We start from the raw sequence: 72,089 nt of genomic DNA, 5'->3' as shown, positions 1-72,089 counted from the left end.
GTTAATGTCTAGGCACACAAGCACCTTCGCGTACGAAATCACCAGCGCCATTTGAATTGCGGGGCAATGTTAATTTGCTGTTCGAGCCTCAATCTCCAGATTAGCATCGGTCAGTATATGGGGGGAGGGCACGTCGTCTGGGCAGGGGTTTCCTTACACTCGTTCAGCTTCATTGCAGAGGAGCTCCGTGCTAGGCACAGAGTGCGATGGAAACATCAAAGCTTCTCAAAGAATTTCCTATCCAGTAAAGAAAACAACACCCCTTTTGCGCTGTGGCGCAGAACTGCATTACTTGTTCTCAGAAATCCCAGAGACAACCTTTTTCTGCCGTACTCATTTGTTGGGATGTTAACGGTAGAGACGCATTTTTTTTTTTTCGGAAATCCCAGCATTCCCCAACACTGTTAGATGAAGATGGCCTTTCAGGGGCTAGAGTCTGGACCAGGGGTGGGGAATTTGTTCTCTTAAGTTTGGATTCGGTCCAAGAGCCGTACTTGAGGACCTAGAGGGCCACATATGGCCTAGAGGCCGCAGGTTCCCCGCCCCTGGGCTAGACCATTAGCTTTTTCTTTCTTTCCTTTTTTAAACAAAGTCTGGGCTTTCATTTTTCCCGTGGTCCATAATGGCACTTCCTTCTCCAATCTTCCAATAGCAACTTCTATAGAAACTGCTCCCTGAGAGAAGTCCAATATTGAGATGTTTAATCAGAGGCATCAACCTCCGCTTTTACCCCGAGATGCCAGCCCATGTAAGGAAAGGTGGGCTATTTACTACTTGTGACCTTCGGAAAAGTAGGCCTCATCTCTCTGGCTTAGCTTCTTCCTTTCTAAAATGGAGATAATACTGGTCACTCTACCTTCCCCAGACGTTTGTTGTTAGGGGAGGGAGTTGATGCTCTAAATATGGTTCTCAGCGAGTTAGTCTGGATCCTAGATGTCAAGAGGACTCCCAAGTTGGAGGTTTTGAATGCAGCTGTCTTCCTGAAATGTCATGCCCTGTGGGAACGATACCTAAAGAGGAAATAACCCTTTATGTTTAAAAAAAAACCAAAAACCCCAAGGATTGTATTTTATCAATGAAATACCTCAATTTAATATGGCAAATTATTCATACCTCTCTCCTCACCAAGACAAGAAGCTTTAAAAAAAAAAAGGAATCAACTAACTGACAGTATGTCCTTTTGACAGTACGTCCTTCTTGGCTAATTGGAGAAAGTCAATAAGCATTTATTGTACCTACAGTGTGCCAGACACTGTGCTAAGCACTGAGAAACTTTAGATTTATTGTGACATACAAATTAGCCTCTTTTTGTTTACAAATTCTTCTCCCAGACCTTACATTACACAGACTTGTAATCCTAACAAAGTTATCTATGATATCATGTGTTACACTAACTCCGATTGTATTATGGCTAAGGAATATGTGACTGACTATATTGTTGCTGTTCAGTCATTCAGTCATGTCCAACTGTTTGTGATCCCAGGTACCACAGCATGCCAAGCCCTTCTGTCCTCCATTCTCTCTCCAAGTCTGTCCAAGTTCATGTTCATCGTTTCCATGATTCGGTCTATCTCATCCTCTGCCATCTCCTTTTCCTTTTGCCTTCTATTTTTTCCCAACCTCAGAGTCCTTTCCAATGAGACCTGTCTTCTCATTATGTGGCTATATATGACTATAATAGAGCTTTTACAATAGGATCACATTAAAATTAGGGTGGAGACTTTAACTATTCTGTTCTTTCCATTTCTCCATTTACAAAATGTTGAACCTACACAGATTCCAGTTTCAAATGTTCTTTAAGAATTAAAAAAAAAAAAACCCAAAGGAGTAAAGCATTAGGTTAGATGCCATCTAAAGGGCAGCTAGGTAGCACCGGCCCTGGAGTCAGGAGGACCTGAGTTCAAATCCGGCCTCAGACACTTGACACATTTACTAGCTGTGTGACCTTGGGCAAGTCACTTAACCCCAACTGCCCTGCCAAAAAACAAACAAAAAAAAAGATGCCATCTAAAGAGCTTTATCCATTGTTTGGTAGGAAATGGCACATTGCATCTGCTAAATGGTCTAGCTCTAGGAGGGCAGGGTCTTTTAATTTTGGTATCTCTCTCTCTCTCTCTCTCTCTCTCTCTCTCTCTCTCTCTCTCTCTCTCTCTCCCTCTCTCTCTCTCTCTCTCTCTCTCTCTCTCTCTCTCTCTCTCTCTCTCTCTGTCTCCCTCTCTGGACAGCACTTTGCCCACAAGGATTCTAGCACCTGTTTTGAGTTTTCACCTGACCCTTATGGAAAAATCCAGGATTTCCAGTTAGTAATTAGTGGATAACTTAGTAATTTTCTGCTCAGCAGTGTTTGGCACATAACAGGCACTAAGGAAATACTGCAAAGGGACTGACCAAAGAATATAGACCTTTGGAAATTTAGTATTCTTGTGGATAAATAACTTTTCTACCTCAATTTAGAAGAGTCCTCAATTACTATATTAAATTATTTTAAACAAACTAAAGCTGCAGTTATATTTTCAAAATATGTAGAGAAAAGTCTAAATGGAAAGTACATAAGGAAGCAGTATTGCTTACAGTCAATTCTCACACTGAATCATGGGCTTAATGAAGAGGTTTTGTGTACTTCAATCAGTTTGTTTCCAGCATATCTGCAATCCTTCTTTAAATGGCATCAAAAATCAAATTTATTCAGACAGCTGCATTACACAATGGCAGACAATATATTCTAATTTCAGACCCTATGTTAAATTCCAAATAATTCTGCTAGATAAGGAGACAAACCGTCCTGTTAGGAGTGAAGGCCTTATTATCCACAAGTGTAAAGAAAATTCAATTAATTTGTAAAATGCCATTTACATTTCCTATAATGCTCACAATCTAAGTTAATAAAAGTTTAAAAACTTTATTCAGGATTTTATGAAGGCCTCTACTCTGTGACCCCATTTGGGGTTTTCTTGGCAGAGATACTGGAGTGGTTTGCCATTTCCCTCTCCAGATCACTGTACAGGTGAGGAAACTGAGGCACACAGGGTTAAGAGACTTGCCAGGGTCACGTGATTAGTATCTCAGACCAGATTTAAACTCAGTGAGATGAATCTTCCAGACTCCAGGCCCAGTGCTCTATCCACTGCGCCACCTAGCGGCCTATTTTAAAGTTATTCAAATGAAAGATAACAAAGCAAGCTGGACTGAGAAATTGGTCAGGAAGATATTCTAGAATGTCATTATAACATTCACTGTCATAGAAGTGGATATACCAGGAGTCAGATCATAACTTTAAACAAAAGTCAGTGAACCTATTATGTGAGATGTGGCTATTTCCAACACCATGCAAAAGGAATATGACTATATGACAGTGTTTAGTTAGGATAATTAGGGTTGAGGCATTGACTACCCTGTTCATTTCTCCATTTACAAAATGTTGGGCCTGCACAGACTCCAGTTTCAAATGTTCTTTAAACCTTTTTTTTAAACCTTAAAGGAGTCAAGCACCAGGTTAAGACGCACTAAGACTAAGGAGTTTCAAGGAATGTGGGCAGATTTAGTTTCTGGTATAACTAAGGTAATGGTGCCTCCTAGTGACCAATTTGAAGAAACACAGTGAGGAAGAAACATGAAAAGACGGCCCCTCTACTGTCATTGATTCAGTAGAAGACTTCTGGTGTTCCAGATAGATGATTTAAGTGACTACACACCTTACATCATGGTTTGAGGGAAAAGTGTCTTTAAAAAGGGCAGCTAGGTAACACCAGAGTGCACAAAGAGCAGGGCCTGGAGTCAGGAAGATTCATCTCCATGAGTTCAAATTCAACTCTAGACACTTAGTAGCTATATGACCCTGGGCAAATCACTTAATCCTGGTTGTCTTAGTTTCCTCATTTGTAAAATGAGCTGGAGAAGGAAATGGCAAACTGATCCAGTATCTTTGCTGAAAAAAAAACTCAAGTGGGATCATGAAGTCAGGCACAACTGTCCTTAGAACAAGGATGGTCAGAAGGGAATATTAAGTGCTACTAAATTACTTAGAATAAACCAATATGACTTCGGGTATTCTCGGTAGATAACTGAAGTGACTATATGCCTTGTATCATGGCTCTGAGGGAGGATATCCTTTAAAAAAAGTATAGTCAGAATGGAGTATCAGTGCTACTAAAGAGACCTGATCTAGAACAAACCTGTATCCCAGAGTGGTGCAATGGACAAACCACTGGCTTTGGAGTGGGAGAACCTGAATATGAATCCTGAGACTCTGCCAATAACTAGCTGTGGAAAAAGTCCCGTCAGCTCTCTGTGGGCCTATTTCTCCTACTTTCAAATGTGGAGCTCAGACTAGATGACTTTATAACTCCAGATATGTGAGCCTATGACAATAAAACTTCAATGTGCAAAGGAGCGTGGTCTTTTCAAGTCTGAAAACTCACAAAAATACTTCCGGTACTCCAAAGAAGAGACACCACATTTTAAAATTTACTTGTAAAGTTTCTCCTCATGAGCTATAGAAAGAAACAATCACCTAAGTTTATTCATAATTTTTTTTCTTTTAACAGATAGGCAATATGATATAGTAGTTATTGCACTGCCATGAGAGCCGGGAAGAGCTGGATTCAAGTCCTGTCTCTGACATGCGCTGACTGTGTGACCCTGGGCAAGTCACTTAAAGAGTGCCCCAGATAATTCTCTCAGGCTAAGTTGCAGTGGTAGAGGGAGATCCCTACTTCAATGAAATTACAAGTCCAGTCTGTATCCTTGCTTCTCTCCCCTCTAATTTGTTCTTGGGTTTTGTTTTGTTTTTGCCAATTGGCATTTATTTTCTTTCCCTCCCACCTCAATACCCACTGGCCGAAGACAAGGAAAAGAAAAAACTCATAACAAATACATGAAGTACTTTTGTGCAAGTAAACAAATTCCCATATTGGCCATCTGTCCCTAAGCTTTTGACCAATGATTATGAGTAATTATCTTTTGTCAACATCTGATTTCTATCTTTCCTTTTAGGAAAAGGAAGACAGAGTACACTATGCAGAACCATTCACAAATGAGCTATGTTAGAAAGGAAGCTTAGGGATCTCTGTGTAGTCCTACCTCATTTTCAAGAAGAAACAAATCCGAAGATGGGAAATGACTTGCCCAAGTTCACACAGCTAGAGAGTTAGGATTGGAACTTGCAGCTAATTAGGATAGTGTAAAGAACCCTAGGCAAAGTCAGGTTCTAATATCGATCCTGCTGGTTCAATTTAACAATTGCAATAGATGTTTGTCTACGGACTTTTCTAATTCGAATATTCACAATCTTAGATGTAACTTTGGGGGTTATCTAGTCCAGTTCTTATCAAAATAGGCATTCATCTAGACCAGAGGTTCCCAAACTTATTTGGCCTACTGCCCCCTTTAAAAAAATTACTCAACACGCCCCTGAAAATCTACCTTCTTTAACCCTTTAATGGTTTTTTTTAAATGTGCATCATTTCAAAAAAATATATTTAAATGACACATCTTAAATTTAATAATTTATTGTAAATTTGTGGAGGGTTTTTCTGCATTGAAATTTTGATGATGCAATATTGCATCATGTAACCATATAGTACCATATTGTAAACAAGTCATTACAAGCACATATTGCAGGTGATGCATGCTGGACCTCCTGACAATTTGTGACACACGCACTTGACCTGTCAGCAGACTTAACCACTGATTGGTTATAACTTGCATTTTGTGTGTTTATTTGGAAAATAATGTAATCACAATTTTAACTGTTACACAGATAAAACATGTACAAATGGTTTTTCAAAATTTTATCTTTTCTTCTTTCCTTCTGCTTCCACGGCCCCTTTATAAAGCCCTCCAATTACACCTGAGACCTCTACCACCCCACCTAGATCGTTCTAGAGGCCCCCATGGAGCAGTATCACCCACTTTGGGAACCTATGATCTAGACCCTACATAAAGGCCACTAGCTTTGGGAACACACAATTCCCTAAGATAGGGCTTTCCACTGATGGACAGCTTTCAAATTTTTTTCTGAAATCTAAATTGGTCTTTATACAGCTTACTCTCAAGTGTTGCTTGTGCTACCTTTCAAGGAGGACATGTCTAATTATATTTTATACATATAACTGCTCTTTGAATACTTAGAAAAACTCAACCACTTCTATACAAATGGGTCTACTCAGAAGCAAAAGAAACATTATTTACTTTCTATCAAACCTCAGATGGGATTAGTACACAGCAAAAGTCTGAGGCTCAATCAGTAACTTCTTTTCCCCTTGCCCTGAGGTTCAATATTCATTAGCATTAAATCAAGAACCAAGAGCTATACATATAAACTACATGATCAGACACGTTCTTTCCAGTTCTAGGTTTCTATGATGTAAAACCAAGGGAAATTAACTAAAAGCTATTAGCCACTGTAAAATGATGTGTTTGGCTTGACAATGGTCATCTTCCTAAAATATTTTTTTTCCCCAATTTTAAATTGAGTAGTCAACAGTATGCTGTTTGCTCATCTAAAAAGGGGAAATAGAGGTACCTCTGCAATCACCTACCATTTACTGGGTTGTCATGAGGCTCAAAAATGACGCATCAGATTTTACGACAGTTTACAATCCACAAGGCTCCCAAAATAGTAGGTTCATATCCTCTAACAGCCTTGGCACTCCATGCTAAGTGTCTCCTGCTCCCTTCTCCCAACTTAATGTCATGCGTCACATAAAAATGGACCAAAAATTATAGATTATCGCCATCTCCTTACCAAATTTCCTTATCTATTTGTGGCTTCCTGGTTTTTCCCCCTAATGACAAAAAGTTCTTTTTTGTAATGATATTATATTGGCTGCTTCCATTTAATGAACACATTAGTGTCTAATATATACTGTGCTAGGTGAGAGAGAAGACAAAGTTTAGATCAGGAGAGGGACACCTGCAGCCTCGAGGCCACATGTGGCCTCAAGTGCTGCCCTTCGACTGAATCAAAACTTCACAGAATAAATCTCCTTAATAAAAGGATTTGTTCTGTAAAACTTGGACTCAAAAGGCTGCACCAAGGACCTAGGTCACATGTGGCCTCAACCTTCCCTACCCTGGTTTGGACAAATAGCTCCTGCCCTCAGTTATTTTCAAGTCCAAATACTACCAATGGACCAATAGCTCTAATGTCTATCAAATCACCTGGGAAAACTATGAGTTCAATTGTCTCAACTCCTAGAAAAGTATATTTATTGCACTAATTCTCGAAAGTGAACTTTTTGTAGTAAACAAAAGCCATTTTTGTAAACCCACACATCTCCCAATCTATCGTTTGATGTCTTACTATTCTTTGTTTTAACCCCCCATGACAAAACATTGTAATTCCCTTTGCCTTTATTTTTTTATGATACATACATGTCCTTTTGGATATAGTCCAAAGATGGCTTATCATTTGCCTGATCGTAACTCCACCAAAAACTTAATAATTTATAAATTCATTAGAATTACTGCTTGTTGTTCAGTAATGTCTGACTCTTTGTGACCCTCATTTGCAGTTTTCTTGGCAAAGATACTGGTTTGTCATTTCCTTCTCCAGCTCATTTTACAGATGAGGAACTCAGGCAAACCAGATTCAGTGACATGACCAGGGTCACACAGCAAATGTCTGAGGCCAGATTTGAAGTCAGCTCTTCCTAACTGCAGAGTTGGCCCTCACTGCATCACTTAGCTGCCTCAACTAGAACTGTAGCCATAAGGTCATCTTTTATTCAAAGTCTATTTAGAGACAGCAACATATTCAAACGAAGCCCTCAACTGATTAACTCTAAATGCTGACTGAAGCATATTTTTTTCAGTATATTTTTTTTCAACATGGATAATATGGAAATATTTTGCATGAATTCACATATTTAATTGATATATTGCTTGGCTTCTCAATGTGTGGTGGAGGGACTGGAGGGAAGGAAAGAATTTTGAACTCAAAATTTTTAAGAATAAATGTTAAGATACAGAAAAAGAAAAAAACAAAGCTCATATTCTGTTTAGCCTAGGATAAATTGATCAGTGGTGTGGCTGGAACACAACTGAAATATTTCAGGTGGCTTATTTGGGGGCAAGGAGATGGAAAAGTTAGTCTTGAATGGAAGGGCAGAGTCAGACATGATTGAAGTGACTTAATAACATGAACCCTGGTTCATGTTTACAAATTCCTTATACATATTGTGCTTTCAAAGGGTATGAAATCAGAGCTACCAAGCATAATTTCTTAATGTCTGTAACTATTCTGGATATAAAAGTGATGAGAAATGCAGGATATTATATTTATTATATCCTGTATCCAGAGGATCCCTTATTTCTTCAAGAACTACAAATTATAGACTAGTTACATTAAGATGTTTTTACTTTAGCATTAAAAAATTTTGACTATAAGTTTTTGCATGACTTAATCATTGATATTAATTACTGGTATTTTTGAACAACTGTAAATTATAAACACATGTAAAATAAAAAGGGTTGAATTGGGTCACCTTTAACATTTTTTCCCAGATCTAAAGCCTAATGAACCTGTTGACTAGTAGCTGAATCACAGCAGTAATTTTCATTCTTTGTCCTCTCTGGTGTCTGGCACCAGCAACTCGGTAATTTTGTTGATAGAACAAGACATTTAACCTTCACTGGTAACTTCAGATGGAGTTTGACTCCCCTAATTAAGCCACATTTCCTATCCAAACCAGTATATGGGCATTTAAAAAAATCTGATTTAAATCTGATGTGTTCTGCTAAACTAATACTTCCTCAGTGTTGAGTATTCAGGAAGGAAAAGTTGAGTGCTCCAAGAAGTTAAGGATGTAGACTGAGAAAGCATATTTGGCCATTAAGAGGTCACTGGTAACTTGGGAAAGGGGCAGTTTTAAATAGAGAAAAAACAAGGATTTTATAGAATTTTTTTTAAAAAGAGAAATATGGAGTTGAGGGGACAGCTGATTTTGCTGAAGTTGAAGGATGGAAGAAAGTTAAGTGTGTTTGTGTGCAGCAATAAAAGAACGTTTACTGGTTTTTCAGTCACATCTGACTCTTCATGACCCCTTCTAGGGGTTTTGCCACTTCCTTCTCCAGGTCACTTTTGCAAATGAGGAAACTGAGGCAAACAGGGTTAACTGACTTCAACAGCTACATGGCTGGGTTTGAACTCAGAAAGATGAGTCTTCTTGTCCCCAGGCCTGGCACTCTCACCAATGTACTATCTAGCTGCTTCAATAAAGGAGCTAGCAGGGAATTACTGAAATGGTAATCTGAAGATAGGAGAGGATGGGATCAAGGGCACATAGTGGCGTTGGCTTTGGTGGGGAGTCACCTCACTATCCGAAACTGGAGTAAAGGAAAGGGTAGAGGATAAGATCATGGTGTCTAGGAACAAATAAAAGGAGAGAAGAAAAAGTTCTGAGAATAGCCTCTATTTTCTTTGTTAAATATGCAGCGAGGTGAGAAGGTGGGAGATGTGGAAGGTTTGATAAGGCTTGAACAGCCTTGGTGGGAAGAGGAATAGACCATCAGTGAAGGCTCAGCTGGAAAAGCATATCCAGTCAGCATGGTTCTGACTTCCTCCAGATCTATTTAGGGTAAGAAAACCTAGTAGCATTTATCACTAATCCAATTTAATTACAAATCAAGATTGAGAAGAAAGCAAAGTGGTCAGAGCCTGAAAAGAGAACTGATGAATGGCTGTGATTTGAGATCATAAGGAGATGTAGGTTTAGGTTAAGAGATGATAAGCTAAAGGAGTGTCAATAGTTTTTGACCACAAAATTGAAAGATCTATGGTGTATCTAATGTGGAGTGGAAGAGTAGGCCACGGAATGATTAAGTCGAGGACTTGCAGTATTACACCAGTATTTCTGATGGAAATCCCATCAAGCAATCTGGAATGATGCCCAAAGAGTTATTCAGCTGCCTATATTTGACCCAGAAGTATCACTACTAGGTCTTTCTCCAATGATGATTAGGGAAAAAGGAAAAGAACCTATACGTTCCAATGTTTATAGCAGCTCTCTTTGAGGTGACAAGGAATTGGAAATTTCAGGGATGCCCATCAACTGGTGAACAGCTGAACAAGTTATGGTATATCACTGTAACAGACTACTACTGTACTATAAAAAATTGCTCAATGATGGTTAGAAAAAGATGGATAGGCTTGCATGAAGTAATGAATAGTGAAATAAACAGAACGAAAAGAATGTTGTATAAACAGCATTATTGTTTTAAGAACAACTTTGAGCAACTAAGTCATTTTAACTATCACACCCAAATTAACTACAAAGGACATATTAAGATGCTATCTGCATCCAGAGAAAGAACTGATGAATGTATAGAATGTTTTATATATATAAACATATTTGTGTCTAATGGTAATCCTACTGGGGGAGGAGTTAGGGGAGAACAAAAGTGAAGTTAGGCAGTAACTTTAATAGATTTGCAGTTTCATGTGCAATCTTTTATTTCTATGCTAATATGTAATGAAAATGCTTGTTTTATTTATGTTCAGAATAAATTTTTTTTTTTTAAAAAGCAGTTCAGGAGGAGAGGAAAACTGATCCAAGTACTAAGTCTTTAAGAAAGGGAGAATAACCTGGAAGTCAGTAGACAGAATTTCTGTCACCAAAATCTGGATTGGGTAATTTTGATAATGAACTTCAGTGGAGAAGAGATTATTCAGATAATCACAATGTTGCATAATTATAGTTTTAACTGAAACAGTCATTGAATAAATAAGGGCTGGCAGGGATATTGTAAGAGGTTTCTTGTTCAGCCATTTTTCAGTCAGGCCCAACTCTTTGTGGCCCTGTTGCAGTTTTCTTGGCAGAGATACTGGGGTGGTTTTCCATTTTCTTCTCCAGCTCATTTTACAGATGAAGAAACTGAGGCAAACTGGGTTAAGTGCCTGGCTCAAGGTCACACAGCTAGTAAGTGTCTGAGGCCAGGTTTGTACTCAGGAAAGAGGAGTACAAAGCAAGGCAGAGGTGCCTTGCCCAGGGTCGTGCAGACACTGACAAGAGTTCATTTTGACTATCACTGAAATGTTGTGGGACTAAAAAGTGAAAAAGTTCCACAAGCAGAAAATTATTCTGGGCTCTTAAGATACCTTAGTTATGTTTACAAAATAATCATGTGCTCAATAGGTATTTCAATCCTTAGCTCCCTTATGCAATTCTATGCTAACAAATTCAGGTGAAAAAAGCCCAAACATGTCATGATGCACTAGTAGGTTGGTGGATGTTGCTACAAATACATGTATCTGTTATCTGTGTTCTAGGTCAAGAACACGATGCAAATAAGGATGCGCCTCACTGCGCAGGATTTTTGGAATTTAGACTTCTATAAACCTAAATGGAAGCCAGTCTTACTAAAAAAGTATGCATACTCAGGTGTGTGGGTATGCAGCTATATCACTAAATTGAAACATTTTCTCATTAGAATTCTTATGACTCTCCTTTGCATTCTTATGACCCCCTCCTGCATTCACATTTCAAACACCCAGTTAAAGTTTTGTTCAAACTCACTTCAAGGCTATTTCCCTTAGAGACAGAACTCTTCAGGGAACTTTGTTGCAATTTTAATCTTCTGCCTTGCACTCCTAAAATGCTCTCTTAGTTTCTAAAGCTGTGATAATGCTAAATTGGGCATAAAGGAAGTGATTACTTGTAGTACCCTAAGTTCCTATGGCTCACAGATTCTCTATCAACAGACAAAACATGACTCTTGCCCACCCTGTACTTTGCTATCCTATTCAGTTATCACTGTCCTAGAAAACTGACATCAACATGCATCACTTAGAGGGCTTTTTTGTCTACAAATGAAAAGTCCGTAGGCTTTCTTTGGCGCTAATACTGCATCTGGAGGACACCACTCTTCCCGATAGTTGGTGAACCACCCAATCTGTGGCATATCACCTCCCTCCAACCTCCTTTGCCTACAAGCCAATCTGAGATAGCAGACCTTAGCCCTGCCCACATAAGACTGATAAATGCCCAATTACTGAAAATAAAGCTTGACTAAGGCACATCTTCATCTACCTCATTTCCTGGTAAGGCTTCTACTTCTACTAGCCACAAGCAATGTTATTAGGAAAGGATTAAGACCTATGCCTGGGTATGGTGGTCATAAGTTTAATCACAAAAATCACTAATTTTAGAAAGCAACTGTTGTTAACTTAGTAGTAACAACTAGTGACACCATGCATTGAGGTATATTTTAACTGCCTATTTTACGATCAAGAGAAATAGTGAACAGGAACAAAGATTACTAATAAAGACTACTTTCAATTTGTGATTAGTATTTCCCTAGAGCAGAGGTTATTAACTTTTTGTGTCATGGATCCTTGTGGCAGTCTGATGAAGTCTATGGCCTTCTCAGGTTTTTTTTTTAAATGCACAAAATACATAACATTAAAAAGGAAACCAATTACACTGAAATAGTTATCAACTATTATAAGAAGTTCACACAGACAGCATGTTTATTTAAGAACTCCTGTCCTAAAGAAAGTTGGGTAGGGGTTGGACCAGATTTCTTTTACATCCATTTTTCTTGGAGTCTATCTAAAGGTAAATATATATATATATATATATATGTGTGTGTATATATATATATGTATATATATATATAAAAAAAGAAAATACAGTCCAAAGCAAAAACATAGGGCATTATCCCTATCTCCAATAATGCATTCAGTACAGCTTAACAAAAAGAATTAGCTGTAAATCAATGAAGAACTTTAATGTTAGGAACTGCTGGCTGGAGGTCTGTCTGGCCTGCGGGTTTAGCTGTGGCTATGATATAAAGAGTGGACTAAAAGCATTAGGGATAAATTTGATTAAAGCAACAACTGTAGTAAAGACTGATCTACTAACACCAAAGTTAGCATACATATGAAACACAAGGATTACCTTTAGACATACATATACACAGGAGAGAGAAAATTCCCAAGAAAGAGTATCAGTATCAACTGAAGCCTGGGGATGCAAGCCTCAATAAGAAAGCTTTATGCATGGTTATAGTAGTGTGATTTTAAAGGGGCATCTGGGGCTCCAGAAATTTAACTTCTACAACTACTCAGAAACTTTTCATAATATTCAGTGCTGCAATTTGTATAAGTTAACCTCAAATTGGACACCCTAAACAAAACTGCCAACATTTGGGTGGGTGGGTGGGTAAGACAGAGGAGGAAAAAGTTGGGTTGGGTTCTCAACAATACCTTAAAAGTTCCTTTCAGCTTTAAATTCTACAATCAATTTATTAACAATATCTTTTTGTCTACAGCAGTATTTTAGACCCTAGAGAAGGAAGATTCTTGCCCTCACTAACTTTATGGTCTAAGTATATATTCGTGTGATCTCTCCTAATGGAGTATTCCTAGCTCCAACTTAATCTACTGATCTGGAAAAAAAATCCAGATTATAGCCATCAATCCAAGTACAAGAGAAGAAAAACATGGCTGAAAAGTAAATTTACAACTACCTAACTTACAACTCTACAAATATCTATAAGATAATGCAACGCTAAAAGTGAATACTGAAAATATTAATGCCTGGTAAATGACATAATCCTAGTCTTTGACCTCCCTAAGAGCAAATTTTATCTAAATCTAGATTCTTGTACTAATAAACACAATTGCCAGTATGCCACTCAAGTCAGACTTTTTCTCCCATAAATTCTACCACAACTCACATGCAAAAAAGGTTTACCTACTGGGTGCTTAGGTCATAGTACTAAAAAAAAAAATTCTAACAAAACAGTTCAGAATTATTTCAATAGCAAAATAGATTTATAAAAGTCCAATCGGTTTCCTTTTTTAAAAAATTAACAAAGGACAGTTTTTTTTTCTAAAATTATTGCAAGAATGCCATGCTCTATAATCAGTCTATTCTACTCCTAAAGAATAACATTTAATCTAAGCAAAGAACTAATTTTATCACTTCAAAACAAAGAATACTAAATTTTGTTTTACATGAACTAACGAATCCTGAAACCAAAGAATTTTTTTTTAAAAAAAGTCATCCAATATTTGTGTATTCAATGGTTTAATATATATCATTAAATGGATAGGGATGGAAATGTTTCAGCCAGCCACAGCTCAAGTTCTACTTACAAGGATGGGAGTCATATCTAATTTAAACCAAGAAGAGCACCAAATTTATACTCTCCTATAAGTAGTTATATGTAAACACTGAAAGTTCAGTTATCTTTAGTGACCCTACTGTAGTCACCAACCACTTTGCTATATACTATTCATAGTGCAATGAAAACATTTCTATCAATGAATTGAATCCCCTTACAAGGAAACAGCCAGTTTTTTAGGGCTAAAAACGAAACAAGAGACAGGTAGAATCCCATTTTAGCAAATACAGTGAAGTATACCGAGGCTATTTCATGCCATAGAAATGCATAGGAATACTGCTTTGTTGACTTGGATACTAGTTTTGTTCAATGAGAAATCCATATAGCAAACATATTTTACAAGTCTTTATGAAGTTGGCAGTCAATTAGAAAGTGTTGTTAATTATATATAAAAATATCAGTACCAATATATCACAGTAAGCATGCAAAATGTTATGTTGGTTGTTCATTGTTCTTAAAAGAATAAAAGTGAATTGTTTCCTGGCTCCCAGTGTGGCTGGGCTGGTGGGGACTATAAAATGAAAGTTAAGACAAATGACACACTAGCAGAAGTATCAGGAAAACAAACTTCCTTAAACATCTCTGAAATGTTGTGAATTATCTTCTGAACTATGGCAGTTCACAAAGCAACTTAGACGTCCTAACATTTTGTAGGCCCTCCCAGCTTAAGTAGGTAACAAGAAGCCAGGAAACAGTATTTCTACCACATTCCTCCCTTTCTCAACACAGAAAAGCCCAAATCATTACCAACACAACATTCTGAAAAACATGTCAAAATTTATTAATAATCTTTGAATACAATCAAATATAATTTCAGCAGAAGGGAATAGTATTATTTACTCTCTCAGGTTCCAGTGAGTTTAGGAACGCTTCTTTCAGAACACCTAGCCCTCTATTATTTGGTCACTGCGCAAATGTGGCATCTCCCTGACAATTGTTTCATGTAACTAAAAGCAAATAACCATTTATTCTTCCATTTTTAGCAATAAATTTTTTTCAAAAAGGGTTTTATAAAACATAGCAATTTTGATATTCCTTAAAGTTCACTCAAATGGGATTCTACCTGTTGAAGAAAACCAGGAAAAAAGTGATCAAAAGGTACAGAGGAAAAGTGAGATCAAATTTAGATCACCACAATCACCTGACAGGAAAAATAACAAAGGACAAATAAGAGGTTCAGCGCAAAGATCTTTCCACAGCAAATTTTCATACAGTAATTCAATGTGTTCAGTTAAGGATTTCCAGAAGTTAATTAAATGAACTGAAGTGGAAAAAATTGATGGCACAATGCAAATACCAAGTGTTTTCTGCATATTACCCCAAATCGCGCTGGGGAAAGGGGGGAGCACAAGAAGTTATATCATCTCTGAGAATGAAACAAATACAGTCATCTTAAATTCTTGGCCCTCCCTTATTTTGGAATTTACTAATGGACAAGATCAACTTCACCATCAAGCACTGAAATAAATCAACCCTTCTCCCCTCCCAAATAACAGTAATTAGCCTGAGGTATTTTAGTATGGCTCTTACTTTCCCAAGTTTCTTGAAGCTTTCTTGGAAAAGGAATGCATTACTGCCATTAAATCCAGAATCCCCAGATGCTTTCATATAGCCCAGAGCCCTAATTCTAGCAGGAGCCCAAAGATCTGCCACAAGAATATCTCTTGTACAAATCTAAGACAGAGGTACTAGCCATTGGTTTTCCAGTCTGAAAATTATAACCCTGGTTCAAACAACGTGCTGAATATAACACATACACAATAAAGGTTAAAATTTCTGACCTTTTAATGACCAAGAACAATTTTTATATAATGTAACTTAATAAGCCTCAACACTCTTGTGAGGTAGGTAAGTAAACAATACTACCCATTTAAATACATGGATAGATTAGAGGTATGAGTAAATAATATACTCACATATTAAGCAATGAGAATCGGAATAGAGCTCTCTCCCTAGCTTCAACCCCAAGACCATAAATTTAACTTTAACAATAATGATCTTTAAAGGGTTATTATGATTTAAAATTTGTCCACTGGTTCTTCGTTCACACTTGCATACTGGTGGATGCAGGACTGCTTTTAAAGTCTGGTCCCTTCTCCCAAATAATGTCCATTAGTTACAACTATCAAGGTCAACTTCCAAATGTATCAAATTAAGACATTATCCTGTGAGGACTAAATTCTGCTTGGTTAATTTATTTTTAAATTGTAACAAAAGAACCTGCAATGGGCTTCTATCAGGTGGTATAAGTGATCATTTTCAGTGAAGGTGCACCACAATACCACTAAGAAAAGTAAAGATGCTTTCAGTTTGAATGGACACAGTTACACAAGTAGAAGAGGACGCTAACTTCTGAAAATACTAGGTTTTATTCACACCCCAGTGGTAAACAATAACCTTAATAGGATGACTAAGTTTCTTTGTAGATCACTATGTCACATTAAAATACAAAAATCCATAAACAAGCAGACAGTTAACGAACATTAGATGTGGTCTTACTGGAAATTCTTAACCATATACTAGTCTCTTCTCAAATCAAATTTCAAAATGCTTTGTCTCCTAGTTAGTACAAGTCACTGCATTTCTCTAACAAAGTAATGAAGGCACAGCTAGTGCAAGCAGACTTAAACCCATTCAACTACTGGGCTGAAAAAATACTTTGGTTGGTTCTTCAGAAGGATTTCTTTTTTCTAAACCAATATTGGTCTCAAATAACAGTTTGGATAATTCTCGCAGCTGCAGTCTAATAGCTACATGACAAAAGACTTCACAAGAACCAAACTATGTAGCAATGGACATGCGTTAGGGGATTCACTGCATTCTACATATCCGGCAGAAATTATACTATTAAAATGCTAGGTAGAATGAACCTATAATTTGAACTGGTTCTTAAACGTTCATTTTTTCTTTTTTTCCTTTTTTAACAAAAATTGTTTACTTGATTCTACCAAGAAAATACAAAACATAAGGCTGTAAGTAACTACTAGTTGTATTTAGGCTGGGACAGTGCAGTAATCCTCAAGGCCACAGCACACACTGCTCACTGCTGCTTGCACTCGGCTGGGTTTGGATCTTTCTGTTGAAAGAAAGACAGAAAACAGCAGTCAAGGCCACTTTCAGCACAATTCTGTCAAAGCTGTCAAACATAAGACAGTGAAAGTCAACAAATCACAGCTGTATGGCTTGATAAAAACATACAGACCTGGAGGATGGAGTACCCCATTTAAAAGTGATGGGAAATAGGAGCAAAACAGGCTCCCCACTAGTCAAGGTATAATCCCTTGTAGGAACCTCAGGTATCAATTTGCTCAGTGGACTTTATCCAATATTTAAATGACTCATTGGAAGAGTGGAGGTAGAAGGAAGGTTTTTTACTTTGTCGTAAGAGGACAGTTTCAGTAACAGATTAACAAAAACTAAAGTTGCAAGGGTAGTAAAATGATATTAAGATTTTAAATGATAATAAGACTAAAAACATTTTTACACATAGATATTAATCTTAGATCTTAAGCCTCAAGTCATAAAAAATCAGGTTAAGAATTCAAATTTTACCTGCAGACAGCACTTTTCATAGAATGTATCCCAGAAAGTTCTAGTTTCTACCCTAAAAATCAGTGCCATAAATGTCTACTTCAAAAAAAAATATCATCTCACAGCTAAATTCAGCCTTAAAAACAGAACAGCATTCAAAATGAAACAAGAACCCTCAAAATCACATGATTATCTAGACAGACATTTCAAAAAGCAGTTTCTCTCACCTTCGGATCATATTCTGGATCATTTTCCTCATCAGCTTCTTCTTCCCCTTCCTATATTAAAGTTCAAAATGCATCCATGAAGTAGGTACAGTAGAGGAAATTTCATAATGTAGGCAGATTAATCTAAATTACAGTATAGGTCAACAAGTTTTCATCATTACAAGACTTTGATGAAAAATGCAATTTAATCTGAAAGCTTCTAATATGAAAATTTCCCAACACAACTCGAGACACATCCACTCTGCTTTTACTGAAAAGATTTACTGCAGCCAACGTTGAAAAAATTTACTGCAGCTTTTGACTTCTTCAAAGAGCTGATAACCCTGCAGCAGAACAAAATTTTTAAATAAAACATTGTTGCTGATAGTTTTGCAGTTTATCTACTATATACATATACAGTATACTTTTACCTGTAGAATTATAGTATATGTTTGACTAAAATATATTCCTTTTTTGCTAAAGTAAATGTTAGACCAAAAATCTTAATGCTAATTTGACATATATTCAACAAAGCAAATCATGAATTAGACAATTTAGCTTTCTCATCTTGTAAATATTACCTCATCATCAGCCTCTTCACCTTCTTCATCATACTAAAAAAAAAATGTATATTTATTTGAATATGGTAATATTAAAAAACATCAGTACCGAAGCATTAGAAGGAACCTCCCTGTCCAGCTAATTAAAATCATAGCTATGTAAAGCTACCCCGTACAGCATATTAACATTTCTAGTTCTAACACTAACATAAAAGACTAAGCAGACTATTCCCCCACTCCATGCTACGCTTCCCCATTCAATGGATGCAGGTACAATAAATTACTTGAGTCACCAAAAAACAGTAAGAATCTTATATGGAGATCATCTAGTCCAACCTTCATGAGAAAACTGTAGCTCAGAAAAAAGGCAAAACCCAAGGTTAACCAAATACAAGATTGCTAGTAAGCCAACTAATTTTATCATTAGCACTTAGTTTTCAAAGGCATGACTACAAAATAATCATTTCTTCAATAATTATCAGCAATCCAGTGGGCAAAAGATCTATTACTGTCAATGTTTGGGGAAAAAAGGTAAAAATTCAATTTTAATTAGTGTCATGCCACTGATATTGATGTCATGATGATTATCACCTAAGGGACCTATCATCTTTGCCCATCCTATGCCTCTAGAATGGTCAACAACTCAAGCAACAACTATAGTTTTAAAATTCACAAGAGTTTTGCTAAGCCAATAGGGTAAGGAAATGCCATAAATATACCTAACTAAGCCTCTTTGCTATGATATGTAATTCACTGTTTAGCTCAGTTACTGTAGGCACTGAATTATTCACAACCTCAAAAGGATCTTGCCCTCTAAAAGAGGATGTTACTGTGCTATTGATATTCATCTTCACTTACATCATCGTCATCATCTTCAATAGCTTCTCCTGTGAAGTACAATACTGATCTTGGGACTATACGCTCACGTAAAAAGTGACCAATTTCGAAGTCTGCTGCAAGGATAGCTTCCGCATCATCATCCTGTACAAGATGACAGTACTTTATAAGTAAAAGACAGAAACATATGAATAATTTCATTATTAAGCTGGTTACATAAGTAATCTTTATACAAATGGGATGGCAGCCATGCTAATTATACAAGAAACAGCACATTCTAATGCTTAGGCACCCCTTTTCCTTGTTTATTTTCTCAGCCAAACCACATACAAGTCAAAAACGGTGAATTAAATGACATCTTTAATTCGATAATTTGAACCAATGCTTTTAGCCAATATAAAGGGAGTCCTGGTGCATGCAACAAATGAGCAACAAAAACTGTATTTGTATTTTCAAGAAGTCACAAAAGCAGTGCATTCACACTTTATAAAGGTCAAATGTGGATACTGCATTTTGTTCCTCAGAGATCTCTTGGATGTAAAAGAAAGAATGAAGGTAAAATCTCAAGATAATCTTGCCTTTACCTTCCTGAAATTTTAAAATAAGCTTATGTGTTGGCAAACAGCATGATCTAGGCATACAATTCTTTACTGAAATAAGTATGGGGAAGGGGGAAAGAGGAGATAGTATTTAAGAAATACAAGTGAAAGTTGGGGGGGGGGGGGTGGCAGGGAGGAAACAGGAGAATCTAAGTAGTAACCAGTTCCATTTAAAAAACCCCAAAAGTGTCAGTGTAGCAAAAGAGAACATGAGTTACTGAACTCTTCTTGTTTCATCTACCACTCATCTAAATCATGAACTCTCTTTTTTTTTTTACTGACTGCATATTTAAGAATATGAAAACAATGAATATTAGACCTATGAAAAATATTTTTACCTGCTAGGGCAAAGTTCTATTAAACCAAGAAGCTAAAAAATCCAAAGGACTATTACATCACTTAATAAGAAGACCTGATTTTGAGATGATTACAGGAAAATGCCCTAAAAGAAAGAGTCCAGGTGGATATACACAATTGAGTAGTATGCATAAGGTTTAGAAAACAGTGAAGTTCAATTAACAAGTTAAAAATGTTATCTTTAATTAAAAAAAAACTTAGTGAATGGCAAAAACATTTTCATAAATGTACTGATCACAACCTTACAATCGGATTCAGAATGATTTCCATACAACTCCCACCCCCTTAGTTGCTGAACCAAAACATTTTAAATATTAATAAGCATTATAAATAAGAATTCTAAATAAGAATGCTAAAGCAGTGGGTAAAGATTTTGCAAAGGAATGCAACTGATATGTGTAGAAAGTCATTATTATATTTGACCACAGAAGGGAAAACCTATCAAACCAATGCCTATCACAGAATTTTGCATATAGTGGGAACTTATTAAAAAAGGTCAAATGAATGAACAGATGCCATTCTGTATGCTGCCATGGCTGAAAATTATTTTAGGACTGCATTCTGCCTAAAAATATCAAAGATAACAACTCACAAAAGGCATTTTTGTCAATAAAAATTAACACTTCAAAATCTTTCTACCAAACTAATCAAACCTCATATTAAATATTATATGTACAACCCAACAAAACAAAACAAAAATCAAGCACAATTCTCTCTTTCTCTGTCTACTCAATGCTACTGCATTTCTGAGAATCCACCAGGGGTCACCAAAGCATTCAAGAACAACTACTCTGACTTCCAGAACTAAGGCGGCCCAGAAACAGAAGCACTTTGAGAACCAAACATTCAATCACCTTCACACTACAGACATAAGCAATTTCTGCTGGAGTAAGTCCAATCATTAAAGGAAATGTTATTCTGTCCAGGGTAGAGATGACCCTTACAATAAAGAATAAAAAAAAAAAATTCTCATTTCATGGAAGAAACAAACCGCATTTCAGAAAACATGGGTAAGGAAGTATAAAAGTTTAAGGGCACTAACATCTTTCAAAAGCCTTTCAATCTCTACAGTTTTTAAATTACTTCACTAAAGAAAACAATTGGACTTACCAGGTCTCCACTCTCAGGAACTACAGATAAATGGTAAAGGGAAGGAAAGAAAGAAAAATAAAAGGTAAGATTATCAGTGTTATAAGAGCAATGCCTAAGCATCCACCCAAACCCAAATTGAAATGCTGTTTACCTTCAGGAGGAGAAAAGAAATTGAAGAAAGAATCATTGGAAACTGTTTTTGTCACAGTTCGAACGGTCCCACGTCCCTTGTGTTTCTGTTTCTTTTTAATAGTTTTCAAAGTGACATTCTTCCCTTTTTTCCAATCTACCTGACACCTTTGAAAAACAGGAAAGTTTTGATCACTATTACAACACCAAAAAAAATCCTCTCAGAGAAAAATATAAACTAGAGGACAAAAATGCTTATTATACATTTTATGTGAACATCATGGTATTTGCAATTGGCTTAAGTCCACAGCAGAATAATAAAAATGTTTCTTCTGAGAGCAGGCACTTTTAATAAAACAAATTTTGTTTTGAGATCTGACACTAAGATTTGACTAATTCACTTAACAATTGTAGTTCACCTACTATTTGGAAAAGTTGTACTATGTGTTAGCTGGAATACAAATCAACGAAAAGGCATTTATTAAGCACCTAATGTGTACTAGGAACTGGGAACACAAATACAAAAAAACCCAAAGGCCTGGATTTCCCTCAAGGAGCTTAAATACTCTATTGGTGGAAAACATGCATATACAAGTATACACAAAATAATTTGGAGAGAGGAGTAGGGAGATAAAAAAAGGCTTCATGGAGAAAGAGACAGTATGAATATCATTAAGGAAAATATGTTAATTTATTAAGATAATGACAGAGTAAGAAATTGTCTCTACTCCAACAATTTACATTCTAGCAGGGTTCAATTCTGCAAGTCACAATGATTAGAAAATAGGTCCAGCTCTGAAATTCTAGGATTCAAATATGGCATAATATACTCTTTTACAAATACATGGAAAACAATTACATTTAAATTTATAATGTGTTTTGAAACATCAAAATAATCTCACCCTGTGCAACTCATAATTTCAGGTCCATCGAAGGAGAAGGGATCAGAATCATCTGGCTCTGACCGCATACGATATGTCTTTGTCAACACCTCATTTGTGAAATATTCGTTGGGTTCAAAGTGAAATTCTAGTGTAAAACTCTAAAAGAGACAGTTACAGATATTCTTAGTTTAGAACTTCTTTTCCTCCCATCCCACAAAATAAATGCCTGTTTGACAGGGCATTAAACAATGTTAACCCAAAGCCCTATCCTTTCTAAGTGAACATAGTTTTATTTTGCTTGAAATTTAAAAATGGTTAAATACTAGGAAAATACAGGGACAAGAACTTAATTTTCATACAATCTGATTCTTGCCTTCTAATAAATACACTCCCTACCCTCCAATAAAATATCCCATCTAACAGTCATGCTACAAATTAATATTAGTATCATTATTTTTAAATTGTTTACCATAGGTTGGCCGGCATCTGAGAACTTCACTTTAATATCTTTCAAGTGCTTCAGAATAGGTTCATCATGTTCCTTCACATAAAATAAAAAAATGATTATCAAAATGAATATTTGAGCTAAATATTAAAGGTAATAAATACATAAGAAATACCCCTTTTTTTCCCAAGTCAACAATTTTATCACTTTTTTTTGGAGGCGGGAAGATAGGGCGATTGGGGTTAAGTGACTTGCCCAAGGTCACACAGCTAGCAAGTGTGTCAGGCGTCAGGCTGGATTTGAATTCAGGTTCTCCTGACTCCAAGGCCACTGCTCTACTCACTATGCCACCTAGCTTCCCCAAGTCAACAACTTTTGACAACAAATTTGATCAACACAATGGTTAGTCTTATTCTTTTACTATTTTCTTAATGCTTAGTCAATCATATTGTATAGGTGTGAGATCCTCAGGCTAAAACAGATTTCTGTTAAAGACGACCATAATGTGGCTAACTTTGAAAAAAAAATCCCCTTCTACCACTGACAGAGCAGGAACATGGGTATAAGAAAACTTCCTGCTAGTCATTCAACCTAAACAGGGGCTTACATGTCATGATGCTCAGAAAACAAGTAGTTGTCTCTGAGAACACTGAAAAACTGGTCATAAGGACGTAACCTTTGCCCTTATTTTTTTTAAAGCTACTCATCAAATTATGCATGAACAAAACCAATTTTACATTTAGTCAAACACAAATCACTAATGTCTATTTCAACATGTCAAATGAATGGTGCTATGCTTGGCAAAGATACTAAACTGCTTGACCTCATCTAAACCTCCATGGCATTTTTAATATGGATTTAAGTTACCTGAACCATATCACTGAGCAAATCAACATTTTTAAAAACAGTCAGCCAAAATTCAGGAATTCCTTTAGGGTCTTCTTTTTCTTCATCTTTTTTCTCCTCTTCAAGCTTAGCCTTCTCTTTCATTTCCTCCTTGAAAAAATACACATATCACTTACTAAGCTTGGGAGGAGGCACCTAATTACTCTGCTTCATTTTTACTTTCAAATTTTTCATTTTTCTCCCACCACCAAAGTGCAGTAATATAGTTTTGCAGTATAATATTTTTGTCCCATTACCAAATATGTGAAATCATTTGTCATATTAATTCTGTTAACCAATTAAACACGTGGCAAAGTTGGCTTGGTACCATTAGCCACTCAAATGGAGTAAAACCTAAATGGATCAAAAAGGAAAACCTTCTCAATTCCTACTTAATTTTATTTAAAGTCTATTTAAACATTATTATTACCTTAATAATTAAAGTTGTACATTTCTAACAAAAGAATACTCACTGAAATCTCTTCGTCATCATCTGGTTTCCATTCACATTCTTCTTCTGTAGGTTCATAAATTGCATTGATGATTTCACTTCTCTGAAATGATCAAACCATTAAGTCTTTCAATTTATATTTTGAAGTCTTAGTTAATTACTTCAATAGTAAAAGTTACTGCCTCAAAAAGTCCTCTTTTTGCCAAGCAACAACAACCCCACGAAATTAGGGATTCTTCTTCCCCTCTGAGCTCACTATGACACCAAGATGCACTGGCATCTTGCTTTTTCTTTTTTTTTTTTGGCAGGGAGGAAGGCAAGGCAATTAGGGTTAAGTGACTTGCCCAAGGTCACACAGCTAGAAGTGTGTCAAGTGTCTGAGGCCGAATTTGAACTCAGGTCCTCCTGACTCCAGGGCCGGTGCTCTACTCACTGTACCACCTAGCTGCCCCAACCCTGCTCTTTTTCTAATGGTAAATAATTCCAGGCACATTATGTGTAATAACAATTTCAACATTAGGTCAAGAAACTAAAACATTTAATTCTGTTAATTTTAATTAAAAGCACAAATTTCCAATTCTTAAAATTGTATACTTTGGGTAAGATATGGTAGGCTGCATTACCTTATCAAAAAGCGGCTGGTAAAGAACAGCATACTTTCTTTCAAGAGCATGAACTTCCTCATAGAACTTGGCTTCTATCTGTGCACATTTCACCTGAAGATTTTTGAGGGCATTCACACGTCGCTTAACCACTTTTGGCAAGCTAAAAGATTTAAAGAGCATCATTTATGCAAGTTCCATAGTGAGGTTACATCTTAATTCCTTTTTCTTATTTATAGCCATATGAAGCAAAAAAGGGCAAAAAATGCCAGTTCAGCAGTCAGTGTACCATTAATGACTTTAAAAAGACTCAACTCCTACCCCCCCCAAAAAAGGACTCTTACTCATTCATAAGGCTACACTAACACAAAATGGGGTAGATATTTTCTAACAGATTTAGCCCTAATAACAGAATGCTAAGCAATTCATGCAAAACTGTGATTTTTCCAAAAATGAAGTTTTAGAGCAATTAAATACAAGAAAACATTTACAGTCAACTACTAGTGAATCAATAATAATTAAAAGAGAGTCACCACTAATCAACTAAGCCAAAGAATGTTTCTGATTTATGAATGCTTTAAAAAGTAAATAAAGAGATCTTCACCTTACATAATAGTTACATTTCATAGATGCAATCAAATTTTCACATTGACATATGATTTTAGAGACATTTGGCCAATCATACAAGAAGCTAGGCTTTCAATTTAACAAACTGATACATCAGTAAAACTGCTAGGTTAAAGTACATAAGAACCACGCCCTTTCTGGTTCTTCTTTCCACAATCACCCTTAGAGAATGTCCTCTTTCATTCATAGCTAGCTACCTTACATCCTTCTATCATGGGCAGAAGGAAGACAAAATCCACCCCCACCCCCCTCAAGCCTCCAAACAAATCTCATTAACAAGTGACAAAGGCAGAGCTCTATAATAGAGGAAAGAACACTGGACAAGAATCAAGTGACCTTTCATTTTCAGCTCTTCCATAAACTAGTTAAGTGTCCTTCAGGAAGTCACTTAACTTCATCAGCCTCAGTTTGTCTATAAAATGACGGACTAGATCACTTCAAGTCTTTTTTCATCCTTACATTTCTTGATCTCAGGCTATGACCCTACATACTAAAACCCAAAATAAGCTTTAAATGACTGCTGTCATCCATGTTAAGTTACTTAACATGACAGTATTAAAAATCTTTGGCCTTATAATAGGTGCTAATAAAATTCCAATTTTAGGATTACCCTGTTATAGAGCAGGTTATCTACCTTTCAATGTAGCCAGTTGATGTTCCCACTAAACCATCCAATCTTTCTTGAAGAGCTGCAAGAATCTGAGGATTCTGCATCATCTGAACAGTCAACTGACGAGCTAAATTGAACAAGGAATAAAAAAATCTCAGCTTAGCATAAGAATAAATGAACAATAGGCTAATGAAAAGCACAATGGGAAAAGTTGTCCTGAATCCTGGTAATATACCCATGCCATAGTTGTGAAAAGCAAATTACTTGATACCAATTTAATTCTTGAATTTTATTGATAATGGCTAACATGAATTTAGAAATCAAAGTGAAATGGCTTTGTCAAAATGTATTGTTATCTTTTATGTAAAGGAAATCAAGACAGTATCTGGCTAAAATCTGAAATGTCAGTTTTTAAACTCATCTTTATGGAGTATTTGGTTTCAAAGGGCTAAAAAAAAATTCACCCGAATCTAGAACCTTAGAGCTAAACTGTGATCTCTTCCTTTAGTTCTCCATCTAACCATCACTATGAAGTAGCAGATAGGTGCCAACCTTCATTGATTAGTAGAGAGTTCCTCCCCAAGATAGCTCTCTACACCCATGAAAATTATAGGTATAGTTCAAAACAAGAGGAAACATACAAAAAAATTCTCTGCTTAATGTTATAGTCAGAGACATGCAATAGATTCCTTATGTTTCACCCTACCCCTAAAAATGAGGTCAATAAACCCAAATGGGGTTTAGGGTAAAAAAAGATAAAGCAGTGGCATTTGTAACTCACTGATGATATGGTCATTAGAAATTATGGATTCCCATCAACAGTCAAGGCACTACCTTTGCTGTTTGCATCTTCACCAGTTTCTTCTTCTTCCACTTCTTCAACATCTTCCATATCTTGTTGGTCAAGTTCAGTTTCTTTGCTATAATTAAAAATTAGCAGATTAGAATTTACATGTGCTAGGAAAGAAAATCTTTAAAAATTCATTTCCCTACACTAAAAATCACTCTTTTTTAAATGATACAAAATAGGGAACTTATAAGATGATGCAAAGTTCTCCCAGTCTTTTGTGCTAAAGACAAAATCAACTTGCTACTTCTTGGCTTAAAAAGGGAGGCTTTTGTAGAGGCTTTATACTGTGATAGATAAGGAGAAACTGGTCTTTAAGGAGAAGAATCCTGCCTCCCTGCTCTTGGGCAAATGCTACAAGGAAAAAGAATCTGTTCTATGGAATGGCTGGCAAATGGCTTCCTTGATTTCCTCTAGGGCAGGGTTTCTTAATTTAGGATTCATGGATAGAGTCGAGATACCTGTGAACTTGGAAAGGAAGAAAAAAATTACACAATCAATTTTATGGAGTTAAAAATAGTATTTATAAGCAGGGGTCCAGGATACACAAAAAAGTTAAGAACTCTTAGTCCAGGACTTTTTCCAACCACTGTTAGGACTAGTCCATAATATATGGATAAAACATCCCTGAAGCATCTCTCACCATCTTGAACTGTCTCACAGCCTTTTTCAATTTTAAATCAGGAGAGCAGATGAGATAATAACCATGATAAGAGGTCTTCAAAAAGTCTCTGCACTATTAAAACTTAAACATTGCAGTTGTAGTTTAAGATAAAATGCTCTTGAGAGCAGATTTTGAATTTTTGAAGTCTCTGTATTTCTGACTAAACCCTAGCAAAAACTTCTGGCACATAGTAGGCATTTAATAAATGCCTAATTAATTTAAAACACATTTAAGCAAATCCTCAATGTTTAGAATCACTTTAAAAATAATTTACTTTGGGACATATGGCAGTCAAGCAGCAGGCAGGAAACTCTCTAGGCTACTGCTGAAGCTAATAAAAATTACCAATAAACAAGGCTTTATTCAAAAATAGCTCTGGAAAATAAAAACTAACAAATATTCATTAAGTCTCTTCTAGGTGCCCAGCAGTATGCTATTGCTAAGCATAAACATCAGCCAATAACTTCGTAACTAAAATCAGTTACACTTTATCCACAGTTTATGTGAATGATACTAACTAGCCATTTAGTATACATTTTCCCAAAATGGTAGTCACACACTAATAGTGCAAAGAACCAAATTACTTACTTGTCAATGTCCGCCATGTTGTAAGACCTCTGAATATTTGAGATCTATAGAAATAAATGAGTGTTAAGAATGCTCATAAACAATAAGCTGTTTGAGAAATCGAAAACACAACGGACCTAACTTCATAATTACCTTAGGAAGCCAGTAGTCAACTATTACAGCTAAATCCCAGACCTACCATCCACAGCAATTTTCATGAGCAACAATCTCTAGACTTCTGGTAAGCCACCACAAGATCACTGTTACCAACACCTTTTTGGGACCTGCAAAAATTTCATTAGCTTCCCTAGAATAGCAAGACAAGTTTTTCTTTCCCTCCTTATCCAATGAGGGTAAAAGACAATTATGAGAAATAACAGAATAATAAATTGTTGCTCCATCGTGCTAGCCTAATTCTTGAATGTTCCCACTTTGGAAATCAATAGTCTGGTTTCTTCAGGAGCAAGAAAGTAAAATCACAAGAAGGGTAACCCAGGGTTCAGCTATAAGTGTTTTTTTCTTTCCCTGAAACATTTTTTTAAGACCTACTTTGAAAAGTCCCCAAAACAGAATGCAGGATTTTGTCAATAGGTTCAAGGATCTAATAAATAAATTTAAAATACTGGCAAAAAATAAAAAGATTTGGACCCAAAATGGCTCCTATGAAACTAAACAAAGCATACAGGGAAATTCTATCATATCAAATTGCTTTCATTGCACAGAATTTTGCTGAAGTGAACCCACTGGTTGGTTGTTACAATGGCTACAGTGATAAAAAACTGTATTTGTTATAATCACACACCTTAAGCTACCAGAAAGGCAGCATATCTTAACAGAAATAAAGACCTGAGTTCAAGTCCTGACAGTCAGATGTCACCTGATCTCTCAGTGACCCAGTCAAATCTATAAGACTCTTAAGTTGTAGGTTAGCTGAGAAAGAAGTTCTCTCTATTAGGGGCAAACTCCCTAGTAGAGGAAGTTTCTTACATGGATAACAAAACCATAAGTCTAACCTAAAAATATCTGTTAAAAAGGATTTAATTTACTTGATCTAGGTCCACTTGCTCTTGATAGGTTTGAGTTTTTGCCTTATCATTTTGCCAAGAAGCAGGCTTCTGTAGCACTTGCCAGCCATCTCCACACCATATTCTCATGCTGTTTCTGGTCTGCCTCAGGTTTCTTTCATGTGTGATTTTCCCCATTAGAATGTTAACTCCTTGAGTCTTACTTGCAGGTCTTCATATCCCCAGCACAGGGATACAGCACATGGCACAGAATAAGCGTCTAACAAATACTTAAACCAGTTATTTACGCTACTAGATAAAGGAGAAAAGACCCACAGTTAAGGCTGGTGGATTTACATTCATGTAAACCTAACGTAAAAGGTGATGAGAGCCTTAACCCACCGTTAGACTCTATAACCCTCAAATTAATATTTCTTAATTTGTTTTCTATCTCATTTATAAATTAATTCAAGCTTATACAGGCTGTAAATAGGTGTGTTAATTATTGTTCACTCATTTTTGAGTTGTGTCTAACTCTTTGTGACCTCCTTTGGGGTTTTCTTGGCAAGATACTGGAGTGGTTTGCCATTTCCATCTCCAGCTCATTTTATAGGTGAAGAAACTGAGGCAAACAAGTGATTTGCCCAGGGTCACACATCGTCTGACACCACATCTGAACTCAGGAAGATCTGTGATCAGACAACTGCAAATCACAATACAAAGGGGGATACAGTTGCTCAATCCAGTGTCCCATTTTAGTCATCTAAATAGAGAAAACAAGCAATTTTGTGTGGCACTCGTACAAGGCACAGGTATTGCACCTAAAACAATACACAGATACTTAGGCCAATATGAACAAAAAAGATCACCCTTGGCTATCAGATAAATTGAGGTAATATTACAGTATTAGTATCTCAATTCACTTACAACATGAACTTTACAGTTGTGTTACAAATGGGGAAAGGAGGTTAAGAGAATGGCTGGACATTCTAAATGCACTGCCCTCCCAAAGGTAGATTACACTGAACTCCTGAAGTGCTTCATATACCATAGCTTGTAGCACTTGGGAGGCACTAAAAAAGATACTGTGGAGAATCCAATGCACACCCACATTCATAAATTGTCTTGCCCTGCTTGGCAAAAACTTACATAAGATCAACTCAAATTTAATACATCTTCATAATCCTTGTGAAGAGTAAACAAAAGCATGTTAAACAGCTTCATTTGAAGGGGAGGGGATCATGAATATGCCATACAGGTGGTCAGAGGGTTCTGCTTTACTGTTTTTGTCATAAGAAAAAGGTTGGGGAAAAGAGGGGTGGAGGAGAGGAAGAGATCTGGAAATTACTATCTGAAAACAAAAAAGGCATCAATATAACTTTTGTTTAAAGTATAAGGGCCTTAAAAAATTTAAAAGCACCATACAACAGGGATGACCATTCATTTTGTCTTTCTTAAGGGCTTTGAATGTAAGATACTAAACTAGCATGAAAACAATAGGGGAAAAAGCTTTATCAAATTACCTGACCAAAATAACACTTTCATAAAAACAGTAAAATATTAAAAACGGACACAGGGGCACTTTAGAAAGAAATCCCAAATACACTTAAATTTTAAAGGAATATCTCTGGAGCTATTTGTCAATGACACTGGTGATTCTGGCTCTTTTCTTTGGTGGCACACGCCCAGGGCTACAAATGTCTGGCAGTTAACAGAAAGGATAGACTGCAAGAGGAGTTGAGAAGATGTGTATGTAATGAGGCCACTCCAATACTGCAAGCAGATGAGAGCAGTAAGAAGAGGAAGTGATGCTCTCACAATTCTTTTTTCTATGTGTTAAGAACCCACCACTCAAATCTCTGATACGCCATTGCGTTTTTTTAAAAAATAATGTCACAAGCTTCTTGAAGGTTTCCTCAAACAAAGCACAACAGGTTACACAAAGCAGGTTAAGCACTTACTATCTTGCTGTGTACTAGAGGCTAGTTTTATGACTCTGGCAAATTACTTCTACACTGTGAGGGGCTTGGTCATGATATGTAAGATAATAATCAATTCTTAAATTCTCTATTGCAAATATTTACTAATAATCTGGAATTTCAGAATCTAGGAGCAAAGAGACTACATGTGTCTAGAACACTGCCCCCATTCCAGTTTCCAAACTAAAAACCTAGAATAGACCAGTTTTGCTTCCCATATCCCCTCATGTACAACCTTAGAGAAAAAAGGCATCTTAATCGACCACTTCTCTTGGTGGTAGGTGGTTTTACCAAAGTCTTCTAGGCAAAATGGTATTTCACAAGAAATAAAGCAGTGCAAGTCACAAAAATGATTATTCCTCTTTACCCAATTATTATTTTTCTCTTGGGCACATATTAGTTCAAAGATAAATATATGGGTGTATGTTTTAATTAAAACAAGGACAAAACCAGACATCACCTTGATAATTTGCTCAAAGAAAGCAGGGGAACAGAATACATGACTGTGACCATAAAATAAAATTGATTAATGCAGAATGGAAGGGCATGTGTGTATGAAACCATTCTGGATATTTTGTACATAAACAAAGAAATTGTGAGGCTAGAAGAAAAATGTAGTACTTCCAAGAAAAAAGCCATTTAAACCAGGCTTGTCTATCTAAATATCTTAATATCCTGGTATGTTTGTATTGCCTCTCTCTCATCATTAGTCCTGATGGGACAAATTATCTCTGCTACTCTGCCAACTCAGTCCCCTGAAGAAGACACTAAGTTATAAACAAATATGATAATTTTCAAATTTCTAATTTTAGCTTCTGTACTTATGTCAATCTCTATACAAGGAGTCTTGTTGTTCCAGGACCACCATCTTGTACAAAAGATAAGCTTTTTTGAGGGTTCTGTTTCTTTTCTGTCCTTATATTCCTAGGACCAAGAACATAAAAATCAACCAATCACTTAGGGCTTATGTACCAGGCAAGTCACTTATACTGTAACAGCAGAACACACATAAATATACATAAAGAGAATTAAAAACATAGTAGTTAGGAAGAGAGCAAGGTATGTGTGGAAGGCTGTAGGAAAGAAGAGGTTTAGAATAGCTTGGAGATAAAGACAGGTAAACAGATAAAAATAGGTAAACGCTGCAGCAGGGCCTGGTGATATAACACGAATTAATGCCATACCAGTCACAACTGTAACTTCAGCCCCCTCAAAGGCGCAGAGGAAGTGAATAGCAGGAATAATCCCAGCTAGGGTTTGGTAAGGGATAAGAAGCAACAAGCAAGAGGATTTCTGAGTTGATGACCCTGTGTGATCAAATCACTTAGAGCTAAGACTAGGAAATGACAGAGCAGGAGCCTTAAGAAAAGTAGAGTGAAAGGCACTAGAGATCAATATGGAGGCAAAAAAAAAATAGATTTAGAATGGGTGAGACACAGGGAATGAAAAGAAGTTAGAGTGAAATAAAGGAATGCAAGTTTTTGATCAAAGAATCAGAATGTTCTGGAGTTTGAGAGAATATTAAATTAATACCAAGTATGAGGGCAAGAATTGAAGAATGGATTTGGGATGGATTTCTCTTAAGAAAGATTTGAGAATGACCTGGAGGTTTGTTGTACAACAGCAACCATGATTTGAATAGGGAGGAAATTCTTAAAAATGTCAATGGGGAGGAAGCAGTATTCTAACTTCCCCTCCAGGACCAGTGTGTAAGTTGTACAAGTGAAAGTACATCCAGGAAGAGCACTGGAATCAGGAGTCCTGGCTGTCTAGTTCTAGGCTACCCACAACGTAACCCTTTTATCTATTAATCATCTAATCAAAGATCATGTATGCATGCCTTTTACTTCAAAATTGTTAACAGTAGTGGCTCACAATTGACAATGCACTTTAAAAATATGGTACTTATCTCATCTGTGGTTTACTAGGGACAAGGTTTTCTTTTGATTTTTTTTCTCCCAACAGACCTATCAACTTTGTTAGAGTAGCCTCCAACATGTCACATTGGTTTAAACGAGATCCTCCTAATATTTTCCAACAGATTTCGAGAGACAATCTGTGAACCCTCAACCAACTTTCTCTGCAATGAATTAGTAAGCCAAAATTAGCGCACAAAGCTTAGAGTGTGCAGCAAAACACCCATGCATACCATTCTTATTAAATTTAGGGGTTTTTTTCTTACTGTTTTATTATGGCTGGTGATGCTTAGAATTTATTACATCATGATTACTTCAGTTTTAAGTAAAGTTTAATTAAGTTTAATTTAAGATAATATTTAATTTATATTATAGTTACAAACCATAAGTAGTAAGCCTTTACACTGATAAAATGCTTTATGGTTTGCAAAGAGCTTTACCCGTTATCTCAGTTGATCTTCGTATCAACCATGAAAGGTAGATGCTATTATTGTCATTTTACCATTGAGGAAACTGAGGCTGACAGAAGTTAAATTACTTTGTTCAGGATCACATTCAGCTACTTAAATGTCTTGAGAGAACATCTGAATTCACCTTCCTAATTCCAACTGCTCTATCCACTACACCACCTCGTGGCATCACATTCTACATAAAGGGTGCTTCCAAGCATCAATGGCTGGGAGGGTAAATTCTATGAAGCTTTGTGTGGCCTTTAGTTAATCTGTTTTGATTATAAAAGATATCCTTAATAAATCATGGCTTTTAAAAGATTCCTAAAGGAAAAACAGGATATTTTCTGGGCCAGAAGGTACCTAATATCTTTACCAATATTTAATAAACAGTAAATGCAGAGTTATGATTTTTAATATTGATCTATATATGATTCTTGTGGAGTTACTTACCCTGACATTCCCCCAATCCCCTTTCATTATCAAATTTGGGATTGGAATCACTAGGGGTAGAAAGGAGGGAGAAGAATGTATTTTCCTTGCTTTCACTACTACAACACCAGTTACATAATATATCTCACCCTTTGTGAATCACTCTCCACAAAGAAATACCTTGAGTAAAACATTGCTTCCTTCTGATTCGACTATTTCCAGACCTCAAAGTTCTTGGACATTTCCTTCGCAGTATGATTCTGGAATCTAGTTTTCTAACATAGAAAGGAGATTTCTTGTGTAGTGCCAGCACTGGTTGCTGCTTAAAGTCCAAAGTTTAGATACTAGGGCTTCTAGAAAAAGGATCACACACACGGCTCTTCTGCAGTTGAAGAAACAACAAAGGGAGCAAAACTATGACATAAAGGATGGGAGGGGAGGGGCTGCTGGGTTAGGGGTCAGTCTAAACCACAATGTGACAAGTCTGGAAAAAAAAATTGTGTATTAACTTTGAGGGAGAGGAATATCCCTGGAAATGGTCAAGAGGATTGCCCCCCAAACAACCACAAATTTAGTTCCTTGCATGAAAGGCCTATGCACTTAAGTGTTTTATGTATTTTATCTGTTTTATAAGTTCCTGTGAGTCCTCTGCACATTTCTGAACTTTTGTGGAATGAAATAAAGGCTTCCCCTACCCCATATGTATGTTATCTTGATCATTTATGCATTATACCTGGGTTTAAGTTCTACCTCAGACACTTATTAGCTGTGTGCCCCTGGCAAGTCACTTAACCCAAGTCTCAGATTCCCTATCTGTAAAACGTGGGGGCTGGAACTCAATGACCTCTAAAGTTCCTTCCAGCTCTCAATCTACGATCCTATGAAATCTCACCGAGGTTCCCTTCTCTCCACTTACACTGCCTACCAACTCAGGCCCTCATCACCTCTCAACTGGACTACTTACTGTACACAGTGTCCTAATTAGTGTCCTTGCCTCCAATCTATCCTTTTACATAGCTGCCAAAAGAAATCTTCCAAATGCACGAGTCTGAAAAGTTCACTCCCCTGCTCCCAAAAGATTATTAATAGGACAAAATACAACTTCTTACCTGCCATTTAGGGCACTTCGCTATCTGGCTCCAGCCTAATTTATTTCATTTATACTGATGTGTGTACGTATTAGACATAGCATGTAAGCCCTTTGTACCTCCAGGGTCTACCTAGCACAGTGCTTGAGGTGCAGTTAGTTATTAGTATTTTTTATTTCCAATTTTACAAGCACCTTCTAGACCAACTGGACAACTGGCTATTCTCCAAACTCGTGCAAGCAACAGTCCATTCCTGGAAAGCATTCCCTCCTCTCAGGCTCTCTGAATTCTTCTCTTCCTTCCAAGCACAACTGAAGTAACGCCTCTCTTCCATGAGATCTCTCCCAACCCCCAACCCCCGGCTCAAAGGCCTCTTTCCCCCTGCTGTCTGGATCTTACCTTTCCCCATAATACAATCTTGTACTTCGTGTTCAAGTTGTATTCTTCCCCTTTTCCTTCCTTGGTGGTAATGACTGCAGAGTGAATTTTAGCCTTAGGAACTCTTCAAAACAATTTGCTAGCAAGTATTAGTAAGTACTGCTTTGATGCTTGTTGCCTACATGCCAATGTGAAGGATATGCTATATTTCAATTAAGAGGTTAATGAAAATAAGGCTAGTTCAGATTCTCCTTTCCCTTGAAATCTACCCCAGGTAATGAACTCTTGATCTAAAGTATCTTTAAAACACATTACTCCAAATGTCTCATTCAGACATTTATTCATAAGCTTACATCCCCTCTTTACCCTCTTATCTAAATTTCATCCAACCTTCAAGACCCAGATTAAATGCCACCCTTAAAAAATTTCCTTATTAAAGGAAAGGATCCCCAAAGGATCTCTCCCTCCTCTGAAATCATCTAGTACTTAGCATCTACCATTCTTTTCATGCCCATGCAAACAGAGAAGCAGGAGACAGAATGAGAATCAGGGAATTAGGGTCACTTTTGTTAAGAATATGGAGGAGAAATGTGAAATAAATTTAAAAAGGTAGGCTGGAAAATAATGATATTAATAACCAATAAACATTAAGCATCTAATAGCTAATATTTATGCAGAATCTATTATGTCAGGCACTGTGTTAAGCACTTTACAAATATGATCTCATTTGATCCTCACAACAATCTATCTAGTAAGGTAGGTGCTATTATAACCCCAAGGTCAGGCGACATGCCTAAGATTACACAGTACACATGTCTGAGGCAGAATTTGTACTCAAGTCCTCAACCTCAGGCCCAGCACTCTATCTATCTAATATACCACCTAAGCTGACTGGAGTCAAATGGTGAGAACTAGGACAGAGGGGACTCAATTTCAGCCACTGTTAATTATCACACTTTTGATATTAAATCATATTGCTAAATTAATGACAAACAGGGCAGAGACCTTTTCATTTTTATATCTTTCTCTAGTACCTAGCATAATGTCTGGTAATTTAATAAATACTGACTGATTGATAGGCATGTATCTATACCTAACAAAAGGCAAACTAACTCTGGTTAAAATGATGCTATTCAGTTTATGATTAGCTAATAAATTCAATAAACCTACTTTCAACATGAATTTTAAGTTCTTCTAAAAAGTTATCTCAATCATATAAGACTAATACCCCTTTATTTTTTCAACTGATTCCCACCACTAAAAAAATTGTTTTACAGACTGCTCCAGCCCGATTTTGATCAAGCTTCACTCATTCCCTCAGCTGTAAAGTTTCTGGCAATGATACTCCCAAGTCACAACTCAACAATAAGTTGATGAAGTGGCTGAGCTGGGTAAAATAATAACCAAATGCACTAGAGGGCAAAAAAGCTGAGTCAATTAGAAGTTAAGATGTATAAACTGCACACCCCACTAAGTGTGGCATGTAATGAATCAAAGTACCAAGCAATAAAGTACTTTAAAGTGTATGACAATATTTTGTTTGTTTAAAAAAAGCATAGCAGGACATACTACCTAAGCAGTTACCTGAGAAGACATACTCATTCCACCATTATTTTCACTGCTCAAAATATTAACTCCTTGGAAATACCTTCAGAGTCCTTCTTTTAAAGGCTGCCTAAGTTGTTTAAAAAAAAAATCAAAAATCACCCAAGGCTGTCAAGGTTTAGATTCAGTTCTGCAAAGAATACTGGAGGACATTTAGTGTCACCCTCTCTTTTATAGATGAACAATCTAAGGAAAAGGCTAGGTGACTTGCCTAAAGCCACACAAGAAAATACCATTGCTGAATACAAAAGGAATTCAAAAACAAGTTCTCAAGGCAGTTCCAAAATGGGAGTTTCAAAAATGCTGATCAATAAATCTACTACATATAGCTTCTGATTTGTCTTTGAAGTTTAACATTTATTTGGGTGTTCATGGTCTAGTATGTTTGTTGAAAAATGACCAGCTCTCATTTCTTGTCATGAAAACAATAATTTGTTTACTACATTCAATTCCAGCTGTCTTAACAATACACATCTAAAACCAAAATGCTACAAAACTGGTATTTTGTGAGTTACTTTTAGTACAAGTTAGAAAATTGAGAAATAGCTGGAAGGGACCTATGTGGTCATCAAGACCAATCCTTTCATTTTACACAGGAGGAAAGACTCATGGGCTAACTTGTGACTAGGGTCACAGCAAGTGTCTCAAAGATTAAAAACACTGGTCCTTCCTCACTCCAAGCAAGGCTGGCCTCCTATCCACCACACCACCTGGCTGCCAAGAAAAAAAAATCAAGAAAAACAACTGTTGGTCTGGGGAAAGTTTAATCAGCAGGCCCAGCAGTGAAGCTATACATTTATAATGACAAAAAATGCCCCCCAACCTTTCCAAGTAATATTTAGCTTCCCTCAGATTCCAGTCACACTAGGCTTCCATAGTATATATACTATATAGCACATATAGCACAGTCTAGGTTGTGTGTCTATATCCGTTCATACACTAGAATTAGAATCTTCTCTGATGGACGAAATGTTAATTTAAACATTCAGTTTGATTTTTATGACACCAAACCTAACTCTGCAATGTATTCTTTTGTTGAACATCTAACCTATCAAATCAACTTCTCAGAAACCATCCCTTCTCCAACCACACAGCATTCGCTTCTGGTAAGTGAGCACATATATGTTAGTTGAGAGGCAACATTAATTAGTCGGCCAAGACTAGGTTAGAAAATGTCTGTGTTGGCATTCCCTAACAAATTTTTCAGGGATATCAAGTGAATGTGGTCTAGTAGAACTGGCCTAGGAGCCAGGAAAAACCTAGGTTTAAATTCCAAGCCAAGATGAACCACTTAACTTCTTAGTGCCCCATACAACTCTCTGACTTTAAAGTTATTGAGAAGGTATAAGATCTACATGGGTAGAGGAAGTTCCCTAAAGAAAGTGCCCTACAGAAAAAAAAAAAATCACAGGTCAACTTTTACCCTGCCCTCCCCAAAGGGTACCAATCATTCTAATTAAATGTATTAAGAGATTAGCAACAAGGGTACAAAACAATCTGAAAAGGAAAAAGGATCTTAACTTTATTTCATCAGTCTGGGTAGTCAGTTCCTAACCTGGAAAGGCAAAAAGAGCTATTTAATTAATAAGAAGTAGCCTTGAGTGGCTAGAGTAAAGCCAGAAGATTTAGGTTCAAGTCCTGTCTCTGAAACATAGTGGCTTTGTAAGCCCTCAAGTCACAAAACCTATTGGTGCTCTTAGGGACCCAAGCAGGTGCGGACCTTGGTAAAAGGTACTTAACTCAACTGACAGGTTCCTATACCAAAGAAATTACTGATCTAGTCCCTATCCCTCCAATGAATCAGCAGCCTTCAAAGGAATACAAATTTAGATTTAGAACTCAAATAAGAGATGCGGCTAATTAGAGCAGAGAGAGGTTACATGACTTACCCAGGATCACAAAGCTTTATTAATAAGGGGGCTAAGAAGAGGAATAAGGACAGGAAGGACCCTATGATTCCCCTGGTTTGGAGACTCCCAGAAAGAACCTGCTGCCTCTTCCCAATGCAGGGTAGCAACTTCTCTTCAAAGTTCAGAGATGTCTACTGTAGAGCACTGCTAAGTTAATTAGTCAAACCACTTGGCCAGGGTCACACAGCCAAGAATGAGATGCAACCCAGGTCTTCTTAATTCCAGGTCCAGCACTCTGAGAGTAGCCACTGAATGCCTTCCTCTGGACATTCAAAGCACTCAGATTTGCTTGATTTGGGACAGGCAGACGCACAAGCAGCCCAAATTACTGTTACACGGCTTTGCAAATAATTTGTAGACCCTCCCTAGGACCTAAAATTGAGGATCAGCCTGGCTGGTCTTTTGCCAGCGTTTAATCAAAAGGCCCATGGGGAGGAGATATTTCAGAATCAAAAAGGATGTTTACTATTTTTTTTCTTGGCAAAGATTTCAACTACCTCAAGGTTTCTTGATGAGAGAGTAAAGGAAGGGGTGGAGGGGTTCAGGAGGGGAAGGGGAAAGGTAGGGGAAGATGATCAGAAGAGGGGAAGGGGGGGGGGGGATCATCTGAGGGGAGGAAGAGGGGCGGGATGATCAGAGGGGAGTAGGCGGGGTGGGGGGGATGAGGGGGGGAAGGGGGGATGGGATGATGAGGAAGACAAGGGGGGGGGAATTGGGGAGGGTGTGGGGAAGGGGAGGGTGTCGGGGAGGAGGGGCAGCACTCGGAGCGGACGGCGGCCATGCAGCGGCTACCACGTGTTGCAGGCAGCGGACAAACGTCGCCTCGGCCCCTACCCTAACTTTGCTGCCGCCTCCCGGAGACACGGGGCCCGGCAGGGTGCAGCGCTCCCCGACCACGCTGTCTCGCGGGGGTCTTTTGCGCGTGAGCTGTTCGGTTTCGCCCCCCACCCACATTCACAGACACGTGCCCGCGCGCGAAATGTGCTCCCGCGGCCACGAGCAGCCACCACAGCCGGCCCTCCCTCCCTCCCTCCCACGGCCACGGTAGCCCGAGCTCGGGGTCCTAGTCAGGGGGCTGAGGTCTCACGGTGCTCGCTCTCCTAGCCCCCGCCTCACGGGGCTGGTGCGGGGTTGGGGGGGGGGGGGCCGGCCTCGGCCGAGACCCAGGCCCCGGACACTCCCACATCCGCGCGCAGACCCTGCCCCGGCCCCGGCCCCGACCAGGCCAGCCCAGCCCAGGCCCGGGCAGGGCAGTCGAGCCCCGCTGGATTCCCGCCCCCTCCCCCCCCACACACACACACCTCGGCCGGGTCGGCCGTTGAAAGCCCCGCGCGCTCCCTCCCGGCCCGTCCCGCTTCCGTTACCCGCGGCTGCTGCAGGGACCAAGCGGCGGGAGCTGCGCAGGCTGTGACTCAGGGCGGCGGCAGCGGCAGAGGCGGCGGGAGGAGACGAAGGAGGCGGAGGAGGAGGAGAAGAAGGAGGCGGCGCCCCGAACAGATGGCGCTAAAAAAGACCCGAGATCCCGCCGCTCGCGCTCATATACAATTAGCGTCAGCACGTAAGTGCCCGTCACCCCTCCCCCTCCCCTCCGGCGGTCACCCAGGTAACGCGGAGGGGGGCGGGACCGGAGCCGGGCGCCTAGCAACGGGGCCACCTTCCCGCACTCATTCCGGCTCCCTCTTCCCCCTCCCCTCTCCGACTTCCACATACCCCGGTAGCTCTCCGGGATCTGGCTCTCCGGGTGTGCGTCCGGCTGCCCCCGCCAGCTCGGGGTCAAAAGCCCCCGGCTTCTTCCGCGCGTGTGCGCGCGCTCCAGAACGCGGGAAAGAAATCCCGGGCTCGGGCTCTCCCTCCCCCGGCTCGCGGCGAGCCTCGTTCTCGGTTCGCACTGCCTGGTCCAATGCGTCCTCCAACCCCCAACCCCGCCCCGGCGCCACTGCCCCTCAGCGGGCGCGGGCTTCCAGCCTGGCATCCACCCCTGCGCCCTCGGCCCCTGGGGCATGCACTCACCCCGGGGTGACACCTCGTCCCTTCCCTCCCTTGCGGCTGCAGCCTCTTCCCCTTCTCCCGCTGCTGTTTACACCCTCTTCCCCCGGCTTCCCGGGGATGCGAGCCACGCCTTTAGGTCCATCAGTTGATATTTACTAAGCGCTCGCTCCGTGCCAGGCACCGGGCTAAGCGCTAGCGGGAAAAGAAAATGAGAAAAAGAAAAGGAGGAGGAGGAAGCACCGCACCTGACCTCCCAGGGACAACATGCAAATAGCGCGGCACACACGAGAAAAGACAGACGATGTAGAGCGCGCCTACCTTCCCGGGGTGCACGCGGCCGTTTAACGAGAGCCTCTTCCTTGTGCCTGCTACTTGGCTGCAAGTCTCGGAGCGCGCACCTTTAAGGAGAAGCTGACGTGAGATCGCTCAGACCAGTCAAACTTGGTGGCTATTTTCTCAGCTGGCGCTGGACTGACTCATATTCATAACTCCCTAAATGCTCCCGCCGCCTCCCCTTCCCCCACTGGAAACTTCATACTGTCATTAAATTCACAGACTGAGGGGAGTCATTTACTCTAATCATCCAATTTAGAAAATCACCTCCATTCTGTTTTCACTGATGCAATGCATTTCCCAAGCAACCCTCCAGCCCTGCCCATTCTCATTAAAATTAGCTGCCCCCCCACAACCGAACCTCCTGCTATGCAGATACATCCCCCCCCCCAGCTTTTCTATTTTTTCCTTTTATTCTGCAGCTTGGAAGCTTTCTGTTATTCTTAACCATCCTCCTTCATTAACTCCTCTATAACCCTCCCTATAACCTGGCTTATTTTAAAAGCATTCTTGAAAGGTCAAAATTAGCTGTATCAATAATTATACTTTATTAGGAGCCAATAGGGTATTGAGTACTCTACATAATGAAAATAATCTCCCCCTCTACTCTACTATTTTAATAGTATATCGTATCGTGCTTTTTATACTTTATTATGTATTTTCACATAATGAACTTAATGAATAAATTCCAGATTTCCTGATCTGACACTGTGACCAGCTAGTCACTTTCAAAGCCATGACTAAAGCAATCTTTACATCTAGGACAAGCAACACAACTGATGTCTTCAAGTCAATTAAAAAAAAAAAAAGCTTTTGAGGCAGCTAGGTGGCGCAATAATAGAGCACTGACCTGGAGTCAGGAGGACCTGAGTTCAAATTTGGCCTCAGACACTTGACACTAGCTGTGTGACCTTGGGCAAGTCACTTAACCCCAATTGCTTTGCCTTTCCCCCCTCAAAAAAAAACTTTAAAAAATTCAGTGGGGGCAAGGAGAAGTGGAGAAATTCCAAGAGTCCTTGAGGCTGTTTCTGGAGAAAGAATGGGGGAGTTCCTGTAGTGTGGCATCTGAAGAAAAAGTAGGCCATCTGATAGCTTCCTATTTTAATTATTCTAGCTAACAAAGTGTTAACCTCAGTTTTTTCTGTGTTGGTGAAAGACTGCAATGTTGTCTGCACCCTCTAAATGTCACTGCCCCAAAGCAAAGCTCTAGTTGCCCTGCCCTAGGTATAGCTCTGATCATTTCACCAGTCTGAGCCTTCCTTTCCTCCCCTGTAAAATGGAAACGATAAAACATGCCCTCCCTCACTGGGTTCTGAGGAAAGTGCTTAGTGAACCTTAAATCTCTAAATAAGGTAAACCAGCAGTTGTCAGAAGTGCGAATTGGTATCCCGTTCAGGGGGTCCATAAGGACAAAACTTTTCATATAATAGTAAAACATTTTAATTTATAACCCAGTAGAAATTAATAGATATAATCTGCATAAACAAAAGCTCTTTTGGGATTCCTTGGTAATTTTTAAGTGTACAAAGGGGTTCCAAGACCAAAAAGTTTGAGAACCACTAATATAAATTATGCATATATAGAAAGATATATGCATCTGACTTAATCCCATATGTGTGTCTACATCTTAGTAAATAAATGTCTGTTTACAAACATTGATGTCTATGACCCATATTTTACAAACGAGGAAACTGGGATCTAAGAAGCTTACATAGTAGGTCTAAGTAGCAGAAGTAGGACCTGATTCCATAGCGCTATATAGTGGCAAAGCTGGAAGGGAATTTTGAAACCATCTAATTCTACCCCCTCATCAGAAACCATTTCACTCCCAAGTCTTTTCCACCCTGCTTCCCAAATGTGCTTTACAAACACTTGGTACTAACTGATTTGACAGGACCCTCAAAGATCTTACATTACAATCAAAGCTACCTGCAAAACAAGTTCTCATTGTAGCTTTAAACAAAATTGTAAATTATTTTCCCCACTGCATGCTAAATTCTGTCCCAAACTGTCCCAGCCCTAGGCAAAATGGTGAAGGGTGTGAAATTAATCTTTGTCTTCATTTCTAACCTACTCCTCCCAGAACTCTCTCTGGCACTTTATATACTGTGTCACTGTTTTTACAGTAGTAACAATAAACTGTAATCTCTGAAGGTCACTGGAGCTGGATCTGGAGCTCACTCCCCCACTCGCCTGCCCAGAAGCAAAGAGCCCCCACCGAAATATTGCACTTGGCCTTTCTGTCCTTAGTCACTGGCCCTATTCAATAATCCCAGCACACAGAACAGTACCTGGGACATAGTAAGAACTTAATGAATGATTCCTGAATGAAATTTAATTGAATCCTTCTCCCCTGAAGCCCCAGTTGATCTTAACTTGCTTCCCTCCACCTATCTTCTATCCCATATCTCATCATGGCAGGACCAGGCTCCCTCTTTGCTTTCTAAGGTGATAATCAGTGAATCTGATGAACATATTAATGTGCTAATGAAAAAAGTCTAGAGAGCTCTTTTGGGCCCTCCCTTCAGCTCCTAGGCCCCATGCATGGCCTTCTGGAGGAATGATAATTCTCATTTTGTCTTTTAATTGTCTTCTCTTTTTTTATTGCTGTGTTTTATGCTGAAAGGCAGCCTGATGTAGAGGATGAGAGTTGGAGTGGAGTTGGGAAGACCAGGGTTGGAATTGCCTTGCTCCCATTGGCCATATAACCTTGGGCAAGTGACAGTCTCTCTCGGTGTTGTAAGCAACACTCCAAGACCATAAATGGAAGAAAAGGTGCTACCCTTTCCTATATGTGGGAGTTCCCGACATCAATGAAATCACAACTCAGATTCCTACTCTATTATATTTTGTTAACTTATAAAAATAAAATAGTCTAAACAAATGCAGGTGAGGTTGGCATAAAAATCCCCAGGCAGAGTTCATGTGGCAAATGGCCTGCTTGACTTCCTGGTAATCTCATGTTCTTTCTGCATGTGAGGGGCCTTCAAATCCACTATGGTGCAACAAATCTGGAAAACTCCCTTCATGTTCCTGGAGGAGGTTGAGTTTCAAAGGACATCAAATCCCACCTCTACCCTACTAAGGATTTCTTCCATGGAATAACCAACAAGTGGCCCTTCGAGCTTCCCCTTAAATTTCTCCAGTGAGAAGAAACTCAGTAGTTGTTGAATCAACCCAGTTAGTCCATGGACATTTACTAAGCACCTGGCACTCTGCTAATGCATTCCACTTTTGGACAGTTCGAATTGTTGAGAAGTATTTCCTTCTATTATGCCAAAGTTTGCTTCTCTACAACTTCCTTTTCTTACATTTAGTATTGCCCTTGGGCCAAGCAGAACAAAGCTAATACCTCTTTCATGTGGTAGCCCTTCAGATGCTTAAATAAAGGTCTTTAAAAATGGTCTCCCAGGGCAGGTAGGTGGCACAGTGAAGAGCCCTGGCCCTGGAATCAAGAGGACCTGAGTTCAAATCCAGCCTCAGACACTTGACACTTACTAGCTATGTGACCTTGGGCAAGTCACTTAACCCCAATTGCCTTGCCTTCCCCCCCTCCAAAAGAAGTCTCCTTAGGTGCCCTCTAAGACTTTTCTTCTCCTGCTTTAACACCTTGGTTCCCTTCTTGGCTTCTCCAAGTGCCTTTGGGAAGATGTAGCTCTCAGAACCCAACCCTTCAGATGGGCTCAGCTCACACAACTGTCACCTTACGTCTCCCAGAAACTAGGCCTCTCGGGTCAGCCTAGGAGAGCATTGGGGCCTTTTAATGCTCTATCATCCTCAATTGACTCAATTTTGAACGTACAGTCCACTAAACCCTCCAGATCTTTTCCACCAGACCTGTCCCATAGCTTCTAAATTTGTTGTATAATTGTTGTACAAAATGTCCAAAGGCTACAGCAATGGGATGCAAGACAAAACAATGCTAAGTAACTAGTATTGATTCGTTTGCGTCTGAGTCTGGAAGGGCTTTTCTTCTGAGTTCCTAGCTTTATAAATTCTGCCTTTCCAGGTCTGATGTGTTCGTTTTGTTTGTTTTTTGGTGATGATGATCCGAATTTCACATGGGCCAGCCACTTAGGAAAACCAGGAGAATTGTAACTTGTAAAGCAAGTCAACGATATTCCGTAGAAATACCTTCCTCATTTTCATTACATCACTTCAGATGGGTTATCATACAATAGGATGTATGAAGTATATAAATCCCGCCCACAGGGACATTTCAAAACTTTTTTAAAATTTGTTTTCTTTCCTCCACAAACCAAGAACTAATTTCCCTATAGGGTACACATTTTCATTTGATGATGAGAAGACAAGGAAAAGAAATAAGTGAAAACCTTAGAAATATTATGTTAAAAGACAAAAGAAAATTACATGATATGGAAAAAGGAAATGCTGGAATGTGGTCGGGCACCTTTTGACACAAATAGACCTTTTTCATAAATAGACTTTCAACATCTTCCATTTCTCAATTTTTTAAAAACTCACTGGGGGATAAGTCGTGACTCTTGTCTTAACATTCTGAAAAGGCGGCTCATAGAAATAGAAGGCGGAAACGCAAAGCAATCAAAGAAGAATTGGCACTGGTTACAGTGCTAAGTAAATTTCAGGAATTGAAAGGAATAAGAATAAACTATAGAGATAAAGAAAAAAAACACAAATGGCATTGAATAGCCTCAGGGAAGACGTGCGGGTCTGGCTTCTCAGTAAATACAGTACTAAATAGCACATTCATTGACCAAGGTCACTGAGCAGCATTCTCCTGTACAAAGAAAGCTCTCTTCTGCTAGTTTTCTGTTCTACATATCATGGTCTCACTTTTCTTGATTCTCAGTTGCCATAATCGAACATGTTCTTACTTCTAAAAATAATATATTATTGTTATTTAATAATATATTTATATAATAAATGTACCAGTGAAATCGGTTCCAAGTCCCTATCCCTATTTATGTAATGTGATAGAAACATGATTGGTTTATGATAGCAATATTTTTTTTGTTCTTATTGCTTTAACAAGTGATTTGTATCCATGTGAGGCATGTCCAGTGTAGAAAATCCCCACAACTGATGCAGGGGAGTAGCTTAATCAACAGCCCAAAGTCTTACAGAATTGTCTGGGTCACATGGTTACACAAATACAGTTATCCCTTCCTCATCATGCAGGTTAGGGGTATGCCCCCACACCCTCCCTTTGTACCAGAAAAGAAGTCTGAATTGTGGGATTAAAGGATAAAATATATTGATATTATGCATATAGGTACATATATTATACATATAGACATATACTATGCATATATTTTATGCATTTCTGAGTTTCTAAACTTTTTTCCGTGTTGTCTGCTGGCCTTTGTGTGTCATCCGCAGCTTCCGCAAAACTCCCAAAAAATTCCCATTTAATTTCTTATGTCTCTCTGCAATATATCGAAACCAGGATGGGGAAAGTCAGGATATGGAAGGGATAACCATAGTACATTTCAGAGGCAGAGCTTGAAGCCGGCTCTTTCTGATGCCAAGACAGCCCCTCTGTCAATATATATGTCATCTTTGGAAGGTCACAATCTTTCAGGGCTTCAGTTTCCACATCTATAAAATGAAAGGGTTGGAACAGATGACCTCTAACATCCTTTCCAACTCTTAATCTTTGGTCTTGTAATACTATTAGTATTGTATTTAAGTTAAAGCGGTAAAGTGTAGTTTTTCACATTTCTGTCCCCAAATTCAGTTTTAACCTATCTTCAGATGTCAGAATATCAGCTCCTCTAGATGAGTGATTGTCTCATTCTTCAAATTTGGGTCCTCAGCACCTAGTACAATTGCTAGAACATAATAAGCATTTAATAAATGCTTTGTTGATTGGTTGTTTCAAAAATCTGATTTACGTTTTGTTCAGGATATTCTGATATAAGCAATAGATACACGCTCTTCAAAGAACTCTTTAACTGAGATCCTGCCAGTTAACTAATTAAGCATTGTTTTAAAATTAATTCAGATAGCTCCATTACAAAGAAAAAGAAAGGTAGACTATTTTTCTTTCTTTGCAAAAAGAAGAAAGGAAGAAAAAAAAGATGGGAAAACCTATGATTGGAGAGAATCCTGGGGAGGGAGGTAGTTATTCTCTCAACCAGAAATGCTCTTTGTAATAATAATAAATGTTTATACAGCACCTTACAGTTTGCAAAATGCTTTACAATTATATTTTCTCCTTTGATTCTCACAATGACCATTTTACAGTTGAGGAAATTAAGGCTGAGAGAAATTAAATGCCTAGCCCTGGGTCACGTAACTAGGAAATAGCTAGCTTTCTCTCACACTGTCTTTTCCATCTCATAAAAGTGAGGAAAGAGGAGCTTTGATCTAAAGGGCCCAAATCCCTCAGGAAGTCACTTCAGAAATAGGTCACTAATGAAGAAAGTCACGGAGATGATTTGTACATCTGAAGTACTGAAGAGCTAGGAGCTGAGGCATTAGCCATGGAGGCTGTGGCCTCCAAACTGGCCTTAAGTCTCTGAGCTGCACAGGAACCCAGGAAGGATTTGACACCAAGAGAATAAAAAGGGGAGATTTGATTCCTCCCTCCCCCAAAGTGGATGGACAAGAGGATTCCAGCTAAGTTTAAAAGGAGCTGGATCATAGGATTGAGAACTGGAAGTGACCTTAGAAATCATTAAGTTCATCCCACTTATTTTACAAATGAAGACACTATGGGCCAAAAAAGTGGGATAATTTGTCTGTGGTCACACAAGTTAAATTGCAGAGCTAGGTTTCTAATATATGTCCTCTGACCTCAGAGCTGATGCTTTTTCCATTATATCTTACTGGTTTTTTTTCAAAATAAAGAGGTAATAAATAGTGTGAAATACTGCAAGGGTCAAGGCCAAGGCTTGAGAAAAGACCATTGGATTTGGCATCTGGCAAGTTCCTAGTGACTTTTGAGAAAATAGGAAAATGTGATGTCAAGAGGTTTAGGAACAAATTGATGGTGAGAAAGTGGAGATGCTGAACATAAACAACTCCCGTGGTCTTAGCATTTTTGTTTTAAGCTTATATTGCTAATCTATAATTTGTACTCTATGTAAGTATTAATTTCTATTCAAAAAGACTTGTTTATAAAGTCAAAGAGCTATATCAAAAGACTTGAGAGTCTTCAAGCCCTCCAGCCTGAAGGATTATTCTAATAATAGCTAACATTTCTATAGCACTTATTATGTGCCAGGCACTGTGCTAAATGCCTTACAAATATTATCTCATTGGATCCTCACAAGAACTGTGGGAGGCAGGTGTTATTATTATCCCTACTTTACCGATGAGGAAACTGAGGCAAGCAGAAGCTAAGTGACTTGCCCAGGACCACACAACTAATAAGTGTCCGAGGTCACATCTGAACTCTGGGCTTCCTAATTTCAGACCCAGTGCTCTATCTACCCTGTCACTTAGGTGCCTGTTCTCCAGCCAATCTCAACCTATTCAAAGAAGACCCCATAAATGTTGAGTGACTTCCATCCAGTCTCAACATGGAAGTAACTAGCCTCAGTCAGCTGAGTAGCTCATTATGGATCAACCCATGACTAGTCCCCAGAGCTCCAATCCCATTCCATTCTTACTTCTGATACTTAACAGAAGTCAAGTCAGTCACCTGTTGCTTCTTGTCTACCTTAGCTGAGCAGCTACAAACATGTCACCAGGGGCCAGGATTCAGGGTCTTGAATTGGCAGGTAGGCAAGACCCCCTTTAGGCAGATAGATTGGTTTGTGATGGACTGTGGCTCTGAACCCAGCTTTTACACCACATTGGTTGGGGGCTCAGCTTCCTCAGGTGAACTTGGAACCAGACACCAGAATAAATCCCAATCTGTTAGCCTATTCAAATTCTCATCTTGCAGTGCCATTTCCTAGGATTTCTTTCAACTGTAGCAACTCAAGGTGATTATGTATTAAAATAGCGATAAGTCACAGTCTTCATGGGTGAGTAACCACACAAGAATATCAGCTACTTAAGCACTGAAATTTAATTGATTTTAAGTTTCATATAATTCATTAAAGAAATGGATGTTCTACTGAGTCCACTAAAAACATGTATCTATGAAAACTGGCCGTTAAAAAAAACCTCAGATCAACCTTCACATATATCTCTATCCTGGACCATTCCATCAATCAAATAATGTGGGCAAAGCGACTGTCTAGAGCATACTTGCTTTTCTTTGCAAAAAGTATTCATTCTTTCCATTCCTGATCCACTCTATGTACCTTACAGTTTGTCTAGCTACCTCCTCATTTCCATGATTAGGGTCAGGAACTAAGGAGAAGGAAACACTACCTTTATTGAATTATCAGTTTTTTTTAAAGGTTAACATAGTCTATATTATTTACCAGCTAGTAATACATCATATACTGTATAATTTGTGTTGTCAATAGATCTCTCATAATCTTTTTTCTGACACACCCTTCAGGTTTAATTTTGGGGCAGGGGGAGGGGTGGGGTGTCTCTGATTAATGATAATCTATGGCTCATTGCTTCCTCTTAAAAGTCTCTCCTGAGGTCATGAGAATCAGGTTTATGTCTCTCTAAGGATTCCCTAATCCCATGAAGGCATCAGGTTTCCAAAGCAATAAACACAGAAGAGTTTTATTTTCAGCATGTAAAGAGCAGAGTAGAGGTTCCCATCTGAGCCCTTTCAGCAAATCAGTAGTTACCACCCTCTCATCTGGTGAGCTACCCTCAAAAGTTCAATTCCAGGACCCACAGAATCAACAGCACCACACTTAGAGAAAACCTAACAAGCTGAATAAAATGTGTCTCCCACGCAAACACAGAGTCTCTAACTTCCCACTAACTCCTTAGAATCAGACTCCTGAGTACTTAGAGATCAATCCCCACCGCCTGTTGTGGCTTTCTTATTCTTCCTGAGTTGTCTATCACAGCATGACACTTGAAGTCTGTGAGGACTTCTTTCTCCAGGCTATGTTAAGCCTTCTGATATTCGCCAAGGAGCAGCTGCATCTCCTGTAATGTATTACATGCCCAAGGCATGCTAGGCACAGGGGATCTAGCCTCTGGGGATACACATGCAAAAAATGGGGGAAAAATCCCCACTCTCAAGGAACTTATACCTGGAAAGGCAGCAACTCCATAGTAAGCATAGAATAAATAGAAAGAAAATGATAACAAATAAAGACAAGAGTTTTCTCTCGTGCTCCAGCCTGGAAGTTTCTTTCTTCTCTTTGACTCTGCTCTGCTCCCACTCCATTCCCCAATGCCTGCTCAGAACATTCCATATTCCTGGGTGCATTGGTCTATTCTAGTCAGTATATCCAGGTGAGAAGGGACAGGCTTAATTATGTTTGTAGCTGCCTAGATCCTTTTGGCATGAATCCCCATGTCTGCCACATATAAACTGTATTTCTGTGCTGGAACCACCTGGACTCAACTGACTTGTGGATTCTGTGAAATGACCAATTAGACTAGCTTTTTCAATGAGCAAGCCAGCCCTTTCACTGAACCAACTTCTTCATTGACTAAATCAATAAAATCTAAGAGTTGTGTTGACGTTAGGCCTTCTGAGGTTCTTATTGCCCAAGGGGAAGAGGTAAACAAACGTTTTTGTTCCAACTCAGTATTAATATTTGTCTTTCCACCAGGTTTTACTTTTGCCTTCTCATATCACTGAATCCCCAAAAAGGTCCCCCCAAAGTCCTGAAGCAGGAGAGAGTCAAAGTGAAAAGAAGACCTGAGAAAAACAAAAAATTAGCTAAGATATTTTAGGTTCAGAACAACATATACTAAGTGGTTCCTACACCTAGAACACATTCCTGGTTCTGTAATTAATCCAAGTTTTTAGATATGGAACACGAGCATCAGAAATATGGCTGAACTCTCCGTGGGCTGAGTATCAGGACTGCAGTCCTGTAGTAGGAGTTCAGGGAATGCTTAAAGATTGATTGAGTTGGAAAGTTGCTTGGTAACTTGTCAAACTAACCCTTGTTTGAAAAATGGGTTTTCAGCAGTACTAGAGACAAAACCACTTTAGGAAAGAATGGATTAATCTGAAAGTAGTTAGAAGGATGAATAATCACCTAAAGCAATAAATAATAATAATAATAACAACAACTGAAAAGTGATGAAAATCAGTAAAAGTTTGTTAAGAGCTTACTTTGTGCCAAGCACCATGCCCCCCCCCCCAAAAAAACCCAAATCAGTGCATGCCCCTAAGGAATTACATTCTGATGAGGGAGACAACATACACATAACTATACAAGATAAAAACAGTGAAAGTAATCTAGGGAGAAAGGCACTAGGAACTGGTGGAAAAGCCTCTTCAAGATGGCAGGCCATGATCTGAGGGGGAGCCAGGGAAGCCAATGATTAAGGCCTAACAGGGAATTAGAAATGCAATCTCATTTGTTCCTTTCAGCGACTAGGTCTAGGTAAATACCACAGACATTTTTCCCATTTTGCAGATGAGAAAACTGAGCATTTGAGACATTGCCTGGGGTCACACAACTAGAAAGTATTAGAGGTGGATCTTTCTGACTATAACTCAAGCACTCTAATACTCATTATTTTATTAAAAAGTTATCTAAACTAGATATCTAAGCTAGATGCTAAAATGATTCTGGAGTTTCAAAAACAGAAGGCCTTATAATTTCTTCCAATCAACATTCCAAAAGTATACTTATTTTAAGATCATATGGATAAAGATGGTTTTTTCTAGCATCAATTCATCAACTGCTAGCAAATTCTCTCTGTCTCTGTCTCTGTCTCTCTGTCTCTGTCTCTCTCTCTCTCTGTCTCTTTGTCTTTCTCCCTCTCCCTCCTTCCCTCCCTTCTTTCCACACTTCTCTCTTTCTCTCTGCCCTCCCTGCTCTCCTTTCCATTTCAAGTTGTTAGCCTGAAAGACTACCCAAAACGTTTCAGTTTGGCCTCAAAAAGATGAATTTCTTTAATCATGCTTACCACACTAGTTAAATCTAGTATATACTCCTATAACGTATCAAAAAAATCTTTATTAGTTTTTTCTCTATCAACCAGGGTTTTAAAAAGACCTTCAGAATCTTCAAATGCTACAAAAAAATAATGAACTATCACAGAACTATGTCATCTGTCACTACTCCCCAGATAACAGGCTCCCTACAAGGTTTCATTCACTGTGCAGAATACATTAGCATGGCCCTGGGAAATATCAATTCTGAAATTCCCTCCTTTATCAGACTCTTATCAGGGTTCCAAGTCTCTCCTCCCTTCTGAAGCACTCATTCCCAACCCTGCCATACATCTCCTACTTAAAGATATAAACTGAGCCATGATTGTCATTTCTACTTTCCCAAAGATTCAGTATTTGTTGCTTCCCCCCCACTTTCCTTTTCTTTCCCTTTTTGGGTCCTTTTTGCTTTTGTGGTACTGCAATCAGATTCCAAATATGAAGGGATGAATGGAATCAATCAAAGAAAAAGTCCATTTCATAGTACTGTTGAAGGGGAAACCCACAGGGTGAAACAACTGTTTGAGGAGAGATACAGGAATTTAAATCAGTAATTGAAATTATCCTATTACCTGTGAGACTCTGGGAAAAGTGTGTATTGTATAGTATAAAGAACCTTGGATTTTGAGTCAGAAGATTTGGGTTCAAATCCTGGATCTGCCCATAACTTGAGGCAAATCTCTATCCTTTCTGGAGTTACATTAAATGACCTCTGTAGTGCATTTTAGCTCTAAATATTTCATCTTATGGACCTGTCTGGGCAGTTTCCTCATCCATGTGGCAAGGGAGGGAGTGGGTTACGAGGGTTAGACTAGATGGTCCCTAAAATTTCTTCCAGCACTAAACCTATGTTCCTAAATAAATCTCTGATCCTATTATTTCATTTTCTGTACTGATTTCCCCACCCCATCCCCAAATCCATCCCTCTTCCCAACTTCCTTCCTTCTGTCAAGAAGCCCACCATCCTTCCATTAACTTAGACTTACACCCATTGGGGTTGTTCTTTACTTCTCATTCTTCTTCACCTCCCACATCCAAACAATTACCAAAACTTATGTATCCTGCTTCCACAATGGTTCTTACCCATTCTTTATTCTCCATTGTCATAGTCACCACCTGCAAGTCAGCCTTCGTCATGCTTGCCTGCACTACTCTAGGAGCTTCCTAACTGGGCTCCCTACTTCCTCTCTCCTCTCTCCAATACATGCCAAAGTGACATTCCTAAAGCACAGCATACGATCACTCACTTCCCAGATCAATCATTTTCAGTCGTGTCTGATTCTTTGTGATCCCATTTGGGGTTTTTTTGGGCAAAGATACTGGAGTGGTTTGCTATTTCCTTCTCCAGCTCATTTTACAGAGGAGGAAACTGAAGCAAATAGGGTTAAGTGACTTACCCAGGGTCACACAGCTAGTAAGTGTCTGAGGCCAGAGTTGAACTCAGGAAGATGTCTTCCTGATTCCAAGCCCAGTGTTCTATTCCCTTCTAAAGAAATTGTAGTGACTCTCAATTACCTGTAGAGGAAACTCTTTGGTTTGGCATTAAAAACCCTTCACATCCTGGCTTATTGTTTATAATTCTACTTTATGTGTTTTCAGATCCAGCTGAGCTGACTTTGATTTTCCTCACACAGGACCCTCTGCTTTCCAGGATTTGGGTTTATTCCTTAAGATTCTCCCAATGTATGGAATGCACCCCACCCCCTCCCTTTTGCATCTCAGAATCCCTCCTTTTCTTCAGAACTCAAACCACAGCTTCAACATGAACCTTTTCCTTATCTCCCAACTGCTATCCCTCCACCACCTTATATTTGTTTTGTGTATATGTATGCATGCATGGGTCTGTGTGTACATGCTGTCTTTCCTGATAGAATGTCTTTTCTTTGAGAGCAGGGGCTGTTTCATTTTTGTCTCCATATCCCCTGTGCCTAGCATAGCGCTTGGCACATAGCGCATAGATGCTTACCACAACTGCAAAGTGAAAAAAAAATCCTTTCTCTTAGGGTTCTGCACAATCAAACCATAGAAAACAATTGGGTTCATGTCACCCCTAAGACAGGAGGAGACCATGTTGCAAAAATTCATTATTTTGGGGGTCATAATAATTTTGAATCATCCTATGATGAATTAGGTTGGGGCAACTGTTATCAATACTAAAGACAACTGAAAGGAACAGCTCACTCTTTCCATACCTAATTAAAGCCTCCAATAAATATCATGATTGAGAATATAGGAAAGGGGGGAAAATACTTATCCTAAAAAGCTTTCTGTGTTTTCCAGAGTGACTATCCAATACATTTCTATACATAGACGAACATTACTCATACTTGAGAAAAATAACTGTTTATTCTTAATTCTGTTATTTCTCTGATATCTGGGCATGGTATTTTTCCTTTGGCTGACATTTTGAAACACCACCACAGCCAGATAGATGACTGTTAAATATGCTAAGCCAAGTAGTTTGAACTCTGACTCTCATACAAATTAGTTGTGTGGCTCTAGGCAAATGAACTGAAGCTGTGTGACCCTGGGCAAATCATTCAGTCTCTCTGATACTCATTTCCTCATCTGCAAAATGTGAAGTTTGGACTAGAGAGATAACCCATAGGGTTCCTTCCTGCTCTAGAGCAAGAATCCTATGACTTTATCTTTCCTAACCCTTCTGAGGAGGCCAAGCCCTGATCTTGCTTGCCAAAAGACACAGACCTTGAGGAAAACAGTGCAGGGATGAGAAGAGCATGAAATACCTATTCACTAGTCTTACAAAATGTTTCACATTTTGATGTTTTAATCATCAGCATCCCAGAGGAATTATAGTTATGAGTTACTGCTTTATGTAAAGTCTTTGTCAATAGTCACTTTCAAGTCTCGTGTTTTGTTTTGTTTTGTTTTTTGTTTTTAGCATTTGTTTTGTGTAGAGGAAATACATTGCTGCCCATTGTACCCTGAGGACCTTTCTACTTCCCTTTAGAGACATGTTAGATTTGAGTCAGACCTAAGCTGTAAGTGATTCTCCCCAGGGCTTCCTAAAGAACAGAAAAGTAGAAGAAAGAACCTGATCCTTCCCTCGAGGTCACCATCCTAGGAATGAATCTGGGGCCATGACCATGAGCCCAGAGCTGAGGGAGCCCTTTAGTGGAAAAGGAAGAATCCCCCTAGAGCCCAGAAGTAATACTGTGTTGCTACATACATGATAAAAATCTACCCACACTGAATAGGACAATGGAAACTGTTCCTCCTTGTTCTTCTCTCCTCCTTCCACTTCTCTGTCCCACTTCCCTCCCCTTTCATCCCACCACCCCACCTTAGGGATGTGCTCTGCCAAAATGCTAACTGAAGAACCTGGAGAATACACAACTTCTTTCACCCACACCCTCTGCCTTTGGTGTGCCTGGTGATAGCCAAAAGTAATCCTACCTACCAGTTGCCTCCAGGAGACTCTTTGAGATTGAAGAAAGATAATTAGACATCACAGGGTCATACCTTTAGAGCTAGGAGGGACTGGAGGGACCCATAACTAAACTTTTATTAGAGACTCTGCAGGATAATTACCTCATCCCGAGTAAATCTCCCCCTCCTCTCTCCAAATTTATTAATACAATCTGTATGTCAATTAAGGACAGAGAGACTAGATGCAGTTATGGACACATCCATTTCAACATAATGGCTCATGGCCCAACACCTATAAATCTGAGACCATTTGAATTGGATTCTTTTCTAGCTGTCATTTAGGTGGATGCCATTCTGTAGCCAGCACTCGGCTAGACTAACATGGTATGCAAGATTGAATCAGTTGATTACATCCAGACCTCTTACATACAGGTAGCACTTCCTGCTGGGTCTTTCTGAGGCTGAAGAAATCCCTAGGACTCCTTTGCATTGCTGATATCTGGTTCTCCCTGTTCTTACTTTTCACATAACTCACATCTCAGTAGGGAAGGGCAATGCACTGGGGAAGGGGACATGCCAGGAGTGTCTACTTAAGGGTAGATTTTCAGAAATATGGCCAAATGGCTTGGGGCTAAGGTGAGGACATGATCCTATCTAAAAATCTAGATCTCTAAGTAAGGAGTTGTAATGTGGTATTGTTGAAATGGATCAAGACCACCCCTTAGAATGGTCGGTTAAGACTTTAGGGCTGTTTCAGGCTAGGAAAGGTAACACATTACAGTAGTAGGTCTATAAGAGAAGGTCTAATAAGTAAGCAAGTAGTAAAAGAAGAACTAAAGGTGACAAAGCTAGTTAGGTGTCCAAGGAGAGCTTCAAACCTGCCAATGGCCATTTCTCAGGTATTATCTTTCTTGATCTCTTTGCAATATTTGACACTGCCAAACCATCTCTTCCTTTATACTCTCTCCTACCTGAGAATTCATGGCATTGTTCTCTTGGTTCTTCTCTTCCCTCTCCAGCATCTCCTTCTGAGACTGAATTGCTATATTATTTTCCATGCTCCACCTCATAACTGTGGTGGGACAAGACTCCTTTTTCTTTCTTTGTACATATACCTTTTTTTGATGATCTCATCAGGTCTCATGGACTCAATTATCTTCTTTATGTAAATAATTCCCAGATAGCTCTGTCTCTCTCTGTCTCTCTGTCTTTCTGTCTATCTATCCGTCTGTCTGCCTGTCTGTCTCTCTCTATATATATACATATGTGTGTGTGTGTGTGTGTGTGTGTGTGTGTGTGTGTGTAATTATTCCTCCTAGAACTCCAGTTCCACATAACCAACTTGCCATTGAACATTTCCAATTGGATGTTCTATAGGACTATAGATCTAGAGATGAAAGTAACTGCAGAACCCATCTATTCCAATCCTCTCATTTTACAGCAAGGAAACTGAGGACCAGCGATATTAAATGACCTCTCTGAAGGAGAGGAGGTGGAATTTGAAACTAGGTCCTCTGATTCCAGATCCAGTATGTTTTAAACTGTACCATACTGCTTCCCCAGGTACCCCAAATGTAACATTAAAAAAAAGATCACATTCTCTTTCCCCTCAAACCTCTCATTCCTCCTAACTTTCTATTGAAGGAACCACCATCATTTGTCACCTGGTTTCTCAGACTCAGAGTCATCCTTGCCTCCTTACTCTCCTTTACCACATATATCCAATAGGTTGACAAAGCTTTATGATTTTATCCTCATAGCATCTCTCACTCCCATCTCTTCTCCATACATGTCTATCCCCTTAGTTTAAGTCTCCATAACACCTTTCTTACTCTATTACAATAGCTCCTTCATCGGCTCCCTTGCCTCAAGTCTTCCCACACTACAATCCATCCCTCACCCAGTTGCCAAGGTGACTTTCTTAAAGCGTAGTTCCGGCCACATCACTTACCTCCTCAAGATGCTCCAGGAGCTCCCTCTTGCCTCCTTGTGATAAAACACAAACACCTCTTTTTATCTCTTTATAATATGGTTCACACCCATTTCCTCAGGTTTATTATATATTATTCTCCCATGTATTCTTTGCTTCAACTTTGCTATTCTATATATAAGATATTCTATCTCCTTGGAACGTCATGGCTGCTCTTCATTTTTGGAATGCACTCTCTTGCAACCTCACTTAGGAATCCCCAGTTTCCTTCATAATGTTCAACATAAGAGCTGCCTCCTACAGGAGGCCTTCCTGACTCCCTCAGCTGCTAATACTTCCCGCCATCCCTCAGGGATCCTATATTTACTTTGTCTATATTCTACAGTTTCAGTTCCTATGTACATGTTGTTTCTCCGATAGAATGCCAGGCTTTTGAGCACCAGGACTATTTTCTTTTTGTCATAATACCTTTCCAGGTAACTTCATTCTCCAACAACAGCTTTACTATAAAGCATTATATAAATGCTAGCTATTATTATTATTAAAGATGGATAGACAGATAATAGCATTTTTATAGCACTCTAAGGTTTGCAAAGTGTTTTATATATATATTATCACATTTGATCCATATATATAAAACATGTATCATAAATATAGGATACTTATATATCTAACCTATATAACATATGTATGTGTTTATATGTATGTGTGTATACACACACACACACGCATACATATATATGTATATATATATACACACACACATACACACATATCAACCCTTATAAAGTAGGTGCCATTATATTTCCCCTTTTATAGATGAGGGAACCAAAATTGAGAAAAGTTAAGTCATGGAAAGACATTATTACTAGTCAACTAGTCAACTGGCGATGAATTGTTTTTTGGCCATGGAAACCTATGTCGTACTGGTATCCAGAAAATTAGAGTTATAAAAAGTTCTCAGGTTCCTTCATCTGTAAAATGAGGGGGTTGGATTAGGTGGTGTCTAAAGGCCCTTCTATTTCTAAATTTATGATGTTGTATTTGATAGTCCATTATGGAGGATTTCTGGAAAAGAATTATGTAGTATAAGAAGGCATGGATGGGTTGTACCCACTGTAACAAAATTATAGGCCTATGGAAATAATCACCTTATAATTTTTTTGAAAGGCTGCATAAAATTCAGTGATAATGAAGTCTCAGGATATTTTTAAAGGTTAAACGAATACCTGGAAAATGAAGGTGTCTACAAAGAAGGGAAGATTCTTAGAGTATTTGAGATGTAGTAGATCTTAGAAGCCATCTGGTTTAAGTCTCTCATTAAAAAAAATTGTGTTTTTTTCAATTAAAAATAACTTGTTTTCTTTCCCTCCCACCCCCACCATTGCACAAAGAAGAAAAGAAAAACAAAACCCCTGTAACAATTATACATAGTCAATCAAAACAGATCCCCACTTGACTATCTAAAAATGTATGTCTCATTCTGCATTTCAAATCCATTATCTCTCTGTTGAGAGGAAGGCAGTATTCTTCATCTTCATCATTGGTCTTCTGGAACCATAATCGAGATTCGTCAAAGTTATTACATCTTTTAAAGTTGTCTATCTTTACAATGCTGTTATATAAATTATTCTCTTTATTCTGTTAACTTTGCACCAATTCATACAAATCTTCCCAGGTTTCTCTGACATTGCTTTTATATAACTCCTACGGGACAATAGTATTGTAATGCATTCATTTACTGTAATTTGTTAAGCAATTTGCCAGTTGATGGGCATCCCTCCCCATTAGTTGTCTGTTCTTTTGCCATTACAAAAAGAGCTGCTATCAATATTTTTGTATATATGAATTCTTTTCCTCTTTCTTTGATCTCTTTGGCCAACTCTCATTTTACAGATGTGGAAACTGAGGCCAAGATAGAGTGACTTACCTAAGATCATGTAGCACATTATTAACAGAACTAGGGCTCATTTTCTGACTCCCAACTCAGTATCTCTCTGCTACATGCCATTTCAAATAAAACCTTTTATTTCTTATTAAGCCAGATCTTAAGACTGAGTCAGCTTCTCCCTAGCATTCCATTAGGCCACTGGCTCTTTCAAGACAGTGTTATTCATTACGAGGAAGCTGTACAGGTTGTGAGGGAAGGAGAAAGTTTAGAGATAGGTAAACTTTTTTTACCAGACCTGTAATTTTTTTTTTCAGTATATGGACTTGCCAATGAGGAATAGCCCTCTACCATTGCAGAACAGCATCTGTCCTGAAATTTATGATGTTAGGGAGTCGTCTGGATAGCTGAGGCCAAAACTGAAGCCAGGATCGCCTGACCCTGAGGCCTGCACTCTCTTCACTATGCTACGTTTCTAATATTTTTCATTACAGAGGATTACAACCAAGTAATATGATTTAGAGAAACACTCTCATCTGCATTGCAATGGGACTGGTCAGAGATGACAGAGATACTTCGGAGTTCCTGTTCATGCTCCTGATCAGAATAGTTGCCAGTTTCTCCCCAGGGATTTCTAGTTAATCTCACAGACATCTCATGGGGTCAAATTTAACTAGAACTTCTGGGTAGTGTATAATTACAAACTCCCTCTAAAACTACAGATTTGGCAGGGAACAGTGTTCAGATCAGAATTAACCCTCTCTAGTAGCACTAGACTACAGTAGGAGGGACCCCATAACTAAACAGAATCATGTATCACAGATAAAGAAGACAATATAACAGTTCTCTATAGTATAATCAGTCTATTAAACAAGCATTTTTTTAAAAAACATTATTTATTTATTTGTTTTCAACATTCACTTCCACAAGATTTTAAGTTCCAAATTTTTTTCCCATCTTTCCCCTGACCCCATCCCATGACAGTGTGCATTCTGATTACCCATTCCCCCAATCTGCCCTCCCTTCTATCAAATAAGCATTTATTGAGACCCTACTTACTATGTGCCAGATACTGGGAATAGAAGTACAAAAATAAAACAATCTCTATACTCAAGGAGCTTATATTTAAATGAGACAGCATACATGTAATTAAGTATGTATAAGACTCTGTCCTGAATTTTATTCTGTTACTCCTCTATACTATTTCACTAAAAGGCCTGTAGCTTTAATGCTACTTGCAGCTGCTGTGGAGGTATAAGACCAGTAACACCAGCACACAGGAGGACTGCTAGCACAAGTTCTTTGATCTGCTTTTCGAAGGAAAGACAACTTTTAAAGGGGTCAACAATCATACTTTAGTTACAGATAAGTAGAAAATACAAGTAGAGAAATTAGCACAGAGATTCAACAGATAGGGCTCCAACTGTCCCAACAAAGTAATACAACCACCTACATACACCACCAGATCTGGGGAGTACAAACCTCTAAGTAGTTGGGTGGGGGTGTCCTAACAAATGGCTACTCAGAGTCCTGTCCAGGGAATCAAAAGGTCCTTCTCATGAGCAAGGCCCCAAAGCAAAATCTCACCTCAGTATATGTGTGTGTGTATTATACATACATACATATATATGTATGTATATATAAAACACACACACATATACACATACATATATATATACATATACACACACACACACACACATATATATGTATATATATATATATACATACACACATATACACACACTCACACACACACAATTTTGGCTAATAGGCTCAGAGCCAGAAGGCATCACAACCCTTGTGACTCAGTGCCTAATTAGCTTAGTATCAAAAGGTGTGAAAGCCTTCCTACAAGCAAGCCTCCAGCTAAGCAAGCTCCTCTTTAGGCAAGTTCCTCTCTCAATGGGCTCTGTGTGAGTTGGGCTGGAGTTCAAAGCAATAAGACATCTGTGATTTAACACATGTAGCCACACAGGCCTATTAAGGAACAGGGAAGACCTTCCTATTCCATTAACATTACAAAGCCAAGGTCTCCCACTGCATCCTGGGCCATCACCAGTCATCTTGACTTATATCTTGCCACTGAACCCAGATGACTCTGGAGGTGAGAGTGAGGCTGCTGATTTTGCACAGCTCTGCTTCACTTAAATCCAATCCACTTTCAAGTCAAAACATCACCCTCATGATATCATTGGTCCTCTTCAAGAAGAAAGGATGAACAACAATCTCTGAGTAATAGTAGTAGATGTCCCCTGAGGACTCAACCTGCTAGTTCAAGTTGGACAATGCTGTAATCTTCTTCTTTGACTTTGTCTTCTTCTTCATCATCATCATCTTTTCTTCTTCTTCTTCTTCTTCTTCTTCTTCTTCTTCTTCTTCTTCTTCATCCTCCTCCTCCTCCTCTTCTACCTCTTCCTCTTCTCCTCTTCCTCTTCCTCCTCCTCCTTCTCCTTCTTCTCCTCCTTCTTTCCCTCTGTCCTCATGGGGAGCCATATCCTTACATATGGGTGCTCTGTCCGAAGGTATATAAATCTTGATCACTTATATTTTGTAAGATATCTTGGGATTTGGGGTTTGGATTTTTTTAAAAATCCTATTTATTTTATCTTTTTTTTTCGAAAAGCTGGGACAATTAACTCTTTGTCTCATTCAGTTTTCATTTATGATTTCTTGGAATATAATTTTGAAAAAACAGTCTTTGAAAAAGCCCATTGTGATTCAAATGGAGCTACTTGACTATGCCTTTAAACCCAAATCACTCTGGCTTTCACTGATTGGCCAATAGTTCCCAGGCCAAACCTGACTTGCTCATGGGTTTGGGTTTTGATGGGTCAGACTGAGTGCAAATAGCAATTGTTTCCTGTTTTGGTCAGAAACTCTGAGGGTCATTCCCTCCCAGATTGATTCTTTTGGAAAGGCAAACTAGACCATTTTTCGTCTCGATTCTTACCTAGCCTTAAATCACTGAATGGGCATTCCCTCAGACAAACTGAGACCTGGGAAAGACCCTAGCTTAAATAGGCCAAGGTCTCCCACTGCATCCTGGGCCATCACCAGGCATCTTGACTTATGTCTTGCCACTGAATTCAGATGATACTGGAGGAGAGAGTGAAGTTGATAATCTTGCACAGCTCTGCTTCACTTCAATCCAATTCACTTTTAAGTCAAGACATCATCCTCCTGATGTCATTGGTCCTCTTCAAGAACAAATAATTCAAGGGAGGCAGAGCCAAGATGGCAGAGTAAAGACAAGGACTTGCTTGAGCTCTCCCTCAAACCCCTCCAAATAGCTTTTAAAATGACTCTAAACAAATTTTAGAGCAAAAAGATGGAGTGAAACAAATTTCCAGGCCAAGACAACTTGGAAGGTTGGCAGGAAAGCTCTGTTGCTCCAGAGTGAGAGAGGAGTACAGTCCAGTGCAGACTGTGCCAGCACAGCCCCAGGCATAGGAAACCAGGAGCAGGCCTTGGGAGTGACTGAATCAGCAGTGGCAGAGAAAGTGGCCTTCTGGAGCTCTCAGTCCATAGTCAGCAAGGGGGTTGAGCAACTAGTCAGAAGATTACAGGGGCTTTTTGCTAGCATTGAGGCAGGAGTCTGATGTTTTGCTCATACTTGGATCTGGGGCCCAGTCCTGGGTGGCAGTCCTAGGGTGAGAAGGAGCACTAGCATAGAAGAGCCCATGGCAGCAGTGGTAGTGGTGGGGAGACCCCTCCTTACAGTTCCAGGGTAGAAAAGAGTGCTTGTCATCACTCACAGACCAGTGTAAAGGCCAGAAGAGTAGTAAACACTTCTTAGATCATACACCTTGGAAGAACTGAAAATTTACAGGTCCCTAGAATATCTCTGAAAACAGCTGCACAAAACCCCTGAGGTTCGGGATAGTGTGCCCTGGAAGCAAAGCCCTACTTTAACAAAGACTTAAAAGTCAACTAATAGGCTGGGAAAATGAGCAAACAATGGAAAGTTACAATAGGGCACAAGGAAGATCAAAACATACTCCAGAAGAAGACAACAAAGTCAAAGCTCTTGTATCCAAAGCCCCCAAGAAAAAATTTGAATTGGTCACTGGCCATGGAAGAGCTTATAAAGGATTTTGAAAACCAAGTAAGAGAGGTAGAGGAAAAATTGGGAAAAGAAATGAGAATCATCCAAGAAAATCATGAAAAACAAGTCAACAGCTTAGCAAAAGAGACCCCAAAAATACTGAAGAAAACAACACCTTAAAAAACAGAATAGGTCAAATGGTAAAACAGGTCCAGAAAGCCAATGAGGAGAAGAATGCCTTCAAAAGCAGAATTGGCCAAATAGAAAAGGAGGTCCAAAAGCTCACAGAAGAAAATAATTCCTTAAAAGTTAGAATGGAGCAAATGGAAGCTAATGACTTTATGAGAAATCAAGAAAGAATAAAACAAAATCTAAAGAGTAAAAAAATAGAAGACAATGTAAAATATCTCATTGGAAATATGACTGACCTGGAAAATTGATCCAGGAGAGATAGTTTTAAAATTATTGGACTACCTGAAAGCCATGATTAAAAAAAGAGCCTATATATGATCTTTCAAGAAATTGTTGAGGAAAACTGCCTTGATATTCTAAAACCAGAGTGTAAAACAGAAAATGAAAGAATCCACTGATCACCTACTGAAAGAGATCCCAAAATGAAAACTGCAGAGTTCCCAGGTCAAGAAGAAAATATTGCAAGCAGCCAGAAAGAAACAATTCAATTATGGAGGAGCCACAATCAGATTAACACAAGATTTAGCGTCTTCTACAATAAAGGATTGGAGGCCTTGGAATATGATATTCTGGAGGGCAAAGGAGCTAGAATTACAACCAAGAATCACCTGTCCAAAAAAACTGAGTATAATTCTTCAGGGGAAACAAATGGATATTCAATGAGATAGAGGACTCTCAAGCATTCTTGATGAAAAGACAAGAGCTGAATAGAAAATCTGACTTTCAAATACAAGACTCAAGAGAAGCATAAAAAGGTAAACAGGAAAGGGAAAGCATAAGGGACTTAAGAAGTTTAAACTTTTTGCATTCCTACATGGGAAGATGATATTTGTAACTCTTAAGACCATTCTCATTATTAGGGTAGTTAGAAGGATTATTTATAGATAGAGGGCACAGATGTGAGTTGAATATGAAGGAATGATATCTAAAAAATAAAATTAAGGGGTGAGAGAGGAATGTACTGGGAGAAAAAGGAAGTGGTAAAATGGGGTAAATTTAAAAAGCTTTTACAGCAGAGGGGAAGAGGAGGGAGGTGAGAGGGAGTGAGTGACCCTTACTCTCATCACAATTGACTCAAAGAGGAAATAACATACATACTCATTTGGGTATAGAAATCTATCTTACCCTTTGGAGAGTAGGAGGCAAAGGGGATAAGAGAAGGGGGGTGATAGAAGGGAGGGCAGTTTGGGGGAGGGGTTGGTCAGAAGCAAACACTTTTGAAGAGAAACAAGGTAAAAGGAGAGAGAGAATAGAATAAATGGGGGAGGTGGGAAGAGGACAGAAGAGAATATAGTTAGCAATAGTAACTGTGAAAAAAATTTTTGAAGCCAATTTCTCTGATAAAGGCCTCATTTCTCGAACATATAGAGAACCGAGTCAAATTTTAAAAAATGAGAGCCATTCCCTAATTGATAAATTATCAAAAGATATGATCAGTTTTCAGATGAAGTAATCAAAATAATCAGTAGCCATATGAAAATACTCCAACTCACTATTGATTGCAGAAATGCAAATTAAAACAATTCTGAGATACTACCTCATACCTATTAGATTGCCTAATACAACAGAAAAAGTAAATGGCATGTTGGAGGGGTGTAACAGTAATTAAGGTGGGACTTTTTGCTGTTGACCTTTAATGATTCTGGCCTTTGTTTGAATGGGGCAGATAGAGTGGGATGTTTCTGTATTTCTCAACACTGAGACAATTGGGAGTCATGATTTGTATCTGATGTGATACTGGGGGTGGGGAACTTTTCCACACCCAGCCTGGGTGAGGTCGGGGCTCTTAGGGCCCTGAACAGGATATATAAGAGCAGAGGTTGGCGCTCTCTCTCAGAGCTCTGAGCCACAGGAGGAGTGGCATGTGACTCTGGGCCAGCTGTTGTAATGAGCTGAACACTCAGATGTTGATAACTAGGAATTGTACTTGGTCTGTATTTCAGGGTGCTGGTTTTTTCCCCTGAACTAAGTAAATGATATTTGTATGCTGGATTAAAGTAAGCTTGTTAACCCCTTAATGTTGCTTTCCTTACTAAAGCAGATCAAAAGGACTTGGGCTTTTGCAGCATTCTGTGTGCTGGTTGTTGTTGGTTTTACACCCCCACAGCAGCTGCTAGCCAGATTGTTGAAACAAGGGGATGTAGGAAAAATGAGATTTTGATGCACTATTGGTAGAGTTGTAAACTGATTTAACCATTTTGTAGAGCAGTTTGGAACTATGCCCAAAGGGCTGTAAAACCATTCATACCCTTTGACCTAGCAATACAACTACCAGGTCTGCGTCCCAGAAGAGATTTAAAAAAAACACAAAAAGGAAAAGGACCTATATGTACAAAAATATTTATAGCACCTCTTTTCTGGGCGTAGAGAATTGGAGGTTGAGGGGATGCCCATCAATTAGGGAATGGCTGAACAAGGTTGTGACATGTGATTATGGTGGAAAACTGTTGCACTATAAGAAATGATGAGCAGGATGCTCATATTGAGCTTGACTTGCCATTGGGACACCAAGTTTGAGATGTCTAAAAGGCAAGTGATGATATGGACCTGCAGCTCAGGGGATAGACAAAGGCTGGATGTACAAATCTGGGAATCATCAATGGGTCCGAACAGTAGCTGTTAACATTTTTGTGGAGAATCAGAGGAGCTAAACTTTAATGTTTACTTGGTGTTGACCTAGACAAAAATGTCAAACTCTCCACTTCTTGACTTCTTCCAGTGTTTTTCTCCTTGAATCTTTTGGGAAGCTATTTCCATCATTCCCATATTCTACAGCATGAGTGCTAATAAATTCCAGATAACCACCTCTTCTACATTGCAATCATATCACCATTTTATACACAAATAGATTTACAAATAAACACAAGAGACATTTGGAGGAAAGACACTTATGAGAAATAAATTCATGAAATTCATGTTAGCAAATTATGATCTTAGGCAAATAACTTAACCTGTCTGTGCCTCCATTTCCTCATCTGTGAAATGAGGGGGTCAAATTCAATGACTTCCAAGCTTCCTTCCAGCTCTAAATCTATTATTCCATTATCCTTAGAGGAGAAGGCCACAATTGCTGGGGGGATTGGCAAAGGCCTCTTGCAAAAGATGGCTTTTTAGCTGAGTCTTGAAGGGAGCAGAGATTCTAAGAGGTGAAGGTGAAGAGGGAGAACATTCCAGGCTGATGCAAAGACATAAAAAATGGAGGTGGAGCCTCATGGGTGAGAAATACAAGTGGGCCAGTATGGCTGTACTATAGAGAACACAGAGAGGAATAAAGTTTAACAAGACTAGAAAAATAGGAAGGGATCAAGTTAGGAAGAGCTTAAATAGGAAACAGAGGAGTTTACATTTAATCCTATTGAATGGGAGGATGGCATGGTCAGACCTGTGCCTTAGGAAAATCATTCTGGCAACTATGTTGGATGGACTGAAGTGGGGGAAGTGCTTGAGACAGAGAGAGAATTAGGAGTCTATTGCAATGTTCCAAGTGAGTGGTGATGAGGGCTGAACCACAGTGGTAGATTTGTGAGTAGAAGGAAACGTGCAAATAGAAAGGGGACAATATACTTCCGCAGGGAATGGATGAATTCACCCAGAGAGAGCAGAATATCAAAAGACAAAATTTTAGGGATTAAATAAGATCAAATAATCCCAATTTCCTCACATTGCCTCTCGAGTGCCCTTATTCATATTCCAGTTCATTGCCATGGGTCTCTCTGAATATGATATTAAATCTCTCAAATTAGGGGATCCTAAGCTGAAAACTGTACCTCTTACAAAGAGGTTCTCAAACTTCAGCTAGGTAACCAATGACCGCATGTGTTCCTATCTGATACATGTCTCTGCTATTGATCATGGATTTGCTACTTGAAGAGTTTTAGAGATCATCAAGAACCAAAAAGCCTCACTTCATTAATGGAAGAAGGACACACTGTTTTTGATGGCTTGGGTGAGATCACACAAGGTGACTGGGCAGAACGAGGATTTTTTTTTTTGGCAGGGGGGAAGGCAAGGCAATTAGGGTTAAGTAACTTCGCCCAAGGTCACACAGCTAGTAAGTGTGTCAAGTGTCTGAGGCCGGATTTGAACTCAGGTCCTCCTGACTCCAGGGCTGCTCTATTCACTGTGCCACCTAGCTGCCCCAGAACCAAGATTTTTAACCCAGATTCTCTGATTCCAGACTGAATACTCTCTCCACGATGCCACACTGACTGGTTTAGATCTGTCTAGCTTAAATTCAGAGACCCTCTTCAGGAGGGAGACTACAGAGCAAAGATGTTTTTGGCCATGACAGCTCTGAAAGATCATGAATTATAGAAGGATTGAGACCTACCTCCTACCAAGTCAAGGAAATTACAGATCCCCTAAGTATTGAAATACAAAGTATACCCAAAGGAAATAGAAAGTAATTGGGGGGGAAGGGGAGGATGCTGACAATTGGAGGCATTAGGATAGGTTCCCTTTAGGTGATGTCAGGTGAGCTGAGGCTTGAACGCCAGTTCCAAGAGATGGAGGCAAGGAATGAATATACAGTCCTCGGGACTACTTAACCAGGATAATGAGTATCCTTAAAGGATTCGACTGACACAATTACATATCAACCATCTGAGGCTATTTTAAATGAATAGCATTCTTCTCTTTTGTTCCTTCTACCTTTGCATAGAGCCAGACAACCCAGACTGGGTAAGCTGGGAGAGGTAATAATTTTCCAAGACTTACTGAACACAGGAAGAAAGTGGTGCCTCAAAAATGTTAGTAACCATAGAAACCACAGACTCTAAGCCAGTGGAACTGTTGGAGGTCAGCTAGTACAATCCTTTTTTTTTTTTCACAGATAAGGAAACTAAATCAGTGAAAATGACTTGCCCAGGGCTCTCTAGCTACTTAGGGACAAAAGCTAGGACTAGAATAAGAGTTTCTTCTTACTCGTTCCAGCAGGTCCTGTGTTCCTTACGTTATTTCATTCAGAAACCTTTTTTTCCCCCAATAAAAGCATAAAAATACTGTTCTCCAGTAGGAAGAAAAAGTATGTGGGTAGATCTGAAGAAGTAACCTGAAGTGGTTAAAGTTAATGGCTGAGGAGGTTTCAGCTAGATTTCCCTCTGAAAATATGTGGATTTCAATACCAAGAGATGTTCTTGATAAATTACACTGGAGAATTTTGCTAATGACTAAAAACATAGACTGGAATTTCTATTAAACTTGTGAGGTCACTGATGGGTTAATCAAGCTGGAACAGGTCTTAGAGATCATTTAATATAACCCCCTCATTTTACAGATGAAAAAACTGAGGCTCTGAGAAGTTAATTAACTTTCACACAGACATAATAACAGAGCTGGTAGTAGACCACAGATATATCTTGACTCTCAGGCAGTTATTTTTTCCACAGTGCAGGTTCAGTTTTCTTATTCTAACTTTGTTTTGCAAAAATAGTGAAACTTCACAGTTCCCTGACTATGTTTTGCTTTTGCAAATGTATTTTTAGTCCTCATTTGATTCTTTTCTACAGTAATATTCGATGCTAACTGTGAGGTGGGCATTTTTTTAAATCAATCAAGTAACATTTTGTTTCTTCTTTTTTCAATTTTTCACTGGCAACTTCAAAGAGGAAAGATGACAACAGTACTTCAAGGGGAAAAATTATGGATATTTTATCAGGAGGAAAAAATATATAGATAAAACAGAGAGGTTAAGTACAATTCAGTTGAACATTCTGGTAAATTTTTTGGTTAGTTGTGATCACCTTGGTCAGTTGTGATCACCTTGGTCAGTTGTGATCAATTCAATTCAGCAAACTATTAAGAGGCTACAATGTATAAAGCCCAGTTCCAACACTGGGGAAACAAAAACAAAAATCAAAACAGACCTTGCCCACAAGCTGGTCACACTCTAGGGGTTATGGGGAGTGGGGAGAGACACAATAGGCAACAGCACTATTTTATGCAAAGGTACAGAGGCTGAAGATGGAAAGTTGTATAGGGGATCATAGCTAGCAACCCAGTTTGACTGTAGCATAGAGTTTATGAAAGGGAATAATATGAAATAAGAATGGAAAGGTAGGTGGAAACTAATCAGAACAAAAGGTTGTAAGTGTCAGGCTGAGGAGTTTATATTTTATCCAAGAGGCAATTAGGATATTTTAATCTAAGGGATGAACAAATTATAAGCAAATGAATCCATCTAACATGCTAAAGGCCTTCCACCCTTTATCTCCATCCGTCAACTGATCTTTTCTTCCTATCCTACAGTTCCTGAGGATAGCTTTTATTCCTGTTCTTCTTGAGAATTCCCCATTAATTACCTGTTGCAGCTTACTCATATCCACCTTGCTCCTCTCTTTTACCTTCTGTGTAACTCATCTTTAGATCTCCAGAGGCAGTGGTGTTCCAGGTTTTGTGGCTACATATTGACACTGGTAAAATGCTAGCAGTAAGAATATGGGCCTATGCCACAGTATGGTGTCTGACACAAAGATGGGCAGAAGAGAAAAGAACCCCCCAAAAGCTGGGAAATATGTTTAAGGATTAAGAAATGAAAGAGGCCAAAGGCTTATAGAGTCTTTAGAAGTCTTATGCCTATGGATCATCAACACTTTCCTCAAGAAGAGAGTCATAAAGCAGGATAATGGCAAGCACCAAGCAACATGAAAAATAAAATGGACTGTATCTTAACAGGAAACATGCGGCTACCAGACGACCAAAGATCAAAATCATAAGCAGATGAGAAGAAAGGATAAAGATGATAAGACACTGGTCATGATTACAATAGCTCTTACCTTTCCTATGCACAAGCCAACTATTGATGCTGAAAAATGGGGAAGTGACAAAAGAAAAGACATTGATTTTCTTATTACCACTTACAAAAGAAGCTTATCTGATACAAACCAAATGCCACAATAGGGAGATTAAAAGAACCCAGAAATCATCTCAGCTAGCAAACCCTTAATGTCCTTGGCAAAGAAGAAATAGCTGCCAATGGTGACACCAATTCAAGATGCAAACTCATTTGTAAAACCTACAGAGAAGGTTGTTGGAGATAGTAAGCAGTATCACGTTACCTTCCCCACCCCCTCCCCCAAAAAGAGCCAAGGGAGATGGAACAGAAAATGAGTTAGAAGAAATCTTGATGTGACACCCAACTGACCAGATCATCCCAAGAGCATTCATGCATGGAACTAGGAGGTCTAGAATTAGGTGGGAAATAGAAAGAAAAAAGGAAAAGTTAAAAATAGTGTTCTCTTTTCATCGTTGATGATGATGAAAAGATTATGTTAAATCCTAACATCTTTGAGATGGATCCAGATACGCAGACACTCATAAGCATTTCCTACTTACTATAGAAATAATAGTAATAATGCTTATATGAAGATTCTGGGTTCAATGGTTTCCCCCCAAGTATTTTCTTTTCTTTTGTAGAGACTTCTGAAACTCAATAGATTTGGGATATGCTTGCACGAATCCTGGAAGATGGCCTGTGCAAAGGTTGGTTAGACTTTTACAATGGTCAAGACATCAGATATCAGCTCTCCAATGCTGCCATTGCTCCATGGGGGTTGGCACAAAGGCTGAGGGTACAAAACACCTCTGAACAATTACAAAGGCAAAGGTTGTCTGTCTCTTATTAAATCCATCTTTCACACAGCTGTAAAAATAATATTCCTAAATCACAAGTCTGACCTAAATCACTTCCTTGTTCAATAAAGTTCAGCAGCTCCTTATTACATCTATAAGCAAAAGCTAACTCCTCTATTTGGCATTTAAAACCCTTCGCTACCTGGCTCCAACCTGTCTTCTCAGCCTTATTATACAGTATAACCCCAAGAGTCTTAGAGCAATTCTGGGGGGGGGCAGCCTATATATACATAGATAGATACATAGATAGATGATAGACAGATACATTCACATGTGCACATGTGCATGTACACACACAAGCACACATAGGCTGGGATAGATATAGGTAGACAGATGGATGGACACAATGATAAGTGGGTACACTGATGGATGGATAGATAAAGATAGATAGATGGATACACTGACAGATGGATGCATTGATGGATGGTGAGATAGATACAGAGAGAGAGAGACAGAGAGAGAGAGACAGAGAGAGAGAGAGAGAGAGAGATCCTTCATGAGTTCCACCAATCTGTCAAATGAGTCTTATGCATGATGTTCCAAGGCTTTGTGCCTTAACACAGATTGCCTTCTATATCTCATTTGTACTTCTTCCTCTCCTGCACTTCTTAAAATCCAGTTTCCTTCAAAGCTCAGCTCAAGCAATACCTCCGTGAGGTCTTCCCTGATTCCCCACCAAATGCTACCACCTCTGCCCAACCCTTGAAATGACCTCAAATCTATTTTGTATATATTTTGTACATATTTCTGTGTGTGTAGCCTCCCTCGATAGATTATAAACTCTGAGGGCAAAGTCAGTTTCATTTTTGCCTTTGTATTGCTAGCACCTAGAACAGCACCTGGCACATAGTCTGTGCTTAATAAATGCTTGTTGTTTGGTTGCTGATCCATTCCCCAGACACCCAACACGGAATCTGCTCTGAATACCTACACT

The 72,089-nt window shown here is 38.8% G+C and overlaps 1 protein-coding gene across 5 annotated transcripts; it reads right to left on the bottom strand.

Annotated features, from left to right (window-relative positions):
• Positions 1-14,887: 14,887 nt before the first annotated feature.
• Positions 14,888-41,158, bottom strand: NAP1L1 (nucleosome assembly protein 1 like 1). Of its 5 annotated transcripts, none has more exons than XM_036759334.1 (15): positions 41,092-41,158; positions 28,045-28,088; positions 26,780-26,865; positions 25,970-26,072; positions 24,730-24,871; positions 24,129-24,209; positions 23,638-23,766; positions 22,795-22,866; positions 22,344-22,483; positions 21,464-21,609; positions 21,331-21,350; positions 19,286-19,408; positions 18,449-18,481; positions 17,889-17,939; positions 14,888-17,206 (listed from the first exon to the last, which is right to left on the bottom strand). In XM_036759334.1, the coding sequence occupies exons 2-15, from the start codon at positions 28,059-28,061 to the stop codon at positions 17,171-17,173; spliced, it is 1,179 nt and encodes a 392-aa protein (XP_036615229.1). In that variant the 5' UTR covers positions 28,062-28,088; positions 41,092-41,158; the 3' UTR covers positions 14,888-17,170. The 5 variants fall into 5 exon arrangements, with proteins under 5 accessions (XP_036615229.1, XP_036615226.1, XP_036615225.1 ...); XM_036759331.1 differs by lacking the exon at positions 41,092-41,158 and adding an exon at positions 40,795-41,080; XM_036759330.1 differs by lacking the exon at positions 41,092-41,158 and adding an exon at positions 40,149-40,476.
• Between the last annotated feature and the right edge of the window lie 30,931 nt (positions 41,159-72,089).

This window comes from Trichosurus vulpecula, chromosome 5 (assembly GCF_011100635.1).
Source record: "Trichosurus vulpecula isolate mTriVul1 chromosome 5, mTriVul1.pri, whole genome shotgun sequence".
In the NCBI taxonomy this organism is placed as follows: Eukaryota; Metazoa; Chordata; class Mammalia; order Diprotodontia; family Phalangeridae; genus Trichosurus; species Trichosurus vulpecula.
This window is presented reverse-complemented; position numbering and strand designations above follow the sequence as displayed.

Excerpts from the sequence above, each read along its gene's own strand:
- NAP1L1 (XM_036759334.1), bottom strand. Across the intron at positions 21,351-21,463 it reads TTTCTTTTCTCCTCCTGAAG|TTCCTGAGAGTGGAGACCTG; the intron begins GTAAACAGCATT and ends ATTTATCTGTAG. Across the intron at positions 19,409-21,330 it reads TTCCTGAGAGTGGAGACCTG|GATGATGATGCGGAAGCTAT; the intron begins GTAAGTCCAATT and ends CATCTTGTACAG.